The 72,089-nt window shown below is 47.0% G+C and overlaps 2 protein-coding genes across 3 annotated transcripts; both read right to left on the bottom strand.

Moving 5' to 3' along the window:
* Window positions 1–7,096: 7,096 nt before the first annotated feature.
* Window positions 7,097–9,091, bottom strand: LOC127345888 (uncharacterized). 2 transcript variants are annotated; one of them, XM_051372412.2, is made up of 4 exons: window positions 9,045–9,091; window positions 8,892–8,962; window positions 8,729–8,796; window positions 7,097–8,638 (listed from the first exon to the last, which is right to left on the bottom strand). In XM_051372412.2, the coding sequence occupies exon 4, from the start codon at window positions 8,475–8,477 to the stop codon at window positions 7,272–7,274; it is 1,206 nt and encodes a 401-aa protein (XP_051228372.1). In that variant the 5' UTR covers window positions 8,478–8,638; window positions 8,729–8,796; window positions 8,892–8,962; window positions 9,045–9,091; the 3' UTR covers window positions 7,097–7,271. The 2 variants fall into 2 exon arrangements, with proteins under 2 accessions (XP_051228372.1, XP_071684822.1); XM_071828721.1 differs by having other exon boundaries at window positions 8,892–8,950; window positions 9,045–9,073.
* Window positions 9,092–16,973: 7,882 nt separating this feature from the next.
* On the bottom strand, window positions 16,974–18,613 carry LOC127338926 (zealexin A1 synthase-like). The gene is made up of 2 exons (XM_051364867.2): window positions 17,682–18,613; window positions 16,974–17,588 (listed from the first exon to the last, which is right to left on the bottom strand). Exons 1-2 carry the CDS (start codon window positions 18,597–18,599, stop codon window positions 16,974–16,976), a joined length of 1,533 nt encoding a protein of 510 aa, XP_051220827.1. The 5' UTR covers window positions 18,600–18,613.
* Between the last annotated feature and the right edge of the window lie 53,476 nt (window positions 18,614–72,089).

Here is a 72,089-nt window from a genome sequence, read left to right on the forward strand (position 1 = left end):
AAATCCAGAGTAGAACCACCTAATACCACCAGTGTACCAATGTACTGATAAGCCAGAGAAATATTGCTATTACCAGCGTACCAATATGGTGGTATACCGGAAGTATTGTGTTCTTTTTTTCACGAGAAGAGTCGGAGAATTGGGAGAGATTCGTTTGCGGAATGAACAGTCGTACTAGATGCACCGCTAAAAAAGTTGGCAATCTTCTATATCCGTTGTCAACTAGTGCTCCAGAAGAAACACATAATCCATGGCACTATATATACTTCTCTCTGATTGGTTGAGGCAGAGACACAAAATAATAGGCAAGTATGTGTTGCGATGTGTCTGATTCATTTCGTGTCACCATTCGTGTAATATCCCAGGATTTTGGGTTACAAAAAGAGAGAAAACAGATGTGTGCATTGCATTCATCCATAGAAAATCCGGGGAATTTTCGCGCTTTAAAGTAAAACAGTCACAGTAACTGAAGTTTCACTTGACCTTGGTGGAATTGAAGTAGCTCATCAAGTCAAGCGCTATAAACCTCAATATGACCTTTGTTAAAACTTTGTTTAGGGTAGAGATGATTTGATCTAAGGGGTTAGATCAAATGGAATTAAAACCAACACCATAACATATTAATCAAGGATCAATTCCTTGATCTTATAAAAGATCATAATATGGTAATCCTTGCCATAACATATATTCCATTGCAGATCAAGTAACAATAAAATGAAGAAACTATTCTTGATTTATCTTTTCCATATCTTAAACTAAACCATGTTCCTACCATGAATCTCATGGTATTCATCTTACTTCATTCTTGGAAACATGACAAGGAGATCAACTCTAGAAGTATATACTCTTCTCTATTCCAAATTAATATACATCAAACCTAGAGAGGTGAGAGTTCTATATTATTAGAGAACTAATGACAAACCTTGAGGCAAACCTTGGATATATATATCCATATGATCAAAACATCATCTTTAAGAGGAACCCTAGGATATTATTCAAGACATTCCCTAGAGAGAGAAACCATTTATGTTAAACATAGATATTGATGATCACATCATTCTCTATGGAGCCTAACCTTAGGTTAGTATTAAAGTCCTTCCCAAATGAGAGAGATCATTCATACCAATCCTAGCTTTACCTATTTAAGAATAAAGGACAACCATTGAACTAAAGTATTAGGAGATAAACCATTTCATCTTGGAGTGGTGAGATAACCAAATATCAAATGGAACAAGACTATATCCATGAATTGGTAAAGTAAAGTAGAAATTAATTCAACTATGTATCTAGGTGGAGACTCAACCCTTTCATATCTAATGAGATCTTGTGAGTACACCATAAACCCTAGAATAAACCATTCCTATATAAGAGCGATCAAGCTATAGTGTTACACTCAAGTTAGTTGAGGCAATACTTGGATTTAAGGGAGAGAACTATTCATAGAACCAGATGATTAAATCATCATTCCTTGAGAAGAATTCTAAGTGGATATCTCAGGCATTCTCCTGCGATATAAACTATTGAGGCAACCATAGTAGGCACATCCAAGAAAGGAAAATAGAAGAACTATACCCTAGTTCATCAAGACAATACTTGATCTTGGAAGTAAGAAACCTAGTTCAGGAGAGATACCTTTGGAAGCCAAATCTTTGATCATTATCAAATGAGTAATGATCATAAACCCTAAGAACTTGAGGTAGAGATATTAGAACAAGTTGATTGATAACCCACAAGTATAGGGGGTCGCAACAGTCTTCGAGGGAAGTAAAACCCAAATTTATTGATTCGACACAAGGGGAGGTAAAGAATACTTATAAGCCTTAACAACTGAGTTGTCAATTCAGCTGCACCTGGAAAGCACTAGTGACAGGGGTGATGTGAAAGCAGCAGTAATATGAGAGCAATAGTAACAAGAATACGAAAGCGATGAATAAGAATACAGAAGCGATGGCACCATAAAATAGTTGATACTACTTCCAATGACATGTACAACGAGTATATGATGATAAGAGATGGACCGGGGTTCCCAGCTATCTACACTAGTGGTAACTCTCAAATAACAAGTAACAAGTGTTGGGTGAACAAATTACAGTTGGGCAATTGATAGGATTGAAATAGCATTAAGACAGAACATCAAGTCTATTAATCATGTAGGCATGTTTTCCATATATAGTCATACGTGCTCGCAATGAGAAACTTGCATAACATCTTTTGTCCTACCAGCCAGTGGCAGCCTGGCCTCAAGGGACTCTACTGGTAATTAAGGTACTCCTTTTAATAGAGCACCGTAGCAAAGCATTAACACTTGGTGAAAACATGTGATCCTCATACCTACGCCTTCCCCTCCAGTTATCCCAGTTGTTGTCACTCTGGGGCCTCGGGTTCCGGACATAGACACGTGCAAACAACTTGTAGATACAATCTAAGCAATAATTATAGAGCTTAAATCTAAGATCATGCCACTCGTGCACTAGTGACAAGCATTAAACACAACAAGATTGCAGCAACAATAACTTCACAAACTTATGGCTATCCTGTGGGCGCAGGATCACAGCCTCAACACGTCCTCCTGCTCGCAAAATACTTCCATAAATACGGTCAATGGATCATTTTGGTAAGTATCATTTCAATTGTATTACTCTATTATTTTCAATAGTGATTTTTAACTATTTATAATATACTACGTATGATGGAAGTTTATAACATGAAAATAAGAATTGAATTTATGCATTTGCAGCTTACATAATACTAAGCTCACTTATTTGGAGAGAACACTGAGAAAAGACAGATGAATTTGCTCGACTCATTGCCATGTATGTTCCGTGCAGTAACATTCATCTCACCATAATTCAAACGACAGTTACAATCTTAAGATGTGGCAGCAAAAGCCATGCAGATCCATGCAATCAATTTGTCAATTCAGATAAGCCCACACAATAGTCTCACTTCATAGGCAATTAAATTCATAAAAAAAGGACATTTTCAAGGAGCATCGATCATATCACGACTGAAACATACCATAAAAGAGCTTAATGAGGTACTAGCATTCAGCAGAGAACATAACTTGAGGATTCCTAATAGGACTATTGCAGACGTTTAATCTGTTTTCGAATGTTGGGAAAGTAGATGCAGTATTCCAGGAGCGTCTGAGCAATGCTGAATGGACGGATCTGAATTTTTGTTTCAGGATCAGCACAGGAGATTCTCTCTTCGTTGCCGTTGCTGAGATCATACCGGCTGATGGTCCTAAAAAAACCATCACGTGGTGGGAGTGCATCATCGAAGTAGTAGATGCAGTTTACGTCAACAGCCTTCAACCAGTTTACGTCATCGGACTTCAGCAAGTTACTGTTCAAGGAAGAGCGCCCTGCTGCCAATGTCCGTAACAGGTTCTATCACATTTCGGTCTACATCAACAATGTAAACTTCCAAGGAAAAGGGGTCCTTCGCACTTTCTCTAAAGCAGCCTTGCATAACAAGAAGCAACTGATCAGCAGACACTACAAGATAGCACCGTTCTCCATCCGTAAAGGTCCTCTCAACCAGTTCACCACGATAGTTTGGCGCCGTGCATGTGATCTTATATAGGGAAATCTTCAATGGTGCGCAGCGCGCATGGCTATCCTCACCGTTCATTTCCTTCTAAATCTAGATGTTTGACTTTTCTTGTTTGGCACTATCTTCCTTACATGCACATAGTCCAAAACTTTGAGTAATCCCTTCGAGAAGAAACAAAATCCTCTCAGAAAAAGACACTCTTCTCTCTCAAATTTTTTCTACTGTACATGAGGTGTGCGCTACGCACGTGCTCTGAAAAACTGTTCTCATATAGGCTCTTATATATTCCACCACTGTGGCCGACAGTGTAGAGGTGGCCGGCATAGGAAACTGCGGTTCCAAGTTCGAACTCGTTGTTCGAACTGAACCTCGCACAGCATGCTGGCTCTATGAGCACAGTAAACCATGTCGAAATTCTCACTGCAGGCGTCTAGGAACGTGAAGAGAAGCGTCGGGTTAGTGCCGGCCACTCCAGTCTTCACCTCGGTTTCCCAGGGAATCGGCGCCGCGAAGGGGAGCATGTCACCAGTGAAGGGGTTGAGGAGACGAGCGGCGTGCAGGCCCTTTTTACCTCCGAGGAAGAGCAGACCATCGGAATCACCGACCAGGATAGCGGAATAGAGCCGCGGGAGGCGCACGCGCGCGGAGGAAGCGACCAGTGGAAACGTTGAGGAAGAGCTGGCCACTGTCGCCATACCAGCGCTTCTCCTGGTCGAGCATGACCCACTCACGTGGGCGAAAACGGAGGTCATCGCCTTCGCCGAGCGGAACTGGCTTGGGGATAGCAGTGCGCCAGCTGCCGCAGACGGCCCTCATGCACAGATACGAGTCGACGTCGTTGGTGGCCAAGAGCATGTCGCCGATCACGCGAACCAGATCATGGCGAAGGGCCGACCAGTCCACTACCATGGTGCTCTGCGAACTGCTCTCTGCCATGGTGGGCTTCGAATGTTTCTTCGCCATGGTGTTGGGAGGAAGTGGAGGATGTGAGGGCGCCTGTGCGTGGGTAAGCTTCGTCCATCTATATAGTAGATGGATAGAAGATGGAATGCGTGCGCGCGGTCGCCGGGCGCTTCATTCTCCTCTCATTATTCATGGCTGGCTGACTGGTGGAAATTTGTTTTGCTCCCGTGATTTCAGGGCTGGTGAAAATTTGTTTTGCTCCCATGATTTCAGGGCTGGTGAAAATTTGTTTTGCTCCCGTGATTTCAGGGCTAGAATGGCTCCACGCTTCTCCACGTCAGTCCGTAACCAGAATTTCGTAAAAATCTGTCCATAGTTCTAGCATTACTCGGAAGACGGAAGGGATTACATGCAACTTGGGAAAGGAGGTGTGCATGTGCGAGCGTCGCTTTGGTTCTAGCGCTAGCTTCGGTTCTCTCGGTACCAAGGTTAGCTTCAATTCAGCTGGTGCAGGTTGGAGCCTCACCACGAATGGTATATTTTTGGTAAGCTCCATGTACAAAGCATTAATTATACCCATTCAATCGGTTGTTAATAATAAATCAATCTGGAAGATGAAGATTTCTCTTAAAGCAAAGGTCTTTGCATAGTATCTTAGTCGGGGTGTGATTCTAACTAAGGATAATCTTGCAAAACGTAACTGGCACGATTTTAAGAAATGTGTTTTCCGAAGAGGAGACAATTAAACACTTTTTTCTAAATACTTCCTCCGTCCCAGGGAAAAGGGCGTATATTTTGTAGCTCGATTATTAAGAAGAGATTAGAGAGAGAAGAAAGAATCGTTACTTGCCCCTTTTACCCTTGCATGCATGGTATTAATTGGGGAGATCTCCTTTATTCGTTAGATGCTGGATCTCGTCGTTTCCCCAGTGCATGTCTCCCTACATGCATGGCAGTAATCAAGGCCACAATTTAAAGGAAGGTGAGAGCCATACGGGGAGAGGATTTGCAGATCGAGGCCGCGGCCGATTAATTTATGTTGAAGACGAACAACACAGCCACCGCTCGCCTGGTTTCGAGGACGAGGGGATACGTAAATGGAGGGTGGGAGTATCGGGTTGCTAGGTCTATATGGTTAATCATTCAGATAGATTCTACCTTATATTCACCTTGTAGCATTGCAAATATTTTTGGCAATATGTTTAATGGGGTCAATAATAGATATAAAACGCTTATCAGAGTGAGCGCGATTGCAGTTGTATGGTCGCTTTAGCTGTGTAGAAATGACAAGGTTTTCAATAATCAAAATTGTTCTCTCATGCAAGTCATTTACCGGTCTACAGCTTTGCTCCGTTCATGGTCGCCGCTTCAACGCTTGGAGGACCGAAACCTCTTTACGAAGGTGTCTACACGGTTGGAGAATACGTCCAAGGAGTTTATTTTCCCCAACATGGGTGGCTCCATAGTCGTCGGATTGTAGCCAACGTTGTTAATTTAGTCGGTTCCTTTTTACTACTTTGTGATTGTGGTTTTTCTGGATACTCGATCGGCTGTGCGCATTTTAGTTATGCAGAGGTTGGGTGTAATATTTAAAACTTTTCAGTAATAAAACGCCATTTATCGAATAAAGAAATGTGAGGACCGGATGTCAGAAATAATCTTTGGATTAGGGAGACTAGCTCTGAATTTACAAGCAGCACCGTCGTGAAATCCCATGGACCAGATAGGGGCGAAGCCATGCTAACAACATACTCCACTTGGGAACTCCAAAAACAACGCTTAACTAAACAATTGGATGAAGAGATATAGAAAAAGAAAGAACCATAGAATGCCACGAAGTCTACCCATCTTACAACATTAGCCGACACCAGCTGCAGCAACTGGCTGACAAGCAATATTCAGTCTAGCATTTCGGCCTTCTACAGTCTAGTACTGTGAGAAAGAAAACTGGCTGCAGACGAATTAAATTTCTTTTTACACAGGAGTAGTAGCAACATAACATTTGAAGTTAAGCAAAAAAGAGAAACATTAAAGGTGTTAGGTGTCTACCTCAATTTATACTACTAGAATGTTAACAAATGCCACAGCCTTGAAGGCTTATTGTTGTCCAATTCAGACTGAAATGCTAGTTCATTTGAGAAATGAGACTGGTCTGATGTTGACAGTAACTGGTCAGCTACATAGCTATCATATGTAAAAATCACATTTTACTTGTCTAAACCAATACTAGAATGCTTGCACTGTCCAACTACTATTCATGGAAGGTCCACTGAGCACAAGCCCCTAACACTGCATAACCAGTGGATACGAGTGCTCATGAATGCATCCCGGCTGGACAAGAAATTTTAGTTGCAAAAAATTGTGGCAATCCAGATATACATCTTTTTTAGCAGAAAAATCCAATTACATAAGATTACAGCAGTCAAATAGGATCATAGATTAATGCAAACAATTGGACATTTAAGACAAATTCCTACAGTAAGTCCATTTCTTCCATGGGTACATACATAAATTCTTAAAAGAAGATGAATAAATAGGTTTGATTCATTTCATATGTTCCATAGAGTAACACACATCTCTGACCATGACTCACAAACACACAGCAAGAATATTAGAGGTAGCCGCAGGACTCATGTAAAACAGCAAACAACATAGGATAATATATTACTCATGCAAACAACTTTTCATTACAGATAATGCATACAATACTTTTACTTCATAAGTTCATAAGAAAGCCAACATTTTCAGTGATTCTACGACTTAAAACATGGCAGTCCTAAGCTTAGAGGTGCATGCAGCAGAACAAGTAACTACTCCTGAGGCTGAAAGGCATTGCGGATCATATCAAGTGTTCTAGTATTGCGAACACGTTGAAGTTGAGAAGGTACATCTTCAAGTTCCTCGTACCCACAGTATTCAATGAGCGCCTGAGCAAGGCTGAAAGGACGGACCATCTGTCTTGTGATTGTTGCAGGATTCAACATGCAGCGAATAGACTCTACCTTGCTGTCCTTGAGGTCATACCTGTTGATGCTATCCCAGTTGGAAAATGGCAGCCGAAGAGTGTAGTAGATGCAGTTACGGTCAACGTGTGGCAGCTTATCCGCATCAACAGATAGACACCTTGGGCCAAGGAAGAGTGCCTGGCTGCCAATGTTCCTGACAGGTTCTAGCACTTTTTGCTCAATATTGACTCTGAAGACATCCACCGGGTCTTGGTGTCCTTGTTCTTCCGTATACGTCAATTCAAGAGCAACAAGTAGCAGTTCCCCAGCAGACCCAGCAAGGAAGAAGTCACGGAAAGAACAATCACCATGTGTCTGTGCAATAAACTCTGCGTGATAATTTGGCGCTGTGCCCACGATCTTGTGTATTGCTCCTTCGCAATCGAGCACGTAAAGGTGACCAGCGTAGGACACTATGCTTTTTAGGAAGACATCCTCGTCTTCCAAGACTTCGATCTGCACCTCACAGAGCGGGCTAGTAGCATCAGCACAATAAACCATGTCGGTGCAGTCGTTGCACATGTCTTTGAAGGTGAACAGAATCGTCGGGCTAGAGCCGGCCACCGAAGCGATGACATGGCGTTCCCGAGGAATCGGCGCAGCAAAGGAGAGCATGTCACCAGTGAAGGGGTTGAGGAGACGAGCGGCGTGCAAGCCCTTTTGATCTCCAAGGATGAGAAGACCATCGGAGGAACCAACCAGGATGTACTTACTTCTAGAGTCGAACCCGAAGGACGGGAGGCGACGCCGGACGAAGCGCCCCGTGGAGACGTGGAGGAAGAGGCGGCCGTCGACGCCATCCTCAGGCTCCTTCTCGTCGAGCATCACCCACTCACGTGGGCGAAAACGGCCGTCGTCGCCTGCGCCCAGTGGAGTTGGCTTGGGGACGGTGACTCGCCAGTTGCGGCAGACGGCCCTCATGTCAACGTAGCAGTCGACATCGTTGGTTGCCAACAGCAAGTCGGCGACCACGTGAACAACATCCTTCGGAAGATTCGACCAGTCCGCCATGGCTCTCTTCGATCTATCTAGGGAGCCTGAGTCTGGGTAGCTTCGTCCCCAGTTCCGAACAATGTATGTGGGCGATGGAGCCGGACAGGACCGGCCGTTATTTGGCTGCCTCGCTCTGAACTCCGTATGTGGACGGATGTCTTGATGTTGCTCTTTACCCCCTGTTTCTATGGTTAACAATCTGTGTCAGCTCACAACCATAAAATAGAAATAAGAATAGACAAAAATATCCGTGTTAAAAAGGCATGCACCTTGTCCAGATGTCACAGCCACAAAATATGTTGATCAAATATTGAATCAACAGCTACCAGCATACTGACTGCAAACATATGAATATAGACAGAGAGAGAAATCAGACATTTCACACCAAAATGCATGCATAAATCAAACTGAAACAAGGGAACATGATGTTACCTTTCGAGATCCATCACACTTTGTCAATCCAGCCCCTCCACTCAAATCCCCATGTCAATCTGGGTCAGGACCTAGGGATTCTACGATTCAGACAACCGTACCAGAGAAAGCAAGCAAATCGACGGAAAACGGAAGGGGAGAAGATTGCCTTACCTTGGCTCAGCAATGGAGGGCGGCGAATGGGTGGGGGGGGGGGGCGGGGGGGGGGGGATGCGGCGGAGCAGCAAGGGCGGCTGGCTGCTTGGTCTCACGTATGTTGAGGAAACTGCACTGGAGGAATGGATTTGGGAGAGACTGGCGGCGGCTAGGGCGAGATGAGTTGGGCCGGTAAAATAAAATACTACGTACTACTTTTACTGGGCCTGTGTGTACCCATTTGTTTGGACTATTGTATGACTTGAGTTACAAACTTATGCATGTCTACTAGTTTCCCTCAAAAAAAATGCATGTCTGCTAGTTTGAGCCAAACCAATAATCAGACCTACGGATCTGAAAAGGAGAGTAAGGGCATCTTCAACGGCGGCGCGACACGAAATTTATCGATTTTGTTCGCGCGTTCATTTGCGTCTGAGGTGCTTTTATTGGGCGATGCATTTGCGCGTTCGCATGAATTGGGATGTTTTAAACAACAAAATAAACAATTTCAAAGTAGTTTTAGTTATTACATCCAATTTCTTAAAAATCTACATAAAAATAAGATGATATTGACGTCTATGCATTGTCTTTATGGCCAGCCAATACCCACTAATGCTCAATCAGATCTGTTTGTAGGCGTCTGGTACCTGTTCTCATTAGTGACTTCACATTCATATGTAGATACTGCTGTCAGGATAATGCCCTAGCGATTGGCGCAACCAGCTCACCTTGCAAATCCCATTGGTGCTCATTGCGGTCATCAGGACGCTCGTTATCAACGATCATCTTATGCATGATGACACAACAGGTCATCACGTTATGCATGGTCTTCAGTGACCTCGTTTTTGCCGGGCGACGGACAATTTTCCACCGAGCTTGGAGCACACAAAATGCCCGCTCCACATCTTTCGTGCAAGCACTAGTAGGAAAAGCCTCATCAGTGGCGCACGAAAATTCGATTCTGTGGCGCATGGAGGGTGCGCCACAGAAACGTCGCCACAAAAATAAGCTTTCTGTGGCGCACCTGGCCGTGCGCCACAGAATTAAGGTTTCTGTGGCGCACTTGTTGTTAGGTGCGCCACAGAAAAGGGTGCGCCACAGAATTGGTTTTTAGTGCGCCACGGAATTTGCTTGTATTATACACGATTTTGTTCTGCCTGCTATACACATGCAGTTTATAGACAGCAATACAGATACACAGGTTATATACAGCAACATTCAGATATAATATAAATATCATGTACATTGCACAGATATAACATAGACATCATCATCACATTACTTAGAACCCGATCGAGATACATATATAGTGGCAAGTGTCAAATGTTTTGCATACAACTCTTAATTCATACAAAATTCACAATTTCAAGATACAAAGTAGTCTTCATCCGGTTCCTCCTTTGCTCCGTCATCTCTACCCACCAGGCTCACTTGCATCGGGGTCCTTCATCCAGTTCCTACTATGATGAAAATGGAAGAAAGTGAGACCAACAAGTCCGATGCACAAGAGAAATGGAATAAATGCCTCATACATTGTTGGTCAACACAAATATTAACATTCAGGGACGGTGTAAGTGAGACCAAGTCCGATGCACAAGAGATTGATATTTGTGCTATCTTACCAGACTCACTTACGCCGCCCCCGAGTGTACGGTGACCAAACATTTTAATCATCGGCATTTTGAAAATCTCAAAGCAAATGGAATGACAAAATGGAATAAGTGCCTCATACATTGTTGGTCAACACAAATATTAACATTTAGAGATGGCGTCAGTGAGGCCAAGTCCGATGCACAAGAGATTGATATTTGTGCTATCTTACCAGGCTCACTTACGCCACCCCCAAGTGTACGGTGACCAAACATTTTAATCATCGGCATTTTGAAAATCTCAAAGCAAATGGAATGACAAAATGGAATAAGTGCCTCATACATTGTTGGTCAACACAAATATTAACATTTAGGGATGGGGTAAGCGAGGCTGTAGGATGCACAAGAGATTGATATTTGTGCTATCTTACCAGGCTCACTTACGCCACCCCCAAGTGTACGGTGACCAAACATTTTAATCATCGGCATTTTGAAAATCTCAAAGCAAATGGAATGACAAAATGGAATAAGTGCCTCATACATTGTTGGTCAACACAAATACTATGGTCAGAAACCATAGTTGCAGATACACCGCCGTATACTTTGCGAAGGGCCCCTTTCCCGGTTGGCGTTCCGTCAACGGGTGCTTGACGACACAACAACGCCGATCTGCATCTCCGGCGCAGAACCACGCCAGTCCCTCGCTGTCCAAGACGTGAACGAGTCCTTGATGCAAAGACCGTGCCGGCCTGCCCAAAGCATTATGCCGGGCCGTGTTGCCGCGCTTCAAACCGTGTGTCCACCGATCGACACGGCCCGAAGCACGACAACAGGGGTCGGCATGATGCTAGGGAGGCTGGCACCGTCTTCGCATTAAGGACTCGTTCACGCATCGGACGGCGAGAGAAGAAAAGTGGTGCTGCGCCGGAGAGGCATGTCGGCGTTGTTGTCTCGTCAAGGACTCGTTCACGGAACGGCGGCTAGGGAAAGGGGAGCTCGTCTACAAAGTATATTGCGGCGTATAGGTGACCAAACATTCTAATCATCGGCACTAAAATGGAAGAAAGAGCCAAGTGGTATCTCAACTAGATATCATATGCCTCATACTTTGTTGGTCGAAAGAAATATTAACATCCCGGGATGGCGTTAGTGAGGCCAGGTAGGATGCACAAGAGATTGATATTTGTGCCATCACACCAGGCTCACTAGCGACACCCCGAGTGTACTGATTGACCAAACATTCTAATCATCGGCACTAAAATGGAAGAAAGAGCCAAGTGGTATCAACTAAATGGAATGCCTCATACTTTGTTGGTCGAAACAAATATTAACATCCAGGGATGGAGTAAGTGAGGCCAGGTAGGATGCACAAGATATTGATATTTGTGCCATCACACCAAGCCTCACTTGCTCCACCCCCGAGTGTACGAGTGATCGACCAACCATCTAATCATCGACAAGTAAATCACTTGGGGTAATGTTAAAATGTTTGTCTCCATATTTGGGAGACATTTTTAATATTGGAGTCTAGCTAATGGAAATCAAGAACTAGTCTTGATCTCCAAATGGTGATTAGAGGGAATTTATTCATCTTAAGCAACATTAGGGACAAATGGGATCATGCAAGGGACTTGGGTCATTTGGATCATAAGGCATCAATTAAGGAGGCAACCAGGGACAAAGGGAAACATTTGATGATCCATTATCATAGGCAACAAAGCAGCAACTTTTTCCCCTCTAATCTAGCTAGAGTCCTTAAAAGAAATCCATCATAAGCATGGTCAAATACACATATAAAGCATTTGGAGAGCAAACAAGCAGTAGCCATATCACTCAATCCAATAATATAGTAATTTGGATCATAAGGCATCAATTAAGGAGGCAACCAGGGACAAATTAAGGGAAACATTTGATGATCCAGTAAGTGCATGACACTTTGAGCTACCCAAGAATAAAGGCCAACAGTGGATAAACATCTGCTCAACCATTTCTTGCACTAGAGGAAAAGTAACCAACATTGAAACTTGAATAGTCAAGTGACACTACAAGGTCATTTGGATCATAAGGCATCAATTAAGGAGGCAACCAGGGACAAAGGGAAACATTTGATGATCCATTATCATAGGGACATAAGTCAAGATGCTCAAACACACATAGCATGCATGGAGCAGATGCTCCAAAGGGATTATTCATCACTTGGTATATAGACCAAGTGATGCTGGCAAAAGAGAGGCCAATCAAGAACCAAGAAATCCAAGTAAGTGATAGATATGCCTAAACAAGCAACAACACATAGCATATCCCAGCTAACAGCATGAGACAAGTCTTGGTAGCCAAGCTGAATCACCTAGCACCACCTAGCCTTTTAAAACCATCGAAACAGTCCTTTTTCTTCAAAGGATACCACAGTGGCATTCATTTACATGATCCCCTACTGTGGATATCTCTATTTTCATCAAAGCCAACACAAGAAATAGAAATTTATCATTACTCAGTTGAGTTCAAAACAAAGCTAAGACATCACTGGCTGAGCTAAGACATCAAGCTTCCCCACTAATCAGAGCATTATAAGCATACCATAAGCTCACAAGAATCCATCAAGTAAATCATCAGGGGTCCAAAAAACTTGGGGTCCAGAAAACTAATCCCAACAGAGAATTACTTGGGGTCCAGAAAAGTAATCCCAGGCCAACCAAGAGCAACTATAAATATGTATGTATACAAGCCCACCAGTAGCATTTCATGCATTTAAATTCCTATGAACCAGTTAACCTCACTGAGCACAACAAGCATTTAAATGAACAAAGTAGCATCAAATTCCTATGAACCCATCAAGAAAATTGTTAATGCAGTTAACCTCACTGAGCACAACAAATGAACCAGTAGTAAAAAGCACACAAGATAAAAAGTTAACCTCACAGAGCACAACAAAAGAACCAGGTGTAGCATCAAATGAACCAACCGAGCAGCAATGCATCACTAGCAGCAATGCATCACTAGCGACAATGCATCCAGAGCCAACAAATGAACCGTAGCATCAAGATTAATAGCTAAGCATCACTAGCAGCAATGCATCAAGATTAACGACTAAGCCCACCAAGAGCATCAAGATTAACCAACCGAGCGGCAATGCATCACTAGCAGCAATGCATCCAGAGCCAACAAATGAACCAAAGAGCATCAAGATTAACAGCTAAGCATCACTAGCAGCAATGCATCAAGATTAACAGCTAAGCCCACCAGTAGCATCAAGATTAACCAACCGAGCGAGCATTTCGTCAAGCACGTTGTGCTCGCGCGGGGGAGGAAGAGGGAGGGGAGGGGAGGGAGCTCACCGACGATTTGGAGAGTCGTGGAGGAGCTCACCGACGACGACGGCAGGGGTGGAGGTCGCGGCGGCTCCTCCACCTTGACGCGGCGGCGGCTCCTCCACCTTGACGCCGCGCCGGCCCCTCCTCCTCCACGCCGCAGCGGCTTGTGCTGCTGGTGGCGGGGATGGGTAGAGCGTGGCGGCATCCGGCCCTCGCGGAGGAAGGCGGCGGCGGCGGCGACAGCGACGGCAGCGCTCGCCATGGAAGGCGGCGGCGCGGGGAGAGAGGGGAGAGAGGGGAGAGGAACTGTCTGGCGAGGGAGGGGTACGGCCTTGATATAGACACGTTATTTCTGTGGCGCATCCAGACAAGTGCGCCACGTAAAACAAGATTTCGTGGCGCACCGAGGCCAGTGCGCCACAGAACACGTTATTTCTGTGGCGCACCAGGTGCAGTGCGCCGTAGAAAAGGTAAGACCAATGGTTGGGCGTGGCAGGATGTGGGCCCCACCAAGTTTTTGTGGCGCAGCGTTTCGTAGTGCGCCACAAAATTAAGCTATTTCTGTGGCGCACCCAGTATGGTGCGCCACAAAACAATATTCTGTGGCGCATTTTTAGTGGTGCGCCACAAAACTAAGCTTTGCCTATAAGGGTTTTCCTACTAGTGAAGCCTCTTGCATCTTGGCAAACCTCTTCATATTTTTCATGTTTGGATTACAGACAGTCTTCACCAGTGTGGCCCAGTTAGGGTAGATGTCATTAGCAAGATAATATGGCGTCTCATATTCATTTCCATTGATCTCGTACCTCACCCGAGGAGCTTTGCCTTGCATAAGCCTGTTGAAAACCGGTGATCGGTGCAACACATCGATGTCATTGTTGGAACTGGCCATGCCAAAAAAATGAATGCCAAATCTATAAATCTTGAGATATTGTTGCGTCAAGAACGGCAGTGCATCCCTCTGTATGGCCGTTGTAATGACCCTGTCATCCAAATGGACAGTTCTTCCACTCTCAGTGCATGCAATTTATGTTACCGATCATTCCTGGGAACCCTCTAGACTCGTTGATAGACAACAACCGCCTTGTATCCTTAATTGTTGGCTCCCTACAGTAATGTTCTTCGAACATGGCAATCAATGCTCGGCAAAACCTGTACATGGACTCAAGGCAGGTGCTCTCACCCATTTGTAGATACTCGTCGAATATATCAGCAACCATTACATAGGATAGCATGCGAATAGATGCAGAACATTTTTGGTACAAGGTGAAACCTAGCGCACTTGTTGCATTGGTCCTGCATTGGAAGTAGGGGTCGTAATCCCTGACACCCCCTATAATGACCATGAACATGTCCTTTGACATCCTGTACCGGCACCGGAATATTTTTTCTGCGAACACCGGACTGGTGCGGTGGAAGTAGTCCTTGTGGAGCCGGAGGTGCCCTTCCATTCTGTTGTGCGGCAGGTTTTCTAAGCGGCCCTTCACAGAGCCCTGGTGCACCGGCATCTGGCTGGCATTGTGCTCGTAGAGGATGGAGGTTGCAGTAGTGGCCATGGTCTGCATCGTGTGATCGGACTCTTCGTCGGAAGAGGAGTCATCAAGGACCTCGGCGCGCAACTTGTCCAGCATCTTCCACATGTCCATATGCGTGGGTAGCAACTGCGGATCAATGGTCACCCATAATAGCGCCCAAAAGATGAGTAAGAAACCTACCGGCACAATTGACCGAACAGGTCGTGGGCGGCAAGGCCAGGGGGCGAAACTGGCAGATGTTTGGCCACCAACCACGCGTCAGGTGCGGCCCAGAACCTACCCTACATAGATCCTGTTCTTCGGCGCGGCGAGGACCGAGCAGACGACGTGTACTGCGGTGGGGCGGTGGGGTCGAGGTTGGGGTGGTGGCGTCGCACTAGGGCATCAAAGAAGAGGAAAAGGAAGCAAATCCACGCAGTCGATTTCGCTACCCTGACGTGCCGGACCGGGTAAGAAAAGGAGGACGCTCCGCACGGCCGCGCAGCGTCCGTGGAGATGCAAATGTGCCGCATATTTGGGCCGCGTTTACCTCTCCGCGGACGACACGGTCACTATACATTGCACCACTAGAGCAGGGCGCGGGTGAATTTTTCAACCGCGCGGATGTAAACGGATGCGTCGCCCCGCTGGAGATGCTCAAAAGAACCAAAATAAGAAAGCTACGTGCAATGTTTTAAAATAAAATACACTTTTTAGTGGGCCTGCTCGTGCCCATTTGTGTATTTTGCGGGCACTGTTATGTCCAGATTCCATTAGATGATGTACTCCCTCCATCCCATGAATATGTTAAAGATTTATCTAAATTTAAACGTAACCAATGACATATTGTGAAACTTGCTAACTGCCATGTATAAGCACAAAGCTGATACAAGAAATAGAACTACACATTGTAGAACTAATCCTCGTATTAACCATTATGCTTATACATGAACTACAGTTGGTAGATCAACTATACCACGATCTAAGCTAACAAGTTTGTACTAACATATATGGGCAACCAAAGCTTATAAGATCTGAGCTACTGCTGGTAGGTATCTTTGTTACTCACAATGGACGAGGACGATGACATGTCGACCAGGCGATTGAAGATGTCATGCGTCAATGGAACTCGAGCGGCCAAAGAAGGTGGCCTCTCTTAACTGCTGGAAGAAGCTACCCTGGACGGAGGGCGGGAATGGGGGAAATAGTGGCGTGAGATTTGACGGTGAGGCGGGGCCCAGTAAATAGGGAGGTGACTGAATTCTTCCCACAAGATTTTCCCGGACGCGCGTGAGCTTCCGCCATCCCCTCGCGTGATCTCCACGCAAATTTTCCTAGCGAGCGCTATAAGAGATTGGCTCGTGCCTCCTCATACATATTTTAGGCTGCTTTAAAAGAACGAAATATTTTGTCCATCGTCAACCGAACGAGCGATTTTCTTCCCTCTAGATGGGAGAACAGACTCCACGATATGCCCTTAATATTAAGCACGACCAGAAAAGGACAAATCAAGGCACATCTAAAAAATACAAATCAAGGCACAAATGGAATAGCTTCTAACAAGAGCTCAGTCTTCCGACGAGCCGTGACTCCATAGGCCTCGGTCATGTCAAGCTTCTCCGGGTTCCCGCCGCCAGGAATCTTCCAGTCGAAGTGATAGAGAAGGCTCGCGAGAGCAATCTCGACGTTTGACACCCCAAACATCATACCGGGGCACATCTTTCGGCCGGCACCACCGGGGATGAACCTGAAGTCCGTGCCAGCGTAGTCCACCATATCAGTCTCGAACCTCTCGGGCCTGAACTCGCCCGCGTCGGTCCAGCTCTCATCGCCCTTGCCTATCGCCCACACGTTCACGAACACAGTGGTGCCCGCGGGCACGTCGTAGCCCATGACCTTCGCTGGCTCGTTGCACAGCCTCGGCATGAGCAGCGGCACCGGAGCGTGCAGCCTGAAGGTCTCCTTGATGACCATCTGGAGGTAGGGGAGCCGGCCGTCGATGTCCGCCTCGGTCACCTCGGTCTTGCCTTGGAGGACTCCACGGACCTCGGACTGCGCTTTGGCTATTATGCGTGGGTTCCTCATCAGCTCCGACATGGCCCAGGTCGTCGTGGTCGCCGTCGTCTCCGAGCCCGCAGCAAAAAGATCCTGGTCATATGGCAAAAAGTTTTCAGATCGAAATATTTTTGTGGCTTATCCAATCCAAGTTGGAAGAAGCCGTACTAGCGGTGGTTGACTTACGAAGAGGACGCCGCTGATGTTAGCGTTGGTGAGTGTGACGCCGCCGCCCATGCCGCCATTCCTCTGGAACCGGAGTAGAATGGTGAGTATGTCGCCCCTCTGATCACCTCCGGCATCAGCCTTGTCTTCCTCGCTCTCCATCGCCACCTTGTGGTCACTGATCATGGCCTCCATGATGGCGTGGATCCTGTGGTGCACCTCCCACGTCGCCTTGAGGGCCCTGCCGCCGAGCGCCTTGGCGAGGCGCGACGTCGGGAACAGGTCGGTGAGGTTGAACCCGGACATGAGGTCCAGCACCCTGTCCAGCTCCTCCAGGTACGCCGCCCGCTGCGCGCACCGGTCGCCCACGGACACCCGCATGATCACGTCGTTCATCATCACCTTCGCCATCTCGCCGACGTTGACGACGGCACCGCCGGCGGCGGCGACGGACCTCGCGAGCCTGGCGGCCTCCTCCTCCCGGACGGAGCGGAACGAGCGGACGCTCCTCGGGCTGAGGAGCTCCGTGGCGCAGAGCTTGCGCAGGGGCTTCCAGTGCGGGCCGCGCGCGAAGGAGATGTCGGCGCCGCCGTAGGTGAAGACGTCTGCGGCCACGTACATGGGCCGGTTCGCGAAGACGGCGTCGTGGACCTTCATCACCTCCCTGGCCGCCTCCGGGGAGGAGATCACGAGCGTGGGGACGTGGCCGAGCCGGAGCAGCATGACGGGGCCGTGCAGCTGCGCGAGCCTCTGCATGGCCTGGTGCGGCAGCGCGCCGACCAGGTGGTGCATGTGCCCGATCACCGGCAGCGCCCATGGCCCCGGCGGCAGGTTCAGGCCGCCGGCGCTGCGCCTGTGCTTGAGCTTGAGGAGTATGGTGGCGACGAGGGCGCAGAGGAAAGTGTAGGCCACGACCTGCATGGGCGTGGTTTCTGCCATTGAAGCTAGCTTAATTAGCTCTCGATCGGCCGTAGGTGATCAAGAGTTGAAGATAGATATATAGGATGGCAACACGGGTAGAGAAAATGATTGCGAGTCGATTGAGTACAGCAGCTACAGGCGACGGAAATCGATATGAAATGGAGTACAAGCACAAGCGGCAAAAATCGGTATGAAATAGAAGACGACGTGCATGCGTTGTCAGTGAGGTTAACTTAAGATTTAGTTGATGATTTTATATTGCTTGACTTGCTATATGCAGTATACTGTATCGAGGGCGAATCAAGAGCTAGCGACCTCTGAGAGAGATTAATAAATTTTACGCGCCAGACAATGGAACAAAAGATGAACCGGGACACAGGACAAAAGGGAGTTGAGACGGCATCCAGAAGTTCGTCGTCCCTTGTGTTGGAGACTGCGAGACAGCATCTATGTGACGACCAAGTGGTACATTCTGTATTTCCGTTCCTGTTCTACAGAAAATGGCCATATCAACATCGTCTATATGCAGTGAGAATAACATATATCGGGGCCTTGCTACACTATATAGCTGGACGAGTGGAACTGTTTTTAAAACATCAACAGACGCGTCTCTGTATGCTGTGGAGAACTTAACTAAGAGGAGTGACGCCTGCGTTTGTTCCTTCCGTATGGCAAACATTACCTCCTAATTATATTTATATGGTACTTCCTTCTATTCATATTACTTGTCGTTGATTCGCATGTATCTAGATATATATTACTGTGTTTTTTTTTTTGAGAAACACAGTACAAACGCAGACGCTCACATACACGCGCATACACTCACCCCTATGAACGCACACACGCACACCCTACCCCTATGAGCACCTCCGGAAGACTGAGTCGGCGGATTGGATCTTGAAATTGACGAAGTCACCACAGGCGCCTCGCTGTCGACGGGAACGTCGCCTCCCACTGAATGAATATTCCGCCTTTATGAGACACACAGATGTCAAATCTGGGATTTGAACTCTGGTGGGCTGGGGGTACAACCACCCTCCTAACCACCCAACCTCAGGTTGGTTCTCATATATATTACTGTGTTTGATTGGTTGTATTAGCAAAAGTAGTATATATGATGGATTACATATTTTTTAGTGTTACATCCATCCGACTCTGGCTGGCGTTTATACCGCGTGGACATACGACGGCGCCAAGGAAGTCGTACCCAGTGGGGGCAGTCTTGAGATTTCTAGGACCGGGAGTGAAAATATGATGTTTAGTACCATTAATATAAAAATCCGAACATTAATCATATATGCCAGCCTACGAAATATAACCAATGAACATTTAAGTGCATCCAAAATGAATTTTGATATAATTATTACTTTACAAAAAATCTAGAGGTAGATAAAGATATAAAGTGGCTCAAGATTTTTTTAATGGGCACCACGCCCCGGTCTCACCCACAGGGGAGGATCCCTATGGCATTTTATTAAGAATAATTGCGGCGAAATCATCAAAATTTCGAGTAGTGGCATAAAATATGAAGTGGGCAATGATGGTATCAATTTCATCCAATAGTTACCAAATCAGTAATAAAAGAATGGGTGTAAAGGTACAAAACTACTGGCCTACTAGATTATCTCAGTTATATTTAACATGTAGGATCGACAACCTTTAAAAACATTAAAAACAGGGTAAACATTTTGGTAATGAAAGAACTGAAAAACAAGCAACTCCAACAAGCAAGTGAGCACTAATGAGTTGAAGGGGAGCACTTGTTTACACACCTCACATAAACTACCGTTTCCACCTAAGCTACACAATTTACTCCAATAGTATTTTAAACAAAATTGGCTATGTTCATACATTGTATATTCTTCTATCGAGATATTCAAAGATACTAAAATACCTTGAAACTTATATGAAGATGCTATATTGCTTCAATCAAGATATTACAAGGAGTTTTCTTGTCATCATTTATGTGAATTTTTAGATTCAACATAAATACTTATTAGACATGTGTATGTACATTTGGATTATATATAAAACAACTTATTGATAAAAATATGTTGTTAAAATTTACCATAAAAGGACATGTAAAGTATATTTGAAATCACATATTCATAATACAATCTCTACGTACACTGGTGGAAAAAGGGCCTTTAATCCCGGTTGGCAACAGCCACTAATACCGGTTGTGCAACCGGTATTAAACATGCGGGACTAAAGCCCCCCCCCCCCCCCCCCCCACCTTTAGTCGCGGTTGGTTACGAACCGCGACTAAAGGCCCATCCACGTGGGCGCCAAGCGACGGTCGGGGCGGAGGACCTTTAGTCGTGGTTCTTCTGGCCAACCGCGACTAAAGGCCGCCGCAGGTTTACGGTTTTAGCCCCCCCCCCCCCTAAACCTGGTTTCTTTTTAATTTGTATTGTTTTATTTCTTTTGTGTTTTATTTTAATATTGAAGGAGTTTCACATATTCTACGGTACTACATACATGCATATGAATGTACAATTTCAAACAAATTTGAAATTAGAACCAAAAAGAATTCAAGAGGAATATACAATATATATTCAATATCGGATGACCAGCATATACAATTTTGAACAAGTTTCCATACATAATTTAATGCATCAGAAGTTCTACGTCCTCTACATAGTATTCTCCTTTAGGATCGATGACTTCCCTCACGAACCATCCAGCTAGTTCCTCTTGAAGTGGTCGGAAGCGAGCTTCTGGACTAAGCATCTTCCGGAGGTTATTCCTCTTGACATTGTTTTCACACGGAACCCGCTCAGAGGTGTATCTCTGGATCATCTCACAAACATAGTATCCACATAGATTGGTCCCCTGTGGCTGAATATCCCCAGTCCCAACCATTGACCTTTTAAATTGTAGCTCTTTTTTGAATTCACCGACCTTTTCATCTACAAACCGTCTCCAAACCATACGAGGCAAAGAAAATTACCGGCGATTAGTTACTTGATATTAGGAAATGAACGAAATAGGCCGATCGATATAGAGCGCAAATGAATGAAAATAATTACTTCTGCATCATTCTTCTCATGTCGGCCCAAGGCTTTGCATCCATATTCAGAGAGTCGTGGACGAGAACTGTGGATTCGTGAAATTGAATTACTAGCTGAATCCAGTGGAACCTGCGGACACGATACATGCACAGTCATGCATAACTCATCGATTAGCCACATACCATGCATGGAGTAAACAAAAGAGAATGTGCTCAAGACAGAAATACTCACCCAAAATGGTAAGAAAATAGAATATCACTTTTGAGTTCCTGCTTTGAAAGAAACCGCCACAGGTCTTCCTCCACACCGGCGAGGTGATTTTTTAACACATATCCATTAACGATTTGTGGGTCAATGAACCCAACATCATGGATGTTCCTTATTCTGCATTCCCTAAGCTTCATTCTGCATAATAGCGTATACAACAAGATAGTTAGGATAATATATATATATATATATATATATATATATATATATAGTGCAGGCAATGATCGAGATGAGGTAGAAATAAATCACTTACAGAACGTAGCAATTGATGATAGATTTGTCGAGCTCGCGCAGATTGAACAGCTGGAACAATTCACTCCGATGAACTATTACATAGTAATGTTTGAAGTGATGCTCATGTCTAACTTCCGCATAAATATATTCTTTGGCGTTTTTATTTTTTATGTAACCCTTGTACCAAATTAGCAGTTTTTTTATTTGTGGAGGTAGATCCTCTTCCTGCGCAGGCTCGACGAGAGGCCCATTCGGCACATATGTAATTACTACCTCACTCACTGGCGCCTCCTCAAGGCCTAACACTGCACGAAGAGTCATACCCATCTGGGCCGCTTGTTCTCTGGCACCCGTTACAGTCAATCCCTGTGCTGCCGCAGCTGCTATGATTGCGGGGTCCATTAGTTCAGCATCCGGACCTGCGGCTTTCACTATGAGCGGGGGGATCGATTGTTTACTTTGTTCCCCGAGCTGGGCAACTTGTTTCCCGCTTATTTTACTTTCTATTTTTTTCTCGGCCTCCTCCAAGGCTTTCTTCTCCTGCTTCTCCGCCAACTCTTTCTTCTCCTTCAACATGAGTGCTTGCCTACGAAGTTCACGTGCATAGTCCTCAGGCAGATTCTTCGCGGCTTGGGACGGTGTGCTCAAAAATGACTTAGCCCACTTCTTTTGCTCATTAGAAAATACTGGCTTGGGCTCGGGCTCTCTTTTCTTCTTGCAGTCCGCCTTCCATTTCTCATAATCAGCAGTCGCGGCCGCGTCGACTTCTTCGGCACCACGTTCCCAAGGCCTTGTGGGGAGAGGCTTCAGTGATGGCTCCGGTACCTTTGTGGTCTTAGGTACATAAGGGTCCGGGTTAATAGTCCAGGACTGCTCCTGCTTCTTCGCCGGAGGTGGACTGGGGGGCGGCGTCTGCTTACCCGCCCGAGGCGGACTGGGGGGCGGCAGCTGCTTACCCGCCGGAGGTGAATTGGGGGGCGGCGTCGGCTGACGTGAAGGAGGTGTAGGTGAAGCACCACCACCACCACCACCGCCACCGCCACCACCACCACCGCCACCGCCACCACCACCGTAGGGGGGTGGACTTGTTTGCCTTGGCGCCTCGCCTGGAAACTTGATAAAATTCTTTTGCCATAGAATGAAATGGCGCTTGACATCTCCAAGTCTTCTCTCCCCTTCAGGTGTAGCAATGTTAATCTCCAGGTCCTCAAACCCTTGTACTATGTCCTACACCGTGACACGAGCATAGCCATCTTGAATGGGCTTGTTGTGGTGGAGTGCTCCAGGTTCACATGGTAAAGCACTGCCGATGGCTACCTTCATGGACATGTTCCCGATTGGATAATACATATGACATTCTTTCATCTCCTTTACATCGTCCACGGGGTAGCGAGGAGGCTCCGGTGCAGTAATTTCGATAGCCGGAGGCTCCGGTGCAGTAATTTTGATCGTCGGTGCATGCGCACCAGCCGGTGGGGCCTCCGTGGAAGCCACGCTGCTTCTCCGCTGCTGGCTTCCGACATCCGGTGGAAGATCTTCATGCTGCGTCCGAGCTGCATCTCTTTCTTGTACTAGTACATCCACGGTTTTCTTCATCTCATTGAATTCCGATGCCAACCACGCCAGCTCATCTTTTTGCCGATCCGCCTTTCTCTTACGGCTTCTGTAACTGTAGGGGTCATCTTCCTGGGAAAACCCTTCTTCCCACGAAATGACGCCTTTGCCTCGTACACGTCCTACGTGTTCAGGATTCCCGAGGGCTCTTGTCAGCTGGTCATTCTCTCTGTTGAACTTGATCTTCCCCTCTTGAGCATCCCTCATTGTGTCAATAAGGGCTCGGGTGGGTTTAAACTTTGTGTCTCGGTGGGTACACTCCCCTGTCACCGGGTCCAGCGTTCCCCCATGCCCGTACCACCAGCTTTTGGCCCTAGGGTCCCATCCCTCGGTACCTAGAGGGATTCCTCGCGCCCTCAGGTCATCCTCCATCTTCTGCCACTTAGGCTCCGAAAGGTGGTATCCTCCTGGCCCCATAATATGATTGTACTCCTTCTTAGCCGCATTTGCCTTATTTTTATCCGATATGGCCTTGAACTCCTCTGATTTCTTTTGCCTCACAAATTTGGGCCAATCATCTTTCAGCTTCTCATACTGTCCGGTGAAATTCGGAGTCTTCCCTTTCTCGACATATTGAGCCGCTAAATTTTTCTTGTATGTGCGAAATGTTGTGGCCATCTTCTAAAGAGTGAACTCTTTGACCAGCCTCCTCCTCTTACGTCCCTCCGGATCGTCGTTACCGAATTCATCTTTTTTGCAGTATTCCGGAGGTAGAACGAAATGCTCCATAAGAGTTCTCCAGCATTCCTTTTTCTTTCTCTTGCTGACAAAACTGGAACCAACACGTGCCTTCACTGGCTCATGCCATTCCTGGACGGTGATCGGGACGCTGTCTCTAACAACGACTCCGCATTGGTTGATGAACTTGGTGTACGCCTCTTCGGGCTCCAGCGGCTTGCCTTTTGGACTGATAACATCAATGGTATATATCACTCCTTGTTTCAGCGTCTTGGTTTTGCCACGCTTTATCTTCACCGATTTTTTCGATGATCCGCTGGCTGAGGGCTAAAAAAAGAAAGAGAGTCGAGTTAATACACATATTTATTGAAATCGGTAAATTTGTATCACCAGAGGCTCAATGTATATATATACCTCGCCGGAGGTGGTGATTGCTAATTGCTTATCAACATCGCCGGAGGTGTTTGTCGACGGTTCACCTCCATCAACAGTGCCCATTCCTTCGTCATCACCTCGCTGACGACCTCCATCTTCACCGCCAAGGTTCAGATAAGAAGAGATATCGTCTTCTTCATCTTCTTGGGGCGGCGGCACATAAAGAATGTCGCCATTTAAGATGCCGAAAATATGTGCCTCGGCTTCCGGATTATAGTTATCCCTAATCGGGTCGGCTCTATCGTCTGCCATATGTGTCACTCCTGAAAACATGTAGTAAAAACTAATTAATTGTGTATATGCCAGCATTATCACATCTCTTCTACATATAAAGAGAGAGGGTGACGAGGGAGGCGAGAGGGGGGACGCGTATTAGATGTGTATATGCGGACGATCGACCTCGCCTCGCAGTGACCGCGTGACCGAGAGACCGGTGGCGGTGGCGGTGGCGGTGCCGATCCTCTCTCTCGTAAAAAAACAAAAAAAAACCTGCACGTATACGGAGGGGGAGGCGAGGGCCTCGCCGCTGAAAGGATCTTATGCCGCACCTAGAGGGGGGGTGAATAGGTGCTAACCAATTTTTAGTTCTTTTTCAATTTAGGGTTGACACAAAGGTAAATTCTCTAGATATGCAACTAAGTGAATTTACCTATATGACAAGATAAGCAACTAAGCAAGATATAGCTACGCAATACAAGAGATAGAATAGGATAGAGGTAACCGAGAGTGGAGCACGCGATGACACGGAGATGATTCCCGTAGTTCCCTTCCTTTGCAAGAAGGTACGTCTACGTTTGGAGGAGTGTGGTTGCTACGAAAGCCAAACCAACAGCCACGAAGGCTTCACTCAGATCTCCGGTGAGCAACGCCACGAAGGCCTAGCCCACTTCCACTAAGGGATTTCCTCGAGGCGGAAACCGGGCCTTTACAAGGTTCGTGGGGCACACATCCACAACTGAATTGGAGGCTCCCAAATCTGTAACAATACAACAATCAACAACAACACATCAACACAAATCAACTAGGGAACCAACTAGGAACACTAGCATGAGATCCCTCAAACAAATGAGGGGGAAATGAAAAACGCTTCGGTGAGGATGTAGATCGGTGTCCTCTCCTTCGAATCTCCAAAGATCAAGAGCTTTGGTTGGAGGAGGAAGGAGATCTTGCAAATCTTGTGTTCTTGAGGTGGCTCTAATGGTGGTGAGGCTTGGCGGAATTTTAGTCAATGATTGAGCAAAGGAGGAAGGAAGAAGAAGGGGGGTATAAATACCCCTCTCCAAAATCCAGCCGTTGGGGCTTCCGGGGGGCCGGATAATCCGGCCTAAGTAAGGGCCGGATAATCCGCCCCCCCCCCCCCCGGATAATCTGGCCTCAGGGACAAAACCTGGTAAAAATCCGGCCAAAAGTCCGGCCCCTGTCCAGAGCTGCTTTTCTTCTGGTCCTTAGCCGATTTCGAGGGGGCCGGATATTTCCGAAATATCCGGCCCGGATAATCCGGCCCTGGGACAAAACCGGGCAAATATCCGGGCAAATGTTCGGCCCTTGTCCTGAGCAGCTTTTCTTCTGGTCCTTAGCCGAAAACTGGGGGCCGGATATTTGGGAAATATCCGGCCCGGATTATCCGGCCTGATGATCCTTTTGCTGCTTCTTTTTGACAGGATTAACCACATCCAACACACATATGATTGAATCTATATAAACCCTTGATACGTCTCCGACGTATCGATAATTTCTTATGTTCCATGCCACATTATTGATGATTTCTACATGTTATATGCACACTTTATGTCATATTCGTGCATTTTCTGGAACTAACCTATTAACAAGATGCCGAAGTGCCAGTTCCTGTTTTCTGCTGTTTTTGGTTTCAGAAATCCTAGTAACGAAATATTCTCGGAATCGGACGAAATCAACGCCCAAGTTCCTATTTTCACCGGAAGCATCCAGAACACCCGGGAAGGACCAGAGGGGGGGCACTGGGCCCCCAGACCATAGGCCGGCGCGGCCCAGGCCCTGGCCGCGCCGCCCTATGGTGTCATCGCCCCTTCGACCCTCCTGCGCCGCCTCTTCGCCTATTTAGAGCCACGATACGGAAAACCTTACTGAGACGCCGCCACCGCCGATCCCATCTCGGGGGATCCAGGAGATCGCCTCCGGCACCCTGCTGGAGAGGGGATTCATCTCCCGGAGGACTCTACACCGCCATGGTCGCCTCCGGAGTGATGAGTGAGTAGTCTACCCCTGGACTATGGGTCCATAGCAGTAGCTAGATGGTTGTCTTCTCCCCATTGTGCTATCATTGTCGGATCTTGTGAGCTGCCTAACATGATCAAGATCATCTATCTGTAATTCTATATGTTGCGTTTGTTGGGATCCGATGAATAGAGAATACTTGTTATGTTGATTATCAAAGTTATATCTACGTGTTGTTTATGATCTTGCATGCTTTCCGTTACTAGTAGATGCTCTGGCCAAGTAGATGCTTGTAACTCCAAGAGGGAGTACTTATGCTCGATAGTGGGTTCATGCCTGCATTGACACCGGGACAAAGGATGTAAAGTTCTAAGGTTGTGTTGTGCTGTTGCCACTAGGGATAAAATATTGATGCTATGTCTAAGGATGTAGTTGTTGATTACATTACGTACCATACTTAATGCAATTGTCTGTTCCTTTGCAACTTAATTCTGGAGGGGGTTCGGATGATAACCTGAAGGTGGACTTTTTAGGCATAGATGCAGTTGGATGGCGGTCTATGTACTTTGTCGTAATGCCCAATTAAATCTCACTATACTCATCATGATATGTATGTGCATGGTCATGCTCTCTTTATTTGTCAATTGCCCAACTGTAATTTGTTCACCCAACATGCTGTTCGTCTTATGGGAGAGACACCTCTAGTGAACTGTGGACCCCGGTCCAATTCTCTTTACTGAAATACAATCTACTGCAATACTTGTTCTACTGTTTTCTGCAAACAATCATCTTCCACACAATACGGTTAATCCTTTGTTACAGCAAGCCGGTGAGATTGACAACCTCACTGTTTCGTTGGGGCAAAGTACTTTGGTTGTGTTGTGCAGGTTCCACGTTGGCGCCGGAATCCCTGGTGTTGCGCCGCACTACATCCCGCCGCCATCAACCTTCAACGTGCTTCTTGGCTCCTACTGGTTCGATAAACCTTGGTTTCTTTCTGAGGGAAAACTTGCTGCTGTGCGCATCATACCTTCCTCTTGGGGTTCCCAACGAACGTGTGAGTTACACGCCATCAACCCTGTACCACTTAGACAAACATTAGTGTATCACATACATTGACATCAAACACACAAAACATAATATGAGAGATGTTCTTTCAATCTCCCCCTTTTTGGTGTTTGATGACAATATACGGATTTGCAAGAGAATCACTATAGAGACAAGCATGATGGCAAAACATAGAGGCACTCCCCCTACATGTGTGCATGTAAGTAATTTGCATTTGAATACAAATACACAGCACATAGGTGCGAGGTGCCTCAACACAAGAGGTATCCAACATGAGCTCTAACACGAGACATAGACATATATGAAGTTGAGATAGGATGCTAGTAATCATACCCATGTGTAGATATATAATACAAAGATATAGCATCACACAAAATATAATAGCCTTGATCTCAACATATAGAAATCCGAAAACCATAACAATGTCTCACACCACATAGCACAATGTCTCACACCACATAGCACATAGTTTTAAACGGAACACAAACAAACCAAATAGTTCAAATAAGAGGGAACACAAGCAATAGAAGAATGATAAACGCATATGCTTGTGCCCAAACCATGCAAATCCCCGAGATAAGTCCTAATAGAACACTTCTCCCCCTTTGGCATCGAGACGCCAAAAAGGGGACAAGCGCGATGCTACTCGCCCCCCATGAGGATCGCTCGGAGACATCTTCATCATCGGACTCGTACGCCGCTTCCTCATCTTCATCTTCAGTGTCAGGGGCAACCGGAGAGCGGCGAATGAGGCTGGACCTTTGAATCCAATCATCAAGATCACTCCACGGAACCTGAGAAGAATGCCACCCACTGTAACCTGGGTGAACTGGAGGCTAAGGTGGGGGTCCTTGCTCACCACTGAGCTTATGCAGAATGACCGCCTGAGTATGCTTAATCTCAGAACGCTCTCGGCTGGCCGCATAGTTCTCCTTATGGATCTCAATGTTCATGCAAAGGATGTGACGCTGAAACCAACTAAGTCTGCGCACTTGTTTCTTCATAGCTGGGAGGTCAGCATGGCGAGCAGGAGCAAAACCACTAGAACGAGCATCACCCATGAAGGAGTCAGGTGCAGGTGCAGCAGAAGAGACTGGCTTAATCTTGTAGGGCTTCTTGACAGAGTGCTTCATCAATGGGTACCCGCTCAAATCTTCACCATCCAAGGCCACAGAGTTGTTGATGAGGAGCTGAATATATGGTGCATAAGGTATGGTGGTCCGGGAGACCATGGCATCATGAATCTCATTGAAGATGAAGTCCATGACATCAATAGTGTAGTCACGTTCCTCATTAACATCACGAGCACACCTCAAGCTGAGGTGCATAAGATCCACAAGGGTTCCCCGGAGAGCATCATTGTTACCACCACTTGGAGAAATGGTGGCCCGAAAGAACCTGAGTAACTGACCATAGATGGGAAGCAGCCCCTTGGAAGTACCAACTTTTCCAGCTGAGGTATAGAGATGAAACAGGACATTCTTATCTGTCTTCTGTGGTCCATGAAGGCGACGACCTCCTTCTGCAGGAAGTCCAAGAATACTAGCAAACCGGCGCAAGGTTGCCCTACAGTGAGTAGAGCCAGACATCCATTCCATAGTGCGGTCCTCATCTTTCCGGATGGCCAAAGTGGCAAAGAATTGCTTCACCTACTCTGGACTATACTCACATTGAATCTTCATGATCTCCTTCAAGCCCAACCTGCCAGCAACCCATATTGCATCTTCAAAATGATTGTTTTCAGCTATAACATCCACATCGATTGCTTGCATGGGTCGCAGATTCTTCATGGGCTCATAAATGTCCTTGTAGATGAACTCTTGCTCCATGCACCAGTATTTCCTGCCCTCTGTCTCTTCATCCCTTGGGAGGTCTTCATACCAGTTTTTCAGGCGGATAGCGGAATAAGAGACAATGTCCACGTTCTTGTAGTTTTCCCTTGTAGCCTTGTTCTTCTGCCTAGATGCTGAGGACTTGCGAGGAGCGTTGGGTGCGAACTCATCACTAGACCGATCACCCCTTGGGCGTCTCCGAGCACCCCGAGAAACACGACCTGTGAATAGCAAAGGCGGATAGCAAAGAGAAGATAATGCTCATAAGTCATGTATGATACAGTAATGTACTCGAGAAACATACTATAAGTCGAAACAAGCCTAGACAAGATAGATCGAATCAACATTGCAGCGGCGATGAAGCTCCAGGCCGGATAATCCGCTGTCCCCGAGGGGCGGATAATCCGGCCAGGCCGGATAATCCGGCCCTGCGAGATTGGCAGAAATTGCAATCAAAAGCTTGTCTACGACTAGATCGGCCCTTTAGCATGCAAGAGGAGTATACTACACATGATTTAGAACCACTAATCACCATCTCCACCAAGAAAATAGCCCATACAAATCACAACACCTAGGGTTAGGGATTGTGAGTCATACCCGCATCCATTGGGGAAGCTGCTTGGAGGAGATGAGAGCTAGGAAGGAGGGGCACCCGATCCACCCAAGAACTCCGAGAGGGAGCGGACGGGGCGGCTCCGGCGAGGAGGAGAGTCTCCGGCGATCTTGAGAGGAGAGAGAGGCGCGTGGGGGGCTGGTTGTGAACCGTTTGCCCCCCGCGCCCTCGGCCTCAGCCCTTTCAAGATCTGCCCAGGCCGGATATTCCGGCCCTAAGTAAGGGCGGATAATCCGGCCGGGCCGGATTTTCCGGGGTGCCAGGGGGCCGGATTATCCGGTTTTCTGGAAAATTCCAGAACACCGGAAATCCTGCCTATCTTTAGTTGGTTATTTGCGAACCCATATGTGGTGCAATTAAGTATCACGTCACATATAAGATGCATATTTACCAATAAGATGGGGCAACCTAGATCATCCGACCGAGAAACCTCAAACCCAAGTTTTTTGTTTTACCAAACATGACAAATGAGCAAGATGGAAGTGGCTAATAGGAGAGTGTAGGCTTAGGTTTAGAAGGTACAAACTGTTAATGGTACATGATCACTCAAGTTTGCAAGATATGAGCAAATAAGGCCAAACTAGAGTGATTTCCCATAAGAACAAGGAGATGTCAATAAAATCCAATGAAGATCCAAATTACTCCAACTCTTCACAAAGAAGAGTGTGGTGGCCTTGGCCACTATATATGAGTGTTATGGCATGGCACCGCGAAGATATATCTTGGGTCCAAACCACTACTCATCATTGAAGCTCACATATCAACACATGATATAAAGAGAATGATTTCTTAATGTTGGCGTTATGGGGGGAGGGATAGCTCAATAATTTAAACCGCACTCCCCCTATTTCCATGCCCACATCTAAACCAAATAAAGTTTTGAGACGAAGGTGTGTTTGCAAGATGGTCAAGCTAAACTCCTTGAATCAATGATATTTAGCTCATTCCTCAAATAAGTGAACCTTGCTTCATCAAGAGGCTTCGTGAATATATCGACAAGTTGATCTTTGGTAGGAACATAGATAAGCTCAATATCACCACGGGCAACATGATCCCTAATGAAATGATTCCGGATCTCAATATGCTTCGTTCTTGAATGTTGCACCGGATTATAGGCAATCTTGATGGCACTTTCATTGTCACATAATAGAGGCACTTTGTCACAAATGACACCGTATTCCTTTAAAGTTTGCCTCATCCATAACAATTGAGTGCATCCACTTGCGGCGGCAACATATTCGGCTTCGGAGGTGGAGAGAGATATACAATTTTGCTTCTTAGAAGACCAACACACCAAGGACCTACCAACAAATTGGCAAGCCCCGGAAGTTGATTTCCTATCATCCTTGTCTCCCGCCCAATCTGCATCGGTGTATCCATTGAGAATAAAGCTTGAGCCTTTGGGGTACCAAATACCATATCTTGGGGTATCAACCAAATATCGAAAGATTCTTTTGAGAGCCATCATGTGGCTCTCCTTAGGAGAAGCTTGATACCTTGCACACACACCAACACTCAACACTATGTCCGGTCTAGATGCACAAAGGTAAAGCATGGATCCAATCATGGAGCGATATACCTTTTGATCCACCTCTTTACCATTGGGATCAAGTGCAAGATGACATTTCGTAACCATAGGAGTGGCTACACCCTTCATCTCGGTCATCTTGAACCTCTTGAGCATGTCTTGGAGATATTTTGCTTGGTTGATGAAGGATCCTTCTCTTAATTGCTTGATCTCAAAACCAAGGAAGAACTTCATCTCTCCCATCATAGACATCTCAAACCTATCGGTCATAAGCTTTGAGAATTCATCATTGAAAGCTTTGTTAGTAGACCCAAAGATAATATCATCAACATATAATTGGCAAACGAAAAGCTCCCCATTGACCCTCTTAGTAAAAAGAGTGGGATCGATTAGCCCAACATCAAACCCACGGTCTACCAATAATTCTTTAAGGTGCTCATACCAAGCTCTAGGAGCTTGTTTGAGACCATATAGAGCTTTATCAAGCTTGTAGACATGGTTAGGGAAGTTGAGATCCTCGAACCCCGGGGGTTGCTTAACATAAACCTGTTCATGCAAAGGACCATTAATAAATGCACTTTTCACATCCATTTGTTGTAACTTAAAGTTATGATGCGATGCATAAGCAAGAAGGATACGGATGGACTCAAGGCGAGCCACGGGAGCATAGGTTTCTCCAAAGTCAATTCCCTCAACTTGAGAGAACCCTTGAGCCACCAATCTTGCCTTGTTCCTCACAACATTTCCAAACTCATCTTGCTTGTTCTTGAAAATCCATTTAGTGCCTATAACATTGCGGCACTCCTTTGGCTTCTTTACTAAGGTCCATACTTTGTTGCGCTTGAAGTTGTTGAGTTCTTAGTGCATAGCTTCCAACCAATCCAAATCTTCAAGGGCTTCAAATACTTTATTGGGTTCCACTAAGGAGATATAAGCATGATGATTGCTAAAGTTAGCCAATTGCCTTCTTGTGGAAACCTTTGCCCTTACATCACCAAGAACATTGTCATGAGTGTGTCCACGAAGCTCAAGGTTCCTATCTCTTCTTGCTAGACGACGGGCCTCGATCTCCTCCTTGGTTCTTCTTGGCCTTGGAGGTATCACTTGATCAACTTGATCTTTTGGGTCCCCGTCTTGACCTTCAACTTGAGCTACTTCAATTTGTTGAGTGTGCTCAACCTCATGTGCTTGATCCTGGACATCATTTGGTGCGGAGCAAGTATCAAATGGATACTCGTCGGAGCCATCATGAATTCTTGGTTGATCTTGACCTTGATCTTGTCCTTGATCTTGTCCTTGATCCTGTCCTTGATCTTGCACACAAGAGGGAGGGTTTTGTTCTTGTTCTTGGGTTGGTGCATCATTTGCTTCACTTGATGGGGTTTGTTGATGTTGAGAAGATGAGGGCTCCACCGTGGTAGAGCATAGTCCTTCCCGAGACGCCACACCGTGTCCCTCAACGGGGCGGAAAAATCCCACACCCATTTTTACTATGGCATCTTGAGGTATTTCATCACCTGCACATACATCAACTTGCCCCACTTGGGAGCCATCATTTTCTTCGAACTTCACACTACAAGATTCGATGATAATCCCGGAGGCTATATCAAAGATTCTATAAGTGTGAGATTCGGCACCGTAACCAACAAATATACCCTCCAAAGCTTTAGGAGCAAATTTAGATAAACGAACCCCTTTGATTTTGTAGAAACACTTACACCCGAACACCTTGAAGTATGAGATATTAGGCTTGTTCCCGGTGAGTATTTCATATGGAGTCTTGTTCAAGCCCTTGCGGAGATAGAGCCGGTTAGAGGAGTGACAAGCGGTGGAGATGGCTTCGGCCCAAAAGTTATAGCGGGATTTATACTCCGCCATCATAGATCTTGCCATATCCATGAGAGTCCGGTTCTTCCTCTCCGCAACACCATTTTGTTGAGGGGTGTAAGCAGCGGAATATTGATGTCGAATCCCCTCATCACTAAGAAAATCATTGAGTGTGTAGTTCTTGAACTCGGAGCCGTTGTCACTTCTTATTGCCATAATGAGGAGGTTGTGTTGGCGTTGCACCTCGGTAGCAAAGTCAATGAATATTTGTTGAGTCTCATCTTTCGTCTTGAGAAAGTAGACCCAAGTGTATCTTGAGTAGTCATCGACAATCACCAAGCAATGTTTCTTCGCACCAAGACTTGCATGAGTAACGGGACCAAAGAGATCCACATGAAGGAGCTCCAAGATCCTCTTGGAAGAGATGATGGTCTTGCTTGGATGCGGAGAGTCATGCATTTTGCCTTCAACACAAGCCCTACAAACACGATCTTTGGCAAAAGACACATTTTCCATTAGTCCCACAATATGGTTCCCCTTGTGAAGACTTTGCAAAGTTCTCATGTTGACATGGGCTAGGCGGCGATGCCACAACCAACCCACATCTGCCTTTCCGAATAGGCACATCGCACTTGTCGTGGTGGTCCCCGAAAAGTCCACCACATACAAGTTGTGTTCGCGATACCCAACGAATGCGACTTTTAGAGTCTTGCTCCACAAGAGGACCACAATATCATTATCAATAAAGACGGCGAAACCCATCTTGCCAAGGGCGGAAACGGAAAGCAAATTGTAACCAAGGGTTTTGACAAGCATGACATCCACAAGAGTAATGTTGTGTGCAACCACAACCTTGCCAAAACCCAATACCTCGGATGTAGAATTATCGCCAAAGGAGACGGCGATATCATTTATGTTGGGCCTCAACTCCTTGACGAGGTTCTTGCCGCCGGTCATATGAATTGTACATCCACTATCAAGTACCCATTTTGACCCTCCGGCGGCATAGTCCTACATGAGATCAATTCTTGGATTTAGGTACCCATTTCTCAATGGGTCCTCTTTTGTTAGCAACAAGGGTCTTTGTGACCCAAATAGACCAAGCAATATAACCATCATAAGGACCAACATATTTTGCATAGACATCACCATAATAATCTTTAAATAAAACATAGTGAGGGTTAGCAATTCCCGCATTATCATCATTAATGGTGTTGGCCTTGGGGGCTACATCATTTGTGATAACCTTCTTTTGAGCGGGCTTGGTTTTCTTCTTGTTGGCCTTCTTAGTGTTTGCACCATAACCAAGGCCCTCCTTCCCATTGTTTGACCTTTGCTTACTCAAAAGACCATCCAAGGAAAGTTTACTTTGGGAAGAGGAGGCCTTAGCAAGTTCATCTTTCAACCTAGCATTTTCCTCAATAACATTTGCATGATCACAAGGAGGAGTAGAGGTACTAGGTATGTCATATGAAGCAAGCCTAATTTGAAGTTGCTCATAGGACTCGGAGAGGAGAGTGAATTCACTCTTCAAGGCTTTGTGAGCCTTGTCTAGTTCATCTAGATCCTTCACAAGTTTCTCATGATCAACACCAAATTTGGCCTTTTCCTTGATAAGCACTTTAGTCTTAGCTCTAGCAAGATCTCTAGCTTTAGTGAGCTTCTTAAGTTTATCTTGAGATTCTTCAAGATTTTCTAGCCTCTCTTCAAGAGATGCTATAGTTTCTTGACATTCCTCAAGAGCATTTTTAAGAGCATGTATTTCTAGAGAGTCTTCTCTTTCAATTTGGCACTTTTTCTCAAGAGTATCATTTAGTTGAGCTATACGAACCATGAGACTTGAAACATGCTTCTTAGTGTTACCTTGTAGGTTAAGAATGAAATCATCAAACTCTAGCATTTCTTGTTTCACTTTTAGACTAGCAAGGTCAACCCCTAGATCATTTGTAATGTTAGGCGTAGAGGGGTTAGGAGATGATACCTCGGAAGATTTGGCCATGAGGCAACTTTCTTCCTCCACATGAATGACCTCATTGGGAGATTCACTTGTCGATGAAGAGTTAGTGGAGAGGGAGGCAAGGGCAACCAATCCATTTGAGGTTGCATCTTCTTCATCATCAACATCATCACCTCCGGAGGTATACTCTTCTTGAGTTGATAGCACAATTGATGTGTCCAAGGTGGACCTTGCCATGAAGCAATGTGCATTCTTGAATTGAGGATTCTCATTGGGTGAATCAAAGAGAGAGGAAGAGGGAATGTTGGTAGTGGCAATGGCGGCCACTTCTCTTGAGCTTTCCTCTTCATCATCACTAGCACTTTCAATCTCATCGGAAGAGTATTCTTCTTTAGTGACTAGCACAATCCTTGAGGGCCTTTTGCCCTTCTTGTTCTTGTTATAGAACTTCTTGTTGGGGGGCTTTGAATACTTGCCCTTTGAGTCTTTGCTCTTATCCTTGGGAATGAGCCTTCCACCATGAGACTCCCTATTCTCATAGGGACATTCGGCAATGAAATGGCGCTTGTCATTGCAATTGTAGCAAGATCTTGTTCTTGGGCCCGAGCTTGAGGGACCCCTTGTGTTGTTTCTCTTGATGTTGTCTTCTTTGGCCTTGGATGGGTCAATCCAAAAGGAGTTTGCATGGAATGCCATGTGGTCATGGTAGTGGTGTTCCAAGTCTTCCGGATAGGACATGCTCCAAGATGCCCTATAAGATTCTTGAGGAATCACTTCTTCCACGGAGTTGACCACCAAGGCAAGGTTGGAACCTTTTGACATACCAAGAGCACGATTGCGAGAATCATGAGAGTTTTGCTCAAGCACCTTGAGAGCTTGCATCTCGTGCACGGCTTGTTGAGAGGTGAGAGAGGCATAACATTCTCTACCGACAAGAGTCTTGACATCAATGGGTTCAAACGGCATCATGCAATCGATGTACTTCTCCTTGATCCAAGTGTCATTGATGTGGGTGGCACCAACAAGTCGGAAGGAATCAGCAACGGTGAGAAGTCTTCCATACATGACTTCATGATCTTCATCCGGTAGCCTCATGAATCCTTCGGCTTTATTCCGAAGGGCATTAAACTTGTTCCTTCTCGTGCTCTCACTTCCAATGCAACTAGCAGCCAAACCTTCCCAAGCTTCCTTGGCGGTGGTGAAATGCCGAACACGAGACAAATCCTTTGTCCCCACACTAGTTTGAATCATGTGCAAGGCGGTGTTGTTGAGTTGACTATCAACCGCTTCTCTTCTAGTCAACTTGTCGGGGTTGAAGGGCTTGAAGCCTTCCACGATGATTCTCCATAGTTCATTGGAGGCACTGCGAACATGAGAGCTAAACTCAAATTGTCAAGTATCGAAATCATTAACGGAAAACTTAGGAGGATCGCCCCGAATGTTTATATGAGGATGGGGAACCGGTATATCGGGAGATAGGAAAGGTGGAGGTACTCGATTGTAGCTCTCACCTCCACTAGTTCCCCTAGGAGATGCAATGGGAGATTTGATAATGTTTAAGTTATCACCATCCACGGGTTTGGTAGAGGAGGGTAATGCCGAAGCATCTCCTTCTTCTAACGCACCTGTGTCCTTTACCTCTACGATGGGAACCTTGGGAGGGACCGGAGTCAAAAGCTCGGAAATCATTTTTCTCATGCTTTCCATTTGAGCTTCCATGGAGGACCTCAACGAATTGAAATCATCCATGGTGACCACCTTAGCGGCCCCTTCCGTAGGTTCTTCGTCCGGCATACTCTTAGGCGGTTAAGCCCGAAATAACAGCCGAGGCTCTGATACCAATTGAAAGGATCGTATGCTGCACCTAGAGGGGGGGTGAATAGGTGCTAACCAATTTTTAGTTCTTTTTCAATTTAGGGTTGACACAAAGGTAAATTCTCTAGATATGCAACTAAGTGAATTTACCTATATGACAAGATAAGCAACTAAGCAAGATATAGCTACGCAATACAAGAGATAGAATAGGATAGAGGTAACCGAGAGTGGAGCACGCGATGGCACGGAGATGATTCCCGTAGTTCCCTTCCTTTGCAAGAAGGTACGTCTACGTTTGGAGGAGTGTGGTTGCTACGAAAGCCAAACCAACAGCCATGAAGGCTTCACTCAGATCTCCGGTGAGCAACGCCACGAAGGCCTAGCCCACTTCCACTAAGGGATTTCCTCGAGGCGGAAACCGGGCCTTTACAAGGTTCGTGGGGCACACATCCACAACTGAATTGGAGGCTCCCAAATCTGTAACAATACAACAATCAACAACAACACATCAACACAAATCAACTAGGGAACCAACTAGGAACACTAGCATGAGATCCCTCAAACAAATGAGGGGGAAATGAAAAACGCTTCGGTGAGGATGTAGATCAGTGTCTTCTCCTTCGAATCTCCAAAGATCAAGAGCTTTGGTTGGAGGAGGAAGGAGATCTTGCAAATCTTGTGTTCTTGAGGTGGCTCTAATGGTGGTGAGGCTTGGCAGAATTTTAGTCAATGATTGAGCAAAGGAGGAAGGAAGAAGAAGGGGGTATAAATACCCCTCTCCAAAATCCAGCCGTTGGGGCTTCCGGGGGGCCGGATAATCCGGCCTAAGTAAGGGCTGGATAATCCCCCCCCCCCCCGGATAATCTGGCCTCAGGGACAAAACCTGGTAAAAATCCGGCCAAAAGTCCGGCCCCTGTCCAGAGCTGCTTTTCTTCTGGTCCTTAGCCGATTTCGAGGGGGCCGGATATTTCCGAAATATCCGGCCCGGATAATCCGGCCCTGGGACAAAACCGGGCAAATATCCGGGCAAATGTCCGGCCCTTGTCCTGAGCAGCTTTTCTTCTGGTCCTTAGCCGAAAACTGGGGGCCGGATATTTGGGAAATATCCGGCCCGGATTATCCGGCCTGATGATCCTTTTGCTGCTTCTTTTTGACAGGATTAACCACATCCAACACACATATGATTGAATCTATATAAACCCTGTACCACTTAGACAAACATTAGTGTATCACATACATTGACATCAAACAAACAAAACATAATATGAGAGATGTTCTTTCAATCTCCCCCTTTTTGGTGTTTCATGACAATATACGGATTTGCAAGAGAATCACTATAGAGACAAGCATGATGGCAAAACATAGAGGCACTCCCCCTACATGTGTGCATGTAAGTAATTTGCATTTGAATACAAATACACAACACATAGGTGCGAGGTGCCTCAACACAAGAGGTATCCAACATGAGCTCTAACACGAGACATAGACATATATGAAGTTGAGATAGGATGCTAGTAATCATACCCATGTGTAGATATATAATACAAAGATATAGCATCACACAAAATATAATAGCCTTGATCTCAACATATAGAAATCCGAAAACCATAACAATGTCTCACACCACATAGCACAATGTCTCACACCACATAGCACATAGTTTTAAACGGAACACAAACAAACCAAATAGTTCAAATAAGAGGGAACACAAGCAATAGAAGAATGATAAACGCATATGCTTGTGCCCCAACCATGCAAATCCCCGAGAGAAGTCCTAATAGAACACTTCTCCCCCTTTGGCATCGAGACGCCAAAAAGGGGACAAGCGCGATGCTACTCGCCCCCATGAGGATCACTCGGAGACATCTTCATCATCGGACTCGTACGCCGCTTCCTCATCTTCATCTTCAGTGTCAGGGGCAACCGGAGAGCGGCGAATGAGGCTGGACCTTTGAATGCAATCATCAAGTTCACTCCACGGAACCTGAGAAGAATTCCACCCACTGTAACCTGGGTGAACTGGAGGCTGAGGTGGGGGTCCTTGCTCACCACTGAGCTTATGCAGAATGACCGCCTGAGTATGCTTAATCTCAGAACGCTCTCGGCTGGCCGCATAGTTCTCCTTATGGATCTCAATGTTCATGCAAAGGATGTGATGCTGAAACCAACTAATTCTGCGCACTTGTTTCTTCATAGCTGGGAGGTCAGCATGGCGAGCAGGAGCAAAACCACTAGAACGAGCATCACCCATGAAGGAGTCAGGTGCAGGTGCAGCAGAAGAGACTGGCTTAATCTTGTAGGGCTTCTTGACAGAGTGCTTCATCAATGGGTACCCGCTCAAATCTTCACCATCCAAGGCCACAGAGTTGTTGATGAGGAGCTGAATATATGGTGCATAAGGTATGGTGGTCCGGGAGACCATGGCATCATGAATCTCATTGAAGATGAAGTCCATGAAATCAATAGTGTAGTCACGTTCCTCATTAACATCACGAGCACACCTCAAGCTGAGGTTCATAAGATCCACAAGGGTTCCCCGGAGAGCATCATTGTTACCACCACTTGGAGAAATGGTGGCCCGAAAGAACCTGAGTAACTGACCATAGATGGAAAGCAGCCCCTTGGAAGTACCAACTTTTCCAGCTGAGGTATAGAGATGAAACAGGACATTCTTATCTGTCTTCTGTGGTCCATGAAGGCGACGACCTCCTTCTGCAGGAAGTCCAAGAATACCAGCAAACCGGCGCAAGGTTGCCCTACAGTGAGTAGAGCCAGACATCCATTCCATAGTGCGGTCCTCATCTTTCCGGATGGCCAAAGTGGCAAAGAATTGCTTCACCAACTCTGGACTATAGTCACATTGAATCTTCATGATCTCCTTCAAGCCCAACCTGCCAGCAACCCAGATTGCATCTTCAAAATGATTGTTTTCAGCTATAACATCCACATCGATTGCTTGCATGGGTCGCAGATTCTTCATGGGCTCATAAATGTCCTTGTAGATGAACTCTTGCTCCATGCACCAGTATTTCCTGCCCTCTGTCTCTTCATCCCTTGGGAGGTCTTCATACCAGTTTTTCAGGCGGATAGCGGAATAAGAGACAATGTCCATGTTCTTGTAGTTTTCCCTTGTAGCCTTGTTCTTCTGCCTAGATGCTGAGGACTTGCGAGGAGCGTTGGGTGCGAACTCATCACTAGACCGATCACCCCTTGGGCGTCTCTGAGCACCCCGAGAAACACGACCTGTGAATAGCAAAGGCGGATAGCAAAGAGAAGATAATGCTCATAAGTCATGTATGATACAGTAAAGTACTCGAGAAACATACTATAAGTCGAAACAAGCCTAGACAAGACGAATTGAAATCATCCATGGTGACCACCTTAGCGGCCCCTTCCGTAGGTTCTTCGTCCGGCATACTCTTAGGCGGTTAAGCCCGAAATAAGAGCCGAGGCTCTGATACCAATTGAAAGGATCGTATGCTGCAGCTAGAGGGGGGGTGAATAGGTGCTAACCAATTTTTAGTTCTTTTTCAATTTAGGCTTGACACAAAGGTAAATTCTCTAGATATGCAACTAAGTGAATTTACCTATATGACAAGATAAGCAACTAAGCAAGATATAGCTACGCAATACAAGAGATAGAATAGGATAGAGGTAACCGAGAGTGGAGCACGCGATGACACGGAGATGATTCCCGTAGTTCCCTTCCTTTGCAAGAAGGTACGTCTATGTTTGGAGGAGTGTGGTTGCTACGAAAGCCAAACCAACAGCCACGAAGGCTTCACTCAGATCTCCGGTGAGCAACGCCACGAAGGCCTAGCCCACTTCCACTAAGGGATTTCCTCGAGGCGGAAACCGGGCCTTTACAAGGTTCGTGGGGCACACATCCACAACTGAATTGGAGGCTCCCAAATCTGTAACAATACAACAATCAACAACAACACATCAACACAAATCAACTAGGGAACCAACTAGGAACACTAGCATGAGATCCCTCAAACAAATGAGGGGGAAATGAAAAACGCTTCGGTGAGGATGTAGATCGGTGTCTTCTCCTTCGAATCTCCAAAGATCAAGAGCTTTGGTTGGAGGAGGAAGGAGATCTTGCAAATCTTGTGTTCTTGAGGTGGCTCTAATGGTGGTGAGGCTTGGCAGAATTTTAGTCAATGATTGAGCAAAGGAGGAAGGAAGAAGAAGGGGGCTATAAATACCCCTCTCCAAAATCTAGCCATTGGGGCCTCCGGGGGGCCGGATAATCCGGCCTAAGTAAGGCCCGGATAATCCCCCCCCCCCCCCCCCCGCGGATAATCCGGCCTCAGGGAAAAAACCTGGTAAAAATCCGGCCAAAAGTCCGGCCCCTGTCCAGAGCTGCTTTTCTTCTGGTCCTTAGCCGATTTCGAGGGGGCCGGATATTTCCGAAATATCCGGCCCGGATAATCCGGCCCTGGGACAAAACCGGGCAAATATCCGGGCAAATGTCTGGCCCTTGTCATGAGCAGCTTTTCTTCTGGTCCTTAGCCGAAAACTGGGGCCGGATATTTGGGAAATATCCGGCCCGGATTATCCGGCCTGATGATCCTTTTGCCGCTTCTTTTTTACAGGATTAACCACATCCAACACACATATGATTGAATCTATATAAACCATGTACCACTTAGACAAACATTAGTGTATCACATATATTGACAACAAACACACAAAACATAATATGAGATGTTCTTTCAGCCGCCCCCTCCGTATACACGCGGGGTCGGTGGCGAAAGGGCGGTGGCGAAAGGGCGGCGGTGGCGAAAGGGCAGTGGCGGTGCCGAGGACGACAACACACATATAACGGAGGGGGCGACGAGGGGCTCGCTGCCCCCTCCGTATACGCGCGGTGGTCAAATTTTAGTTTTTTTTACACAAACTTGAGTTTTTAGTTTTTCTAAGTCAAATTTTAGTTTTTCTAAGTCAAATTTTAGTTTTTTTACACACTCTTTTTTAAGTCAAATTTTAGTTTACAATTTTGAGTTAATTACGAAAAACAAATTGTGAGTTAATTAAAAAATTGTGAGTTAATTACTAAAAATAAATTGTGAGTTAATATTAACAAATTTTGAGTCAAATTAACAAATTGTGAGTTAATTAGTAAAAAAAAAGTGGGGCGCCGGCCACACGGCCCCTTTCTCTCTCTCTCTCTCTCCCTCCTCATCTCCCTCTGCCTGTTCGTGCGGCGCCGCGCGCGTGGCCGGAGGCCGGCGGGCCGGTGATCGAGATCGAGCTAGCGGCGCGGGCGCGGCGGGCGAGGGCGGCGCGCGCGGGCGGCGGGCGGCGGGCGAGGGGCGGCGCGCGCGGCCGGCGGCGAGCCGGCGCGCGGCCAAAGTGAGAGAGCGCGCGGCGGCGAGAGAGAGGGCGGCGCGCGACGACGTACGGGCGAGCTGAGGTTGCGCGCGAGGGCGGCGCGCGACGAGCGACGGCAGCGGGCGACAAAGTGCGACGGCGGCGGACGACGACGGGGCGGCGACGACGGGGGCAGCTCGACGGCAGAAGTTCGTGCGGGCGAACAAGACGAATGGGGCGCGCCTTCGCGCCCGCGCGTATAAATAGGGATGGGGCTTTAGTCGTGGTTGGGGACCCCAAACGCGACTAAAGGTCACTTAGTCGCGGTTGGTGTCCCCAACCGCGACTAAAGCCCATTTTTCGGCAGTTTTGCGGTTTCCCGCGGAAACCACCTTTAGTCGCGGTTGGGGACACCAACCGCGACTAAAGCCCATTTTTCAGAAAAACTAATTAAGAAAAATAAAACTAATTCAATTCAAAATCTTAAAAATACATATAATATATCAAAAATTCAGAAAAATAAAACTAATTCAATTCAAAATCTTAAAAATACAAAAATATATCAAGAAATTCAGAAAAATAAAACTAATTCAATTCAATATGTTAAAAATACAAATAATATATTAAAAAATCAGAAAATAAAACTAATTCAATTCAAAATCTTTAAAATACAAATAATATATCAAGAAATTCAGAAAAATAAAACTAATTCAATTCAAAATTCTAAAAATACAAATAATATATCAAAAAATTCAGAAAAATAAAACTAATTCAATTCAAAATCTTAAAAATACAAAAAATATATCAAAAAATTAAGAAAAGTAAAACTAATTCAATTCAAAATTCTAAAAATACAAATAATATATCATAAAATTCAGAAAAATAAAACTAATTCAATTCAAAATCTTAAAAATACAAATAATATATCAAAAAAATTCAGAAAAATCCAATGTCTTCCCTCATCTGTCTTCCTGCCCCCCGCTTCCCACCAGTTCTTCCCGGTCACCTCTGTCTTCCCACAAGTTCTCCCGGGCCCGTCTTCCCGCCTATGTCTTCCCGCCATTTCTTCCCTGTCTTCCCGCCAGTTCTTTCCCGCCTATGTCTTCCCGCCATTTCTTCCCTGTCTTCCCGCCTCTTTCTTCCCGCCACTTTCTTCCCGCCTCCTGTCTTCCCGCTCCCATTTTCCCGCCATTTCTCACTACATATATGTAGCCCGGCTTGGCCAGCATTATCACATCTCTACAATCTCTCATCACTCTCTCATGGCTTCCACGGCATCCACTCTAACCTACCAGCAGGTGGAGGAGCTTTGCGCCTCGAACTACCCTTGCCCACCGGGCTACCGCATCCCCGCCGGCTGGAGCCTAAGCGCCGGAGGCGTGCCGGTCCCTCCCGTCCCTCAGGGTACTGCGCGCCGGGCGGCCATCACGAACCACTACTACCTCGATCTCACGCCGGAGCAGCGGATGAATCCCCGCTGGCATCCCGATAACCAGCATACTTGGGACGCATTCTTCATCAATCGGCGTGACAGGGCGCTCGCCAGGTATGAGGAGGATGGTCTGCCTCCTGGGAACTTCCACGAGGCCGGCCGTCGGCTATGGTGGTATGGCCGGACTCTACAGAGCATCATGGACTACATCACGGCCGGCGATATCCCCCGCCTGTGCTACCCTCAGTTCGAGCCACGAGTGCCGCCCGACGACAGCAGCGACGACAACGGCGGCAACTTAGAAGGCGACGACTACCAGTACAACGGCGACGACTATGAAGACTACGAGTATGCATATTATACGCCTAGGCAGGAGTATGACTAAGTCACTCCAAATTTCATGTATCATCAGTGGTATTTATGGCATGGCCAATCAATTTGGGCAATGCTAGATCCACCAAATCCCATGCAATTACGGCTCCACTAGTCCTTTTCCCATTATACGCCTAGGCAGAATGTGTTGCGATCAGAAACCCAGCGGCGAGCAGCGACGGGCAACACAGTAGAGCCGGGAACAACCTAGGGCTGCGGCTGGCCCTGGTCCCTCCGAGCGACGGCCCGCAAGGCTTCTGGTACGCATGCGCCGATGCTGGTGCAAGGGCGTGCCACCTGACCTATACCTGGTCAGGAAGGTGATGGATGATGCCTCGCTTAGTTTCCTGCATGGCATACACGTAAACATTAAATACGAGCCTCGATCGGCTCTCAGGTTATCCTGTGAATTGGCTCAAAGAGCCGATCCACCCATGATTCGTACGAGGTGCACGAATATATGGTGGTCCTGCTTGATCGAAATAAAGCTAAAACGACCTACTACGATTTAGGGTTTTCACCGCATAATCGGAACATCCTACTCGTGATTGAGCCTCGCGGCCACGCACGGTGATCGTAAACCGACCCTAGACAAGGCCTAAAAACCAACACGAGGTTGATCCTCGGAACATCCTGTCTAGGGCTAGGAAACTACACCCTACGCGCCACTAGATCCTTCAACCCGTTTGTAAGGCCTAACTATGCAGATATTAAACTAATCCTTGTAGAACAAGGAGCAACCATAACGGATCGGATCTACTGAATAACGATCAAGCGGGGTGCCGCCCCTACACCTAAGATAGGTGTAAGGGCGGCTAGACGTCTCAGGGTTGCACGACATTAGCATATGACATGAAGAACAATGCTAACCCTAACACGTCTAAGATAACTACGTTGCTCGCCATCAAAAAGGCTTCAGCACGAGCAACGCATGGATAGCGACAAACAGATCGCCTAGATCGCAAGAAGCGATCTAGGCAGCATGATGCTTACCCGGAAGAAACCCTCGAGTCGGGGGAGTTGGCGATGCGCCTAGATTGGTTTGTGGTGAACGTTGGTTGTTGTTTATTTCATAAACCCTAGATACATATTTATAGTCCGTAGACTTTCTAACGTGGGAATAGTCCCAACCGGGCACGGGCCAAACTCTAACTAACCAACACGTATCCTACTATGTTACAGATACACGGGCAAACTAGCCCAAACTTTGTATATAAGGCCGATTCACGTATATTCTTCGACGTATAATCTTCAAGCCCATCTTGGTCGCGGCCCACCTCTGATCTGGTCAAATTCTGGTGATAACACATGCCCCCCTGGTTTTGGAAATGACAATTCCAAAATCATTCTGCTTTTCCTTCGTCGGGTCATGTCATGGCAGAGCAGAACCGCCGCAGTATCTACCATCATGATGTTGTATCCTCACAACTTCTTTGCAAGATTTGATAGCTTTTAATATCACTTCCTCGGAAACCATAATGGCACCAAATCTCCACTATACGCCCTTTATATAACTGTGCCGAACGGTTCGCCACTTCACCCCTAGCTCTGTTCTGGCCATCGGCATCCAAAAAACCCTCTTCCCCTGTAACAATGTCTTCCTCTCCCTCCATCTCCTCAGGCCTCTCTCCCCAATCTCCTTCCTCGAGCGAGCAGGAGTGGAACTTTGACCACGTGCCAGATAGCCCACCCGAGGCACTCGTCGGGTCAGATGGTGACTTGCCTCTGATCGATGGAGAAGACGACCTCCAATTCCTCATCGAAGGGGAGCTAAAGAGCGAGAGCGAAGACGACCTCCATTCCTGGGTGAACTCCACCTCCTCCGGCGAGGAGGAGGAAGAAGAAGAAGTAGCGGAGGAAGGGGAGGAGGATGATTCCTCCTCTGCCGGGTATCTGTCGGCGAAGCGCTCCCGCGCATGGGCGGACAGCGAGGACGATGATGAGGAAGAAGGGAAAGAGGAGGGGGATGATTCCTCCTCCTCCACTGGGTACCCGCCGGCGAAGCGCTTCCGCGCTTGGGCGGACAGCGAGGACGATGATGATGATGAGGAAGACGAGGCTCCAGCCAAGGACCGGGGCAGCAGCGACGAGGAACTCTCCGGAAGCAGCGTCGACGGCAGCTCCGATGCCGACAATGAGGCCAGCGAGGATTAGCAATGTAGGATTAGTAGGTCCTGAGCAATCGGCTCTTCTTTTGTTCTTCCTTTCTCGAGCAATCGGCTCTTCATTGTAAAAAATCCCCTCTTATTAATGGAGAAGGCACTTCTCAGCTGATTCTGTCCCTTTCCCAACTTTGCCGATTGCTAAAAGTGAGTCAACACATTATGAGCCGATGGCAGCCCTGGTGGTCTTCTTCTGCAACAACTCGCCACCTTGGAAGAAGGTTATGGTGGCGAGCTTAGCCGATGAAACCCCAATCGGCTTCTAATAAAGAGAGTATTTACTGAATCAGCTGCCCCCCGAGCCTCAGTCAAGGCGAGAACGGCGGTGATTTTGCAATTGAAAACACCAGAGCCGGTCACCTCTTCCAATTGAAAGCCGATATTACAGACAATCCGTGTCTTGAACACGCAGCTGGTACTGTTGTCTTTGCATATTTTCTCAAGGCGATGTCTGTGCATCGGCTGTGATTTGTATGTATTTTTGTTTTTTTTTACGGGCTGATTTTCTATCGGCCCCCAATATCTCACTGCGCATGCATCGCACATGTTCATCCGATTAAGTGCCCCCCGAGCCGAATCTGCCAGGTTACTGCGGATATCGGCTCTGTAGTTATCCAAGGCACTGCCTTTGAACGTCGGCTCCGTTAGGACCAATGTTGACTTCTTCCAGCTCATCAGCCGACGTAGAACCGTTGCCCATTAAATCGACGTTGAACACAGGCAGATCGTATGTTGAGGATAATTTTGGCCGATTGCTGGAATCGGCCTCCACGTTGATTGAACCGCTCAATGAAGGCTTGCAATGTTCCTCCATAGATCCTTGGGCTGATCCCAAAGATCGGCCTCGCCACGTTTATTCATAGGTTTGCTCTTGCTATACTGTCAGGCCGGTGGCTAAGACCAGCCTAACCCCGTCCTTTGTGACGTCGATGCGCTCGCAGTCGTCCAAATTGATGCCTGAGAGTGGCTCTTGGACTGCTGCCTCCCAAACGTTCATGTCAGCCGTTGAAATCTCGGCTGAGTCATCCGCATGGACGACCTCTACTTCATCTCCATCCCACTGTATTACGCATTGGTGCATTGTGGATGGAATGCAACAGTTAGCGTGGATCCAATCTCTTCCTAGCAGAACAGCATAGGTGCTCTTGCTGTCGACAATAAAGAATGTCGTAGGGATAGTTTTCCTTCCTACGGTCAGATCCACGTTTAGAACACCATGTGCGTCAGACGCTTGGCCGTTGAAATCGCTCAATGTCACATTGGTCTTGATCAGATCCAGGCTAGAGCGTCCCAATCGACGTAGCATGGAGTATGGCATTATGTTGACTGCCGCTCCGGTGTCCACCAGCATCTTGTTGACAGGCTGCCCATCGATATAACCTCGCAAGTATAGGGCCTTCAGATGCCTGTAGCTTCTTTCTCGTGGCTTCTCAAAGATAACCGGCCGTGGGCCGCAGTCAAGTTGTGCCACAGGTGCTTCGTCTAATCCTAGAGCGCTAAACTCCGTCGGAAGGATGAACACCATGTTTGTGCCAGCCGATGTTTCATCATCGGCTTTCCTTTGTTTGGGACGCCACTCTTTCTTTTGTGGCCGACCTTCTTCGTCCAGGGTTCGCTGAATTTTAGCGGCCAGATCAGGCCGCGCCTTCCTCAACGTGTGCAGGTATAACCTTTCGGCTTCCTCCAGACCACGTAGTCGCTGAACCCTACGCTTTTGGGAACGGCTGAGCCCATCAGGGCACCACCTTGGCCGGTGGTACTTATCTTCTTCTCCTTCATCGTCTTCTAGCTCCTCGAGATCTTCTACCCGAGAGGACTCAGCGTTCTTGTTCCGAGGCGGGAGAGGCCCTAGACGCTCGAACACGGACACGTTAGCTGCATCCTTCTTCTTCTGTCTACATTCTGGGCAGTTGCCGATTGTAGGCAATCGGCTCATTCCTGAATCCCAGCAGTGTCTGAAGAAGGGACAGTCCCAGTGCCTATCCACGTCGTCTTGCTCTCTCGACTTTTCCTTGGCGTGGCGCTCATATCTCTCCTCGTTGCGCTCCCGCCGACGATGCCTCCTGGCATACCTAGCCAGGTGATCCCTTTCATCATCGTCGCTGTATCGCCGGCGTTGGTCATATCGACTCACGTATTTGCTGAGGAGGTGATCAGAGAGAGGTCGTTGGTATCGTATGTTCTTCACTTCTCCCTCTGTGACGTAGCGCTTGCCATCATGCCGGAGCCGATCGCGTGGAGCGGCATCATCTATGTCCTTGCTACGAGAGCAGCTGCCCTCGTCTCCGCCCTTACCAGAGTGATGTCCAGGTCCTACCATGTTGATACTGAACGAGAATCCTGGTTGGCACCCTCCTGGGTAAGTGCACTCCACCATTTTAACGGCAGGGAAGGGGTGTGTGTCGACTTTCATGGCGTACTGGCTGAAAATCAGACGCCCTTGTTCTATCACCATTTGGATCTGCTGACGCCACACCCTGCAGTCGTTGGTGGGATGGGTGAACGTGTTATGCCATTTGCAGTATGGCTTCCCGTTCAGCTCCTCCGCCGTGGGGATCTTGTGGCCTTCGGGTACCTTTAGCTGCTTCTCCTTAAGTAAGAGGTCGAAAATCTGCTCAGCTTTGGTAACGTCGAAGTCAAATCCTCTGGGAGGACCTTGTGGCTTAACCCACTTGCAGGACACGGGGCTTGCCCCCCGAGTCCATTCAGCCACTGCTACCTCCTGATCTCCCGCAGAGCCTTCGTCTTCATCTGCCTCAACCAGGACCACCGCGCGCTTGAATTTATCCTGGTATACATCTGGGTGGCGCTGTTCATATGCTGACAGCTTCTGCACCATGTGCGCCAGTGAAGGGTAGTCTGCTTGGGAGGCCACGTCCTTGATCGATGATGCGAGACCCACCACCGCCAATTCGACTGCTTCTTTTTCAGTCACACGAGCCGAATAGCATCGGTTCCTAACGGTCCTGAAGCGCTGGACGTATTCTGACACTGTTTCTCCGCGCTTCTGACGTACTTGTGCTAAATTGGCTATGCCGGCCTCGGAAGCCTCTGAGTGATACTGTACGTGGAACTGCTCTTCCAACTGCTTCCAAGTCCGGATTGAGTCTGGTGGTAGCGATGTGTACCACCCGAAAGCCGATCCTGTGAGGGACTGTGCGAAGAACCTCACACGCAGCTCATCTGATGCTGAGATCATGCCCAGCTGTGCCAAATATCGGCTCACATGCTCGATGGGGCTGGAACCATCTGATCCATTAAACTTGGAGAAGTCCGGGAGCCGATATTTGGGTGGTAGCGGGATCAGTTCGTACGCGTTGGGGTACGGCTTGGAATAGCCGATTGTCCTCCTTTTCGGCACCATGCCGAACTGGTCTCTCAAGATGGTACTGATCTGATCCGCGGTGCTGGTTGCCAGGGTCGAACTCTGAAGATTCCCCGGAGTGGCATACTTAGCCAGCCATGCTTGCTTTTCCAGCTCTGAGCCAACTGCAGGAGCTGTGCTCTGGAGGTTTGTCGGAGTGGCATACTTAGCTAGCCACGTCTGCTTCTCAAGATCTGTTCCCGACGCTCCTCCTGTTGTTCCAAGTCCCCGCTTGTTGCGACCGGTTTGTGAGTGCCCAGTTACTGCAGTCTGGCACATATGTGCACGTGTATCCGTGAGGGATCTCCTTAGGCGCCTCATGCAAGAATTGGTAGTCACTAGGGTCACCACCGATCTTGTAGACGACGTATGCCGGTGAATCCGGCACTTCCGGCGCTGCCAGCGCAAATGGCAGCGGTGGACGGGACTGGAGTGGTATCTCTCCTTGGTGAGTCCCGAGAGCTGGTCCTGACGGAGAGTACTGATGCCTCATGATTTCCTGGATCACCCGAAGAGCGACACGCTCCAAAGTGTTCACCAAGCTCTCAGAATGGCGGTGCAGCGAGTGAGCTACCATGAAGTTAATCTCCTGACGCAGGGACCTGGTGCGTTCTTCTGACGGGGCGGACAGGTCCACTCCATCGAGCGCGCCTTCAGGGTTGAACCCTTTCCACCTGATGCCATGTGAGCGGGTTCTGTGAAAAGAGCCGATGAGGTCGGCTTCGAGGAGTGCTTTGACCTCGTCGTACTTCTTCTTGAGCTCCTCGGTCAGGTCGTCGTACGTGACTGGCGTGCCTTCCGCCATCTCAGATGTAGATGGCGATGGGGTTGATGTCGAAGATGGTCCCACCGGGCGTGCCAGAATGTGTTGCGGTCAGAAACCCACCGGCGAGCAGCGACGGGCAACACAATAGAGCCGGGAACAACCTAGGGCTGCGGCTGGCCCTGGTCCCTCCGAGCGACGGCCCGCAAGGCTTCTGGTACGCACGCGCCGATGCTGGTGCAAGGGCGTGCCACCTGACCTATACCTGGTCAGGAAGGTGATGGATGATGCCTCGCTTAGTTTCCTGCATGGCATACACGTAAACATTAAATACGAGCCTCGATCGGCTCTCAGGTTATCCTGTGAATCGGCTCAAAGAGCCGATCCACCCATGATTCGTACGAGGTGCACGAATATATGGTGGTCCTGCTTGATCGAAATAAAGCTAAAACGACCTACTACGATTTAGGGTTTTCACCGCATAATCGGAACATCCTACTCGTGATTGAGCCTCGCGGCCACGCACGGTGATCGTAAACCGACCCTAGACAAGGCCTAAAAACCAACACGAGGTTGATCCTCGGAACATCCTGTCTAGGGCTAGCAAACTACACCCTACGCGCCACTGGATCCTTCAACCCGTTTGTAAGGCCTAACTATGCAGATATTAAACTAATCCTTGTAGAACAAGGAGCAACCATAACGGATCGGATCTACTGAATAACGATCAAGCGGGGTGCCGCCCCTACACCTAAGATAGGTGTAAGGGCGGCTAGACGTCACAGGGTTGCACGACATTAGCATATGACATGAAGAACAATGCTAACCCTAACACGTCTAAGATAACTACGTTGCTCGCCATCAAAAAGGCTTCAGCACGAGCAACGCATGGATAGCGAATAAACCTGTACTGCCTAGATCGCAAGAAGCGATCTAGGCAGCATGATGCTTACCCGGAAGAAACCCTCGAGTCGGGGGAGTTGGCGATGCGCCTAGATTGGTTTGTGGTGAACGTTGGTTGTTGTTTATTTCATAAACCCTAGATACATATTTATAGTCCGTAGACTTTCTAACGTGGGAATAGTCCCAACCGGGCACGGGCCAAACTCTAACTAACCAACACGTATCCTACTATGTTACAGATACACGGGCAAACTAGCCCAAACTTTGTATATAAGGCCGATTCACGTATATTCTTCGACGTATAATCTTCAAGCCCATCTTGGTCGCGGCCCACCTCTGATCTGGTCAAATTCTGGTGATAACACATGCCCCCCTGGTTTTGGAAATGACAATTCCAAAATCATTCTGCTTTTCCTTCGTCGGGTCATGTCATGGCAGAGCAGAACCGCCGCAGTATCTACCATCATGATGTTGTATCCTCACAACTTCTTTGCAAGATTTGATAGCTTTTAATATCACTTCCTCGGAAACCATAATGGCACCAAATCTCCACTATACGCCCTTTATATAACTGTGCCGAACGGTTTGCCACTTCACCCCCTTGCTCTGTTCTGGCCATCGGCATCCAAAAAACCCTCTTCCCCTGTAGCAATGTCTTCCTCTCCCTCCATCTCCTCAGGCCTCTCTCCCCAATCTCCTTCCTCGAGCGAGCAGGAGTGGAACTTTGACCACGTGCCAGATAGCCCACCCGAGGCACTCGTCGGGTCAGATGGTGACTTGCCTCTGACCGATGGAGAAGACGACCTCCAATTCCCCATCGAAGGGGAGCTAAAGAGCGAGAGCAAAGACGACCTCCATTCCTGGGTGAACTCCACCTCCTCCGGCGAGGAGGAGGAAGAAGAAGAAGTAGCGGAGGAAGGGGAGGAGGATGATTCCTCCTCTGCCGGGTATCTGCCGGCGAAGCGCTCCCGCGCATGGGCGGACAGCGAGGACGATGACGAGGAAGAAGGGGAAGAGGAGGGGGATGATTCCTCCTCCTCCACTGGGTACCCGCCGGTGAAGCGCTTCCACGCTTGGGCGGACAGCGAGGACGATGATGATGACGAGGAAGACGAGGCTCCAGCCAAGGACCGGGGCAGCAGCGACGAGGAACTCTCCGGAAGCAGCGCCGACGGCAGCTCCGATGCCGACAATGAGGCCAGCGAGGATTAGCAATGTAGGATTAGTAGTTCCTGAGCAATCGGCTCTTCTTTTGTTCTTCCTTTCTCGAGCAATCGGCTCTTCATTGTAAAAAAATCCCCTCTTATTAATGGAGAAGGCACTTCTCAGCTGATTCTGTCCCTTTCCCAACTTTGCCGATTGCTAAAAGTGAGTCAACACATTATGAGCCGATGGCAGCCCTAGTGGTCTTCTTCTGCAACAACTCGCCACCTTGAAAGAAGGTTATGGTGGCGAGCTTAGCCGATGAAACCCCAATCGGCTTCTAATAAAGAGAGTATTTACTGAATCAGCTGCCCCCCGAGCCTCAGTCAAGGCGAGAACGGCGGTGATTTTGCAATTGAAAACACCAGAGCCGGTCACCTCTTCCAATTGAAAGCCGATATTGCAGACAATCCGTGTCTTGAACACGCAGCTGGTACTGTTGTCTTCGCATATTTTCTCAAGTCGATGTCTGTGCATCGGCTGTGATTTGTATGTATTTTTGTTTTTTTTACGGGCCGATTTTCTATCGGCCCCCAATATCTCACTGCGCATGCATCGCACATGTTCATCCGATTAAGTGCCCCCAATATCTCACTGCGCATGCATCGCACATGTTCATCCGATTAAGTGCCCCCCGAGCCGAATCTGCCAGGTTACTGCGGATATCGGCTCTGTAGTTATCCAAGGCACTGCCTTTGAACGTCGGCTCCGTTAGGACCAATGTTGACTTCTTCCAGCTCATCAGCTGACGTAGAACCGCTGCCCATTAAATCAACGTTGAACACAGGCAGATCGTATGTTGAGGATAATTTTGGCCGATTGCTGGAATCGGCCTCCACGTTGATTGAACCGCTCAATGAAGGCTTGCAATGTTCCTCCATAGATCCTTGGGGCCGATCCCAAAGATCGGCCTCGCCACGTTTATTCATAGGTTTGCTCTTGCTATACTGTCAGGCCGGTGGCTAAGACCAGCCTAACCCCGTCCTTTGTGACGTCGATGCGCTCGCAGTCGTCCAAATTGATGCCTGAGAGTGGCTCTTGGCCTGCTGCCTCCCAAACGTTCATGTCAGCCGTTGAAATCTCGGCTGAGTCATCCGCATGGACGACCTCTACTTCATCTCCATCCCACTGTATTACGCATTGGTGCATTGTGGATGGAATGCAACAGTTAGCGTGGATCCAATCTCTTCCTAACAGAACAACATAGGTGCTCTTGCTGTCGACAATAAAGAATGTCGTAGGGATACTTTTCCTTCCTACGGTCAGATCCACGTTTAGAACACCTTGTGCGTCAGACGCTTGGCCGTTGAAATCGCTCAATGTCACATTGGTCTTGATCAGATCCAGGCTAGAGCGTCCCAATCGACGTAGCATGGAGTATGGCATTATGTTGACTGCCGCTCCGGTGTCCACCAGCATCTTGTTGACAGGCTGCCCATCGATATAACCTCGCAAGTATAGGGCCTTCAGATGCCTGTAGCTTCTTTCTCGTGGCTTCTCAAAGATAACCGGCCGTGGGCCGCAGTCAAGTTGTGCCACAGGTGCTTCGTCTAATCCTAGAGCGCTAAACTCCGTCGGAAGGATGAATACCATGTTTGTGCCAGCCGATGTTTCATCATCGGCTTTCCTTTGTTTGGGACGCCACTCTTTCTTTTGTGGCCGACCTTCTTCGTCCAGGGTTCGCTGAATTTTAGCGGCCAGATCAGGCCGCGCCTTCCTGAACGTGTGCTGGTATAACCTTTCGGCTTCCTCCAGACCACGTAGTCGCTGAACCCTACACTTTTGGGAACGGCTGAGTCCATCAGGGCACCACCTTGGCCGGTGGTACTTATCTTCTTCTCCTTCATCGTCTTCTAGCTCCTCGAGATCTTCTACCCGAGAGGACTCAGCGTTCTTGTTCCGAGGCGGGAGAGGCCCTAGACGCTCGAACACGGACACGTTAGCTACATCCTTCTTCTTCTGTCTACATTCTGGGCAGTTGCCGATTGTAGGCAATCGGCTCATTCCTGAATCCCAGCAGTGTCTGAAGAAGGGACAGTCCCAGTGCCTATCCACGTCGTCTTGCTCTCTCGACTTTTCCTTGGCGTGGCGCTCATATCTCTCCTCGTTGCGCTCCCGCCGACGATGCCTCCTGGCATTGAAGGAGATATGCCCTAGAGGCAATAATAAAGTGGTTATTATTTATATCTTTATGTTTATGATAAATGTTTATATATCATGCTATAATTGTATTAACCGAAACATTAGTACATGTGTGACATGTAGACAACAAGAAGTCCCTAGTATGCCTCTTAAACTAGCTTGTTGATTAATGGATGATTAGTTTCATAATCATGAACATTGGATGTTATTAATAACAAGGTTATATCATTATATGAATGATGTAATGGACACACCCAATTAAGCGTAGCATAAGATCTCATTATTAAGTTATTTTCTATAAGCTTTCGATACATAGTTACCTAGTCCTTATGACCATGAGATCATGTAAATCACTTATACCGGAAAGGTACTTTGATTACACCAAACGCCACTGCGTAAATGGGTGGTTATAAAGGTGGGATTAAGTATCCGGAAAGTATGAGTTGAGGCATATGGATCAACAGTGGGATTTGTCCATCCCAATGACGGATAGATATACTCTGGGCCCTCTCGGTGGAATGTCGTCTAATGTCTTGCAAGCATATGAATAAGTTCATAAGAGACCACATACCACGGTACGAGTAAAGAGTACTTGTCAAGAGACGAGGTTGAACAAGGTATAGAGTGATACCGAAGATCAAACCTCGGACAAGTAAAATATCGCGTGACAAAGGGAATTGGTATCGTATGTGAATGGTTCATTCGATCACTAAAGTCATCGTTGAATATGTGGGAGCCATTATGGATCTCCAGATCCCGCTATTGGTTATTGGTCGGAGTGAGTACTCAACCATGTCCACATAGTTCACGAACCGTAGGGTGACACACTTAAAGTTGGATGTTGAAATGGTAGTACTTGAATATGGAATGGAGTTCGAATATTTGTTCGGAGTCCCGGATGAGATCCCGGACATCACGAGGAGTTCCGGAATGGTCCGGAGAATAAGATTCATATATAGGATGTCATTTTATGTGAATTAAATTGACGCGGAAGGTTCTATGGAAGGTTCTAGAAAAGTCCGGAAGAAACCACCAAGGAAGGTGGAGTCCACATGGGACTCCACCTCCATGGCCGGCCAACCCTAGTGGGGGAGGAGTCCCAAGTGGACTCCCCCTTAGGGGGCCGGCCACCCCCCCCATATGGGAGGTGGAACTCCCACCTCTAGTGGGAGTCCTAGCTTGGCTAGGTTTCCCCTCCATATGGAAGGTTTTTGGTTCGGGTCTTATTCGAAGACTTGGAGACCAACTCTTGGGGTTCCACCTATATAATGAGGGCCAAGGGGAGGGGGCCGGCCACCCCAAGCACCACAAGGTGGCCGCACCACTAGATGGCCGGCGCCCCCCTCCCAAACCCTAGCCGTCCCCTCTCTCCTCTATAGTTCCCGCACGCTTAGCGAAGCTCCGCCGGACTTCTCCACCACCACCGACACCACGCCGTCGTGCTGTCGGATTCAAGAGGAGCTACTACTTCCGCTGCCCGCTGGAATGGGGAGGTGGACGTCGTCTTCATCAACAACCGAACGTGTGACCGAGTACGGAGGTGCTGCCCGTTCGTGGCGCCGGAAGCGATCGTGATCAAGATCTTCTACACGCTTTTGCAAGCGGCAAGTGAACGTCTACCGCAGCAACAAGAGCCTACTCTTGTAGGCTTTGGAATCTCTTCAAGGGTGAGACTCGATAAACCCCTCGTTGCTACCGTCTTCTAGATTGCATCTTGGCTTGGATTGCGTGTTCGCGGTAGGAAAATTTTTGTTTTCTATGCAACGTTATCCTACAGTGGTATCAGAGCCGTGTCTATGCATAGATGGTTGCACGAGTAGAACACAATGTTTTTGTGGGCGTTGATGCTCTTGTTATCTTTAGTTTGAGTACTTTGCATCTTTGTGGCATAGTGGGATGAAGCGGCTCGGACTAACTTTACATGACCGCGTTCATGAGACTTGTTCCTCGTTCGACATGCAACTTGTATTGCATAAGAGGCTTTGCGGGTGTCTGTCTCTCCTACTATAGTGAAGATTCAACTTACTCTTCTATTGACAACACTAGTATCACCGTTGTGGTTCATGTTCGTAGGTAGATTAGATCTTACTCGAAAACCCTAAACCACGTAAAATATGCAAACCAAATTAGAGGCGTCTAACTTGTTTTTGCAGGGTTTGGTGATGTGATATGGCCATAATATGATAATGAATATGTATGAGATGATCATTATTGTATTGTGGCAACCGGCAGGAGCCTTATGGTTGTCTTTAATTTTCATGTTGAGTAGTATTTCAAAGTAGTTGTAATAGTTGCTACATGAGGTGAACAACCATGAAGACGGCGCCATGAACCTTGACGCTACGCCGATGATGATGGAGATCATGCCCGTTGATGATGGAGATCATGTCCGTGCTTTGGAGATGAAGATCGAAGGCGCAAAGACAAAAGGGCCATATCATATCACATATGAATTGCATGTGATGTTAATCCTTTATGCATCTTATTTTGCTTAGAACGCGACGGTAGCATTATAAGATGATCCCTCACATTAATATCAAGATAATAAAGTGTTCTCCCCTCGTATGCACCGTTGTAACAGTTCGTCGTTTCAAAGCATCTCGTGATGATCGGATGTGATAGATTCAACGATTCACATACAACGGGTGTAAGCCATGTTGCACACGCGGAATACTTGGGTTTGCTTGACGAGCCTAGCATGTACAGACATGGCCTCGGGACAACGGAAACCGAAAGGTTGAACACGAGTCATATGGATGATATGATCAACATGTTGATGTTCACCATTGAAGCTACATCATCTCACGTGATGATCGGTTTTTGGTGTAGTGAATTTGGATCGTGTACCACTTAACAACTATGAGGGATGTTGTATTAAGTGGGAGTTCATTAGTAATTAGATTAAAACATGAACTAATTATCATAAACATAGTCTGAGTAGTATTTTGAATTAATTTTGTAGTATTGGCATCCGTTTACTACTATGCGCTAGTCTTGTTATTGAGATAGAAATACTGTTAAAATCTGACAAGAAACTTTACGGATTAGTACCGTATTGTTAAAGAATCAAGAATTGATTAAGTCCTATTGCAAACTTTTAGTAAACCTCACATTGTTGATTCAAAGAGCTATGGTTTCAATTAGTACCTAAAGTTATCTTGTCTCCGTGAAACTTGAAGTTCAAATCTGTTTGAAAAGTAAGGAGCTGAAAATTTAATTTTCAGAAATAATCAAGGTATGAGATATATGTGATATCTAAGACCTTATTGCAAGATGATAGAATATAAATTCAGTGAGACTACATAAACTCATAAGTTTTATGGGAATGTATGAAGGTTGAAGACGCCAGACGTCACAATCCTCCAACTATTGGGGCACTAATAATATTCGCATATCCATGAAGTTATCATCCTTAGTATGCACCGTTGCTAAGACTCGTCGTTTTGAAGCATCACGTGATGATCGGGTGTTATAGATTCTACGTGTGCTTACAACGGATGCAAGCCAGATTTGCACATGCGAATACTAAGGTTAAACTTTATGAGCCTAGCATGTACAGACATGGTCTCAAAAAGGGTTGTCATGAATTGATGGATAAAATTATGAGTGAAATTGTTCATCATAGTTACTAATAAGTGAAATCTAGAACACTTGTCATATGATGATCAACTTCAAAGTAAGAATCTCAAGGTTATTGGTATTTCACCAACAAACCTAGAAGTTATTGATGTTGAAGTGTTTTTCTGAATAATGAGGAAAGCTAAAAGAGAAACTGCAAAAGATATTCTGGCAAAAAGATAAGAAAAGACTAGAAAGTCTAGCTCAGGTGTATATAAATGATATACATGTTATGGTTGTATTCCTAGTTAAGTCACACAATGAAATTCTTGGGTATTTGTACCATATTGGTTGGTATGAAGTGTCATACAAAACAACGCAATACAAGAACACATTGGCCTACGTGACTGACAAGGAATATGATAAGAATGCACGTCTGGAACAAAAATAAAGTGTTATTATGTTCGTCGTTGGCATTCTATCTAGCCCTTAGAATTTATAATAAAGAACTTAATAATTGTTATTTTGCTCTGGTCAAATGAAAACAATGAGTTGTTCAAATTATGACATTACTCCATGTACGATGGATAAGTTATTATAAATCTTAATGGTGAAACACACATACATAACACTGACGCTAAAATGCCATAAGGCAAATGATTTGAATTCCACTTATTTGTGGAACCGCCATTTAGGTCATGTTAGAAAGGAACGCATAAAGGAACTCCATGCAAATGGATTTTTGGAGTCATTTGATTTTTGAATCATTTGGCGCTTGCAAATCTTTTCTAAAGAGAATGATTAAAATACCGTTCATAGGCCAAAAGTTGAACGGGCAACTAACTTAGTGGAAAAATACATGATGATGTATGCGGTTCACTGGGCATAGTTGTGTGCGGGAGATTCTTCTACTTCATGAAAACTTTCAACAATGAATTGAGTATATATGTGGATATATTCAATAAGGAAGAAGTTTGAAACATTTGAATAGATTCAAATAAATTTCAGCATGAAGTGGAAATCATCGTAATAGAAAAGTCAAATATCTATGATTGGATCATGGTGGAAATATTTGAATTACGAGTTTTAGCGAACATCAAAGATAGTCATGAAATTGTTCTACAACTCACATTTCTTGAAGTATCATAATGATGATATAGTATCCGAGAGATGTATCCAAATCTTGTTGGATTAATGATGAGATAAAATATTATGACGCCATTATATTTTTGTGTGGATTATGCTTTAGTGACTACCGCTTTCACACTGAATAGAGCATCATCATGATCCATTGAAATGACACCATACGAGTTATGGCATGGGTATAAACCCTAATAGTCCTTTCTTTAAAATTTTGGTCTAAGAGTTTACAACCAAAATCGGATGAATGTCTTTGTTGGTTATCCCAGAGACTTAATTGGGAATTTTTCCCACGAGACAAAGACAAAAGTGTTTTTCAATGTTTCTTATTTACGAGAAATTGTTTCTAGTGAAGTATTTGAGTGGGAGGACAATATAATTTGATAAGGTTTATGAACCTGAGCATAATGATCAGAGTAGCGCAGCATCGGAATTGGTTTTGGAAGCGGCCACAACGATCATGGCTCCCATGACTACAAAGTGTTTTAGTCATGGAGATCGAAGTGCATATTGAACCTTGTAGGTATGGTTTACTTTGTGATCAAATAAATGATTTGTGGACAAATGATTGATTTTGAACAATGATAAACCAACTACAAACAAAGAAGTTATGATGGGCCCTGACTCCGTTAAAATGGCCATGCGCCATGAAATCCATAATAGATGAATACTTTTTGAAAGTAAATGGATCTATAGACTTGGATGAAATATCCTTGAAGAAGCTCGACTTGTCGAAAAATTGTTTACGACAAAGTTCAAAGAGTTGACTACGATAAGATTAGATCTTCCGTAGAAATGCTTATAGTCTATATGGATTATTCTAGTAGGATGGCAAAATACATTACTTATCAGAAGTATAGGTGTATACAAGATACAACCAAGAGTTTTGCTGGTCCATGGAATATTAGATAGGTATACAAACTTCAATTTGATGAAGTGAGTATCGCGGAGTTTGAATCTTCACCAGATGAAATAGTCAAAGTTTTTGATTTCATCAGAGACGATGAAGAGGCTTGCATTTGCAAGAAATTGAGTGGGAGCGCTAAGACATATTTATAATACTTTATGTAGGTGACATATAGTTGGTTATAAATAATGTAATTATATACTTGATTAAAAAGGTTTCATTGAGAAATTAACTTCAATGAAAAGATATGGACTGAAACAAATTTAGTGTCAAGATCTATGAAGATAGATTGAAACACAAAATAAGTTTAAGTCTAAGTACATAGAATGGATATTGAAATAGTTCAATATAGAAATATTAAGAAGATGTTCTTGTCATGTGAAGTTTTAACAAGACTTGAGTGTATCTGACACTCAATGAGTAAAAACACATGAGTGATTATAGATCACGAATAATATGTACACAATCAGATATCCTATGCTCTAAGAGTGTTATGAGCATGATTCATGTGATGATCACTGAAAAACAGTAAGAATATTCTTGAGTACTTAAGAAGAACCAAGTATACATATATAGTTTTATATGGAGAAATGACAAAACAAATCGCTGTAAGGTGTTGCACCGATACTAATTTTGTCACATATGAAAATAAAATTTCAAATCTCAAATTAGACTAAGTGTTGTTTAAAAGGTAGCACAATGAGCTAGAAGTTGTCTATGCTAGATTTAGAAGAGTTCTAAATATTGTGATGGATTCTACAAAAGAAGGCAGAGTATATCATTGTTTTGACAATAACAAAGGATGTTAAGTCAAGAAGTTCTTTGAGAACTTGGTGTAGTTCCGATAGTGTTAGAACTTTGAAGCTATATTGTGTGTGACAATATTAGTGACATATTTCAGACCGCGGAATTAAGGTTCCACCAGAAGACCAAACATATTTAATGCCGACTCATTTGGAAATGAGTGATGCGTTAAGACGCAAATGAATTACAAAATACATACATTTCTGAACGTGTCAGATCCGTTGACTAAAACCTCTCCCGTGAGCAAAACATGATAAAGCACCGGAAGACCAAGGTGTTATATCTTTACAAATGTAAACTAGATTATTGACTCTAGTGCAAGTGGGAGACTGAAGGAGATATGCCCTAGAGGCAATAATAAAGTGGTTATTATTTATATCTTTATGTTTATGATAAATGTTTATATATCATGCTATAATTGTATTAACCGAAACATTAGTACATGTGTGATATGTAGACAACAAGAAGTCCCTAGTATGCCTCTTAAACTAGCTTGTTGATTAATGGATGATTAGTTTCATAATCATGAACATTGGATGTTATTAATAACAAGGTTATATCATTATATGAATGATGTAATGGACACACCCAATTAAGCGTAGCATAAGATCTCGTCATTAAGTTATTTGCTATAAGCTTTCGATACATAGTTACCTAGTCCTTATGACCATGAGATCATGTAAATCACTTATACCGGAAAGGTACTTTGATTACACCAAACGCCACTGCGTAAATGGGTGGTTATAAAGGTGGGATTAAGTATCCGGAAAGTATGAGTTGAGGCATATGGATCAACAGTGGGATTTGTCCATCCCAATGACGGATAGATATACTCTGGGCCCTCTCGGTGGAATGTCGTCTAATGTCTTGCAAGCATATGAATAAGTTCATAAGAGACCACATACCACGGTACGAGTAAAGAGTACTTGTCAGGAGACGAGGTTGAACAAGGTATAGAGTGATACCGAAGATCAAACCTCGGACAAGTAAAATATCGCGTGACAAAGGGAATTGGTATCGTATGTGAATGGTTCATTCGATCACTAAAGTCATCGTTGAATATGTGGGAGCCATTATGGATCTCCAGATCCCGCTATTGGTTATTGGTCGGAGTGAGTACTCAACCATGTCCACATAGTTCACGAACCGTAGGGTGACACACTTAAAGTTGGATGTTGAAATGGTAGTACTTGAATATGGAATGGAGTTCGAATATTTGTTCGGAGTCCCGGATGAGACCCCGGACATCACGAGGAGTTCCGGAATGGTCCGGAGAATAAGATTCATATATAGGATGTCATTTTATGTGAATTAAATTGACGCGGAAGGTTCTATGGAAGGTTCTAGAAGGTTCTAGAAAAGTCCGGAAGAAACCACCAAGGAAGGTGGAGTCCACATGGGACTCCACCTCCATGGCCGGCCAACCCTAGTGGGGGAGGAGTCCCAAGTGGACTCCCCCTTAGGGGGCCGGCCACCCCCCCCATATGGGAGGTGGAACTCCCACCTCTAGTGGGAGTCCTAGCTTGGCTAGGTTTCCCCTCCATATGGAAGGTTTTTGGTTCGGGTCTTATTCGAAGACTTGGAGACCAACTCTTGGGGTTCCACCTATATAATGAGGGCCAAGGGGAGGGGGCCGGCCACCCCAAGCACCACAAGGTGGCCGCACCACTAGATGGCCGGCGCCCCCTCCCAAACCCTAGCCGCCCCCTCTCTCCTCTATAGTTCCCGCACGCTTAGCGAAGCTCCGCCGGACTTCTCCACCACCACCGACACCACGCCGTCGTGCTGTCGGATTCAAGAGGAGCTACTACTTCCGCTGCCCGCTGGAACGGGGAGGTGGACGTCGTCTTCATCAACAACCGAACGTGTGACCGAGTACGGAGGTGCTGCCCGTTCGTGGCGCCGGAAGCGATCGTGATCAAGATCTTCTACACGCTTTTGCAAGCGGCAAGTGAACGTCTACCGCAGCAACAAGAGCCTACTCTTGTAGGCTTTGGAATCTCTTCAAGGGTGAGACTCGATAAACCCCTCGTTGCTACCGTCTTCTAGATTGCATCTTGGCTTGGATTGCGTGTTCGCGGTAGGAAATTTTTTGTTTTCTATGCAACGTTATCCTACAGGCATACCTAGCCAGGTGATCCCTTTCATCATCGTCGCTGTATCGCCAACGTTGGTCATATCGACTCACGTATTTGCTGAGGAGGTGATCAGAGAGAGGTCGTTGGTATCGTATGTTCTTCACTTCTCCCTCTGTGACGTAGCGCTTGCCATCATGCCGGAGCCGATCGCGTGGAGCGGCTTCATCTATGTCCTTGCTACGAGAGCAGCTGCCCTCGTCTCCGTCCTTACCAGAGTGATGTCCAGGTCCTACCATGTTGATACTGAACGAGAATCCTGGTTGGCACCCTCCTGGGTAAGTGCACTCCACCATGTTAACGGCGGGGAAGGGGTGTGTGTCGACTTTCATGGCGTACAGGCTGAAAATCAGACGCCCTTGTTCTATCGCCATTTGGATCTGCTGATGCCACACCCTGCAGTCATTGGTGGGATGGGTGAACGTGTTATGCCATTTGCAGTATGGCTTCCCGTTCAGCTCCTGCGCCGTGGGGATCTTGTGGCCTTTGGGTACCTTTAGCTGCTTCTCCTTAAGTAAGAGGTCGAAAATCTGCTCAGCTTTGGTAACGTCGAAGTCAAATCCTCTGGGAGGACCTTGTGGCTTAACCCACTTGCAGAACACGGGGCTTGCCCCCCGAGTCCATTCAGCCACTGCTACCTCCTGATCTCCCGCAGAGCCTTCGCCTTCATCTGCCTCAACCAGGACCACCGCGCGCTTGAATTTATCCTGGTATACATCTGGGTGGCGCTGTTCATATGCTGACAGCTTCTGCACCATGTGCGCCAGTGAAGGGTAGTCTGCTTGGGAGGCCACGTCCTTGATCGATGATGCGAGACCCACCACCACCAATTCGACTGCTTCTTTTTCAGTCACACGAGCCGAATAGCATCGGTTCCTAACGGTCCTGAAGCGCTGGACGTATTCTGAGACTGTTTCTCCGCGCTTCTGACGTACTTGTGCTAAATCGGCTATGCCGGCCTCGGAAGCCTCTGAGTGATACTGTACGTGGAACTACTCTTCCAACTGCTTCCAAGTCCGGATTGAGTCTGGTGGTAGCGATGTGTACCACCCGAAAGCCGATCCTGTGAGGGACTGTGCGAAGAACCTCACACGCAACTCATCTGATGCTGAGATCATGCCCAGCTGTGCCAAATATCGGCTCACATGCTCGATGGGGCTGGAACCATCTGATCCATTAAACTTGGAGAAGTCCGGGAGCCGATATTTGGGTGGTAGCGGGATCAGTTCGTACGCGTTGGGGTACGGCTTGGAATAGCCGATTGTCCTCCTTTTCGGCACCATGCCGAACTGGTCTCTCAAGATGGTACTGATCTGATCCGCGGTGCTGGCTGCCGGGGTCGAACTCTGAAGATTCGCCGGAGTGGCATACTTAGCCAGCCATGCTTGCTTTTCCAGCTCTGAGCCAACTGCAGGAGCTGTGCTCTGGAGGTTTGTCGGAGTGGCATACTTAGCTAGCCACGTCTGCTTCTCAAGATCTGTTCCCGACGCTCCTCCTGTTGTTCCAGAAGTCCCTGCTGTTGCAGTCTGGTTTGTGAGTGCCTGCCATCGCAGCCGGCACGTATGTGCACGTGTATCCGTGAGGGATCTCCTTAGGCGCCTCATGCAAGAATTGGTAGTCACTAGGGTCACCACCGATCTTGTAGACGACGTATGCCGGTGAATCCGGCACTTCCGGCGCTGCCAGCGCAAATGGCAGCGGTGGACGGGACTGGAGTGGTATCTCTCCTTGGTGAGTCCCGAGAGCTGGTCCTGACGGAGAGTACTGATGCCTCATGATTTCCTGGATCACCCGAAGAGCGACACGCTCCAAAGTGTTCACCAAGCTCTCAGAATGGCGGTGCAGCGAGTGAGCTACCATGAAGTTAATCTCCTGACGCAGGGACCTGGTGCGTTCTTCTGACGGGGCGGACAGGTCCACTCCATCGAGCGCGCCTTCAGGGTTGAACCCTTTCCACCTGATGCCATGTGAGCGGGTTCTGTGAAAAGAGCCGATGAGGTCGGCTTCGAGGAGTGCTTTGACCTCGTCGTACTTCTTCTTGAGCTCCTCGGTCAGGTCGTCGTACGTGACTGGCGTGCCTTCCGCCATCTCAGATGTAGATGGCGATGGGGTTGATGTCGAAGATGGTCCCACCGGGCGTGCCAGAATGTGTTGCGGTCAGAAACCCACCGGCGAGCAGCGACGGGCAACACAGTAGAGCCAGGAACAACCTAGGGCTGCGGCTGGCCCTGGTCCCTCTGAGCGACGGCCGCAAGGCTTCTGGTACGCACGCGCCGATGCTGGTGCAAGGGCGTGCCACCTGACCTATACCTGGTCAGGAAGGTGATGGATGATGCCTCGCTTAGTTTCTTGCATGGCATACACGTAAACATTAAATACGAGCCTCGATCGGCTCTCAGGTTATCCTGTGAATCGGCTCAAAGAGCCGATCCACCCATGATTCATACGAGGTGCACGAATATATGGTGGTCCTGCTTGATCGAAATAAAGCTAAAACGACCTACTACGATTTAGGGTTTTCACCGCATAATCGGAACATCCTACTCGTGATTGAGCCTCGCGGCCACGCACGGTGATCGTAAACCGACCCTAGACAAGGCCTAAAAACCAACACGAGGTTGATCCTCGGAACATCCTGTCTAGGGCTAGCAAACTACACCCTACGCGCCACTGGATCCTTCAACCCGTTTGTAAGGCCTAACTATGCAGATATTAAACTAATCCTTGTAGAACAAGGAGCAACCATAACGGATCGGATCTACTGAATAACGATCAAGCGGGGTGCCGCCCCTACACCTAAGATAGGTGTAAGGGCGGCTAGACGTCTCAGGGTTGCACGACATTAGCATATGACATGAAGAACAATGCTAACCCTAACACGTATAAGATAACTACGTTGCTCGCCATCAAAAAGGCTTCAGCACGAGCAACGCATGGATAGCGAATAAACCTGTACTGCCTAGATCGCAAGAAGCGATCTAGGCAGCATGATGCTTACCCGGAAGAAACCCTCGAGTCGGGGGAGTTGGCGATGCGCCTAGATTGGTTTGTGGTGAAGGTTGGTTGTTGTTTATTTCATAAACCCTAGATACATATTTATAGTCCGTAGACTTTCTAACGTGGGAATAGTCCCAACCGGGCACGGGCCAAACTCTAACTAACCAACACGTATCCTACTATGTTACAGATACACAGGCAAACTAGCCCAAACTTTGTATATAATGCCGATTCACGTATATTCTTCGACGTATAATCTTCAAGCCCATCTTGGTCGCGGCCCACCTCTGATCTGGTCAAATTCTGGTGATAACAGGAGTATGACTTAGTCACTCCAAATTTCATGTATCATCAGTGGTATCTCGAATCATTCGAAAATGGACACCAAACACATCACAGATAATATAATTCACATGATCCATTCAACAAAGTTTGGTACAATAAATTATTACACATCATTTCTTCCCTTGTGTCCCTGCTTGCTTACGATTGAGCCGTATCCATGGAGCATCCTCATCATTTAACTTAATGCTTGGGTCGGTGTTCACTTTGAAGGGCGGAATTTCACCAAACATATTATAATCTTCTGACATGTCTGTCTTGCCCTCCACTCCCACGATGTTTATTTTCCCTGAAAGAACAATGTGGCGCTTTGGATCATCGCATGATGTACTGATCGTTTTCTTATCTTTCCGTTTCCTCGGTTTGCTACTCATGTCCTTCACATAGAAAACCTGAGCGACATCTTTCGCTAGGACGAATGGTTCGTCAAGGTAACCAAGATTGTTGAAATCCATCATTGTCATTCCGTATTGCTGGTCCACCTTTACCCCACCTCCTGTTAGCTTGAACCATTTGCACCAGAACAAAGGGACCTTAAAGGAGGGTCCATAGTCAAGTTCCCATATCTCCTCTATGTAACCATAATATGTGACCTTTTGCCCATTCTCGGTTGCTGCATCAAAGCGGACACCACTATTTTGGTTGGTGCTCTTTTTATCTTGGGCGATCGTGTAAAATGTATTCCCATTTATCTCGTACCCTTGGAAAGTCGTTATAGTCGAAGATGGTGTCTTGGCCAACATGTACAGCTGATCTACAACATGATCGTCATTCATTAAATGTTTTCTCAACCAACTGCCGAAAGTCTCCATGTGGGCCTTCGTAATCCAGGATTCAGGCTTCCCCGGGTTGTCCTCGCGTAAAATATTCTTGTGTTTCTCAAAGTACGGAGCCACCAAGCTGGAATTGGTCAGAACTGTGTGGTGTGCTTCAGTCATAGAATGGCCGTCCATACATATCGTTGATTTCCTGCTGATCGTGCCTTTTCCACTTAGTCTCCCCTCGTGCCGCGATCGAGGAAGACCAATCGGCTTAAGGTCAGGAACAAAGTCAACACAGAACCTAATTACCTCCTCATTTCCATAGCCCTTGGCAATGCTTCCTTCTGGCCTAGCAAGGTTACGAACACATTTCTTTAATACTCCCATGAACCTCTCAAAGGGGAACATATTGTGTAGAAATACCGGACCGAGGATGGAAATCTCTCCGACTAGGTGAACCAGGAGGTGCGTCATAATATTGAAGAAGGATGGCGGGAACACCAACTCGAAACTGACAATACATTGGACCACATCGTTCTGTAGCCGTGGTAGATCTTCTGGATTGATTACCTTATGAGAGATTGCATTGAGGAATGCACATAGCTTCACAATGGCTACTCGAACATTTTCCGGTAGGAGCCCCCTCAAAGCAATCGAAAGCAATTGCGTCATAATCACGTGGCAGTCGTGAGACTTCAGGTTTTGGAACTTTTTGTCCGCCATGTTTATTATTCCCTTTATATTCGACGAGAATCCAGACGGGACCTTCGTACTGCTCAGGCATTCAAAAAAGATGACCTTCTCTTCTTTGGTCAGAGCGTAGCTGGCACGACCTTGAAACCATTCCGGATGCCGGTCATTAGGGTCTTTCAAACGTTGCTGGTCCTGTCGTGCTTCCTTTGTATCATTTGTCTTCCCATACACGCCCAAGAAGCTTAGGAGGTTCACGCAAATATTCTTCGTAACATGCATCACGTCGATTGCAGAGCGGACATCTAGGACTTTCAATATTCTAGCTCCCAGAATATAGATTTCTTCTTCCACCGAAATGAAAGTATCACCGAAATGATCAAGATAGTTGTCATCGATGAAATCATCCCCTTCTTCATCTTCTTTCATTATAACCCCTCTTTCTCCATGCTTGGTCCAACAATTATAGCTTGGCATGAAACCATGCCGAAGCAGGTGCATGTGAACATCTCTTGAGGAAGAGTAACCCTTCTGATTCTTACAGGCAACACATGGACAGATAACAAAACCCCCCTGCTTGTTCGCATTAGCCACTACGAGGAAATCTTTCAAACCCGTAGTGAACTCGCCGGAGAGTCGGTTACCGTACATCCATTGCCGATTCATCCGCATTATTATAATATAAAATATATAATTAACCATCATGCATTTGTTAAACTAATTAACTAACTACAAACAATAGAAATCAAACAATGAACTACACACATATGCATATTTTATCAATGACACATGAAAGGTTCAAGTTGCTAACCGCGATCGAGGAGGAAAAAATAAATGAGGAAGCTCAACTGTGGCTCCGACACTTCATATCATGTTTGTTTCATGCTCTTGGGGCATTTCATCAAACACCTTGTGTGCATAAGAGGAACCAAAAGCAAACCTAACACCCCCTTGTGAAGTTTGTGAAGAGAATGGCTCCAAATGGCTAAGTGCTGGCTGCTGGATGGGTAAATATAGGGGAGGGGCTTTAGTCGCGGTTGGCCTGGCAAACCGTGACTAAAGGTGGCCGAAGGCCTTTAGTCGCGGTTGGCCTGGCGAACCGCGACTAAAGCCCCTCACGTGCACCAGCTGGCCAGCGAGCACCCTGGGCCCAGGCCTTTGGTCGCGGTTCGTCTCCCGAACCGCGACTAAAGGTCCCATTAGTCACGGTTCGAAATATTTGGGGACTAATGGGGCTGGATGGACGGCCCTTTTCCCACCAGTGATAAGTAAGAAATGTTCATTATAAATAGGTGATAACCTACAAGCATGTGTAGTGTCCCATGTTCAACGCATGTAGATGGGAGTGAGGTTATTCTAGACAATTGTGACCTAGTAATTTCATAATTTGTTTGCACAATAGAATGTCCAGTTTCAACAAGCACTTCCATGGCTTCACTACCATTTGACATGTCTAATATTGCTTGTAAATATATAGATTTTATGAAAAAAGAACTTGATCGTACATAGTTATGAATTTTTGAGTGTGTTTGTCGTCAATAATGGTAGAACCTAAAGGTTTTCTGGGCAAATAATGAGATCTCAGATTTTTTTTTTTGAGGCTGAACAATGGGTTTCCCCACTGCATATTTTTTATTTGTTATATAAAAGAAAAAAGTCCAAAGAGATACAAAAGAGGTGACTTCCGTGCTTAGCCGCCGGCGCCAGGCTCAACTCCGAAAGGATTTCCGGCATGCTGGGCCCCGCAGCCGCCTTCTCCTAGGCGCGTGCGCCTCGCCATGGCCACCGGTGTGCTGGCCCCCGCCGCAGCCCTCTCCATGTGCGCACGCCACCGCCGATGAGCGAGCACGCCGCCGCCGATTAGGGGACATGCGAGACATGCCCCGCCACCACCTTCTCCGATCGTAACTCCGGCATGCTAGCACGAGCGCCGCTGCAACTCCGTGCCCCTGCGAACCGCCCCCTTCCACGCCGATCGATCACGTAGCGTCGGGAAGGCGAGGACGATGGCGTCGACTGTGGCCATCTCAATCCAATTCCTTCAGTCAGCAAGCTCCAGGAGGCGAGGCCGAGCTTGTGTCATGCTCGGTTTTGTCCGCAGCATAGTAAATCGACGGCGCAATGGAGCTCCCGGTTCCTCGTTTTCGTCCGGATTTGGCCTTTCATCCATCCGGCGAGCCCACGCCATCCCCGGTCCCCCGGGGAGCGCTCGGGGATTCCGGACGAGTGAAAAGCGGGGAAGAGCCCGATCTGTCGTCGGCCCGACACACGAACCCCACCGCCACCTCGCTCAAAATCTCCCTCACCCCTCGTATCTCTCTCGCCGCCGGCACCACCCCGCCGGCTTGTTTCCCAGATTCCGCCGTCCCTCCTTCTCCACCTGCCTATATTCCGCCGCCTTGCGACCTGCAGGGGAGGGGTGGTGCGTGATGTGCGGGGAACCGAGCTCTTCTGGCGGGGTGACGCCGGGAAGATCCGGCCCGGCCGCGGGCGGTGCTGCCGCCACCGCTGCTTTTAGCACGCGCAGATGCACACATAGCCTGGTCTCTCTTCCAATGGTCAACGCTAGATTTAAAGAAAAAATAGACAAAAAGTAAATAAAAAGGAGAAAAGTAATGTTATCTGACAAGTGGGTCTCAACTATTAGTCATCTATTCGCACCAAATTACCAAATATCTTATACGGCCTTTTGCCTCGGATGGCACTGCGGGAGACGAGAGCTAACGGCATCTCCAGCGTCCGCCGGGCCCAAAAAAACGTCTGGCACTACCTTCAGCGACGCGCGACGCATTGTGAGTGTCCGCTGCGACGCAAACTTGGCGCATATTTATGTCAGGTTTACGTCTCCGTGGACGGCACGTGGACGCGCAAAGTGTTCGATCGCGTCTCTGTTGGGCCCACCTAGCAGCGAGCCTGTATCGAGGGCATCGCTTCCGCGGCCAGGCGGCTGGCGGCTCAGCTACTGCCGGGTGCCCATCCCTCCAGTGCCTGCGCGCGAGCCAAATAGGACCGCCGAGATCCGGCGAAGGAGGCGGTACCTGCCGCAAGACCTCCGCCATCGACTCCGATAGCTGGCGTACGTATCTCTCGACCGAGAGGGATCGGAGAGGCGGGCGGGCTTCATGGGCGACAGGGACTTTCCCTTCGACCGTCCACCGCCGCCTCGTCCTCGAAGACAGCAGGCGCCGACGCATGCGCAGAACAACGACGACGACCACGACCACGACGAATACGACGACGACAACGACTACATCGAGGCGCTGGCGTACCACAACGAGGAGGTCAAGGACGACAGCGACGACCACTTCGCAGTCGTCTTCCAGGAATGGCAGCTGGCCATGGCGGAGGGCCGCAACTTCGAGTTCCCGGACAACATGACGGACGACGAGATGGCGAAGCTCGGCGTCCTCGTCTCCGAGAACGACCCGCCTGTGCA

Source organism: Lolium perenne, chromosome 3 (genome assembly GCF_019359855.2).
Source record: "Lolium perenne isolate Kyuss_39 chromosome 3, Kyuss_2.0, whole genome shotgun sequence".
Lineage (NCBI taxonomy): Eukaryota > Viridiplantae > Streptophyta > Magnoliopsida > Poales > Poaceae > Lolium > Lolium perenne.

Bases quoted from the DNA above. Each gene is read 5' to 3' on its own strand.
- LOC127345888 (XM_051372412.2), bottom strand. From the start codon at position 8,477: ATGGCGGACTGGTCGAATCTTCCGAAGGATGTTGTTCACGTGGTCGCC.
- LOC127338926 (XM_051364867.2), bottom strand. From the start codon at position 18,599: ATGGCAGAAACCACGCCCATGCAGGTCGTGGCCTACACTTTCCTCTGC. The intron at 17,589-17,681 runs GTAAGTCAACCA...CCATATGACCAG, and splicing joins ACATCAGCGGCGTCCTCTTC to GATCTTTTTGCTGCGGGCTC.